General features: G+C 36.8%; 3 protein-coding genes across 4 annotated transcripts; 1 reads left to right on the forward strand and 2 right to left on the reverse strand.

The window, feature by feature from the left end:
• The first annotated feature begins 394 nt into the window (after nucleotides 1-394).
• On the forward strand, nucleotides 395-1,096 carry LOC138897976 (uncharacterized). Its single transcript, XM_070184004.1, has 2 exons — nucleotides 395-642; nucleotides 739-1,096. The coding sequence occupies exons 1-2, from the start codon at nucleotides 395-397 to the stop codon at nucleotides 1,094-1,096; spliced, it is 606 nt and encodes a 201-aa protein (XP_070040105.1).
• Nucleotides 1,097-11,079: 9,983 nt separating this feature from the next.
• Nucleotides 11,080-16,397, reverse strand: LOC104095968 (protein NLP5-like). Of its 2 annotated transcripts, XM_009602239.4 has the most exons (6): nucleotides 16,298-16,397; nucleotides 15,723-16,078; nucleotides 14,183-15,193; nucleotides 13,811-13,858; nucleotides 12,785-13,730; nucleotides 11,080-12,613 (listed from the first exon to the last, which is right to left on the reverse strand). In XM_009602239.4, exons 3-6 carry the CDS (start codon nucleotides 15,086-15,088, stop codon nucleotides 11,739-11,741), a joined length of 2,775 nt encoding a protein of 924 aa, XP_009600534.1. In that variant the 5' UTR covers nucleotides 15,089-15,193; nucleotides 15,723-16,078; nucleotides 16,298-16,397; the 3' UTR covers nucleotides 11,080-11,738. The 2 variants fall into 2 exon arrangements, with proteins under 2 accessions (XP_009600534.1, XP_009600535.1); XM_009602240.4 differs by lacking the exon at nucleotides 16,298-16,397 and having other exon boundaries at nucleotides 14,183-15,196; nucleotides 15,723-16,242.
• Nucleotides 16,398-18,170: 1,773 nt separating this feature from the next.
• Nucleotides 18,171-24,262, reverse strand: LOC104095967 (catalase isozyme 3-like). The gene is made up of 8 exons (XM_009602238.4): nucleotides 24,125-24,262; nucleotides 23,739-23,835; nucleotides 21,206-21,483; nucleotides 20,088-20,864; nucleotides 19,586-19,675; nucleotides 18,720-18,787; nucleotides 18,539-18,632; nucleotides 18,171-18,443 (listed from the first exon to the last, which is right to left on the reverse strand). The coding sequence occupies exons 1-8, from the start codon at nucleotides 24,137-24,139 to the stop codon at nucleotides 18,384-18,386; spliced, it is 1,479 nt and encodes a 492-aa protein (XP_009600533.1). The 5' UTR covers nucleotides 24,140-24,262; the 3' UTR covers nucleotides 18,171-18,383.
• Between the last annotated feature and the right edge of the window lie 38,148 nt (nucleotides 24,263-62,410).

Below are 62,410 nucleotides of genomic sequence, written 5' to 3' on the forward strand. Positions count from 1 at the left end.
CTATATCAGCCGTTTCATAGAACAATTAACTGTGATCTGTGAACCAATTTTCAAAATGTTGAAGAAAGATGCCGCAACGAGATGGACTGAAGAATGCCAGAAGGCCTTCGACAAAATCAAGGAGTATTTATCTAAACCACCTGTTATGGTGTCACCGAAACCAGGGAGACATTTGCTGCTTTATTTGTCCATACTAAATGGGGATTTTGGTTGTGTTCTGGGACAACACGATGAGACGGGAAGAAAGGAGCAGGCCATATATTATCTGAGTAAAAAATTCACACCCTATGAAGCACGGTACTCTTTGCTGGAGTGCACCTGCTGCGCTTTGACATGGATAGCTCAAAAGTTGAGGCACTACTTCTGTGCTTATACCACATATTTCATATCAAGAATGGACCTGCTGAATTACATCTTTCAGAAACCCATGCCTACCGGAAAGTTGGCAAAATGGAAAATATTGTTGAGTGAGTTTGACATCATCTATGTAACTCAGAAGGCAGTCAAAGCGCAAGCATTGGAAGATCATTTGGAAAAAAATCCTGTAGATAGAGAATACGAACCATTGAAAACGTATTTTGCCGACGAAGAAATATCTTTTGTGGGAGAAGACATCGCTGAAGCATACGATGGTTGGAGGATGTTCTTCAACGGAGCCGCAAACTTCAAAGGAGTATGTATTGGAGCTGTCTTAGTATCATAAACTAGTCAACATTTTCTGATATCCGTAAAACTCAGGTTTCCATATACCAACAATATGGCAGAATATGAGGCTTGCATCTTGGGACTCGGGTTGGCCATTGACATGAACGTTCAGGAGTTGCTGGTGATTAGAGATTCTGATCTCTTAGTACATCAGGTTTCAGGAGAGTGGGCCACGAAGAATACTAAGATATTACCATATCTGTACTGTGTGCAAGAGCTGATCAAGAGGTTCACGAAGATAGAATTCAAACATGTTCTGAGGATTCAGAATGAGTTCGCAGATGCATTGGCCACTCTATCTTCCATGATACAACACCTAGACAAGAATTTCATCGACCCTATCCCAATTGGAATTCATAAGCAACCAGCTTATTGTGCTCATGTTGAATAAGAAAGTGATGGAAATCCATGGTTCCATGACATCAAAGAATACTTGGCAAAAGGAGAATATCTGGAGCACGCAACTCATACTCAGAAACACTCACTCCGAAGGTTAGCCAATCACTTTTTTCAAAGCGGAGAGATTCTATACAGAAGGACTCCTGACCTGGGGTTATTACGGTGTGTCGATACTAGGGAAGCATCCAGATTGCTCGAGGAAATACATGCCGGAACTTGTGGGCCGCACATAAATGGTTTTGTCTTAGCCAAGAAAATACTAAGAGCAGGGTATTTCTGGATGACCATGGAGACAGACTGCATCAGGTATGTCCAGAAGTGTCACAAATGCCAGATACATGCTGACATGATATGAGTGCCACCCAATGAACTCAATGCAACAAGTGCACCATGGCCTTTCTCCTCTTGGGGTATGGATGTCATCGGTCCAATCGAACCCGCTACTTCAAATAGGCATAGATTTATTCTAGTGGCTATAGACTATTTCACAAAATGGGTTTAAGTTGCATCTTACAAAGTTGTAACCAAGAAGTTCGTCGCAGACTTTGTTCGGGATCGCATTGTTTGCCGGTTCGGGGTTCCAGAGTCAATCATCACCGATAACACTGCCAATCTTAACAGTGATTTAATGAAGGCTATGTGTGAAACTTTCAATATCAAGCATAATAATTTAATTCCACAGCATATAGGCTGCAAATGAATGGGGTTATAGAAGTCGCCAACAAGAACATCAAGAAGATATTGAGGAAGATGGTAGATAATTACAAACAATGGCACGAGAAGATACCGTTTTCTTTGCTTGGATATTGTACCACAGTTCGCACATCAACTGGGGCAACTCCTTATTTATTGCTTTACGATACTGAAGCAGTTATCCCTGCCGAAGTAGAAATCCCTTCTCTGAGAATCATATAAGAAACCGAGCTCAGCGACGCAGAATGGATACAGAGCCGATATGAGAAACCGGCCCTCATTGATGGAAAGCGAATGAGTGCAGTATGTCACGGTCAACTCTACCAAAACAAAATGGCAAGAGCTTTCAATAAAAGGGTCAGACCAAGGCAATTCACACCGGGGCAACTAGTGCTAAAGCGAATTTCCCGCATCAAGATGAAGCTAAAGGGAAGTTTTCACCCAATTGGAAAGGTCCCTACATGGTTCATCGAGTACTAACAGGAGGGGCACTTATACTTGCAGAAATGGACGGAGAAATTTGGCAAAAACCTATCAACTCAGACGCAGTCAAGAGATACTATGTTTAGGATTGTTTATATTTCTTCATTTGATGTAATTGAACTACGCTTGACCTGATTCCCGTTTAAGAGGGGATACGTAGGCAGCCCTGTGGGTTCGATCACATCTTAATAAAATCTTCATTTTTCCATGATCAGAAACTGGGGCAGAATTTTGAGGAGGACCCTCAAAATTCTAAAGCTAGTCCAGCCAACTTCGTCATATGCAGAACAGTCAAAGGATTGTTTTTAGACTGTGGCAGAATTTTGAGGAGGACCCTAAAAATTCTAAAGTAAGGAGGTCGCAATGTCTCTAAAAAATATTACAGTCATTGGCTCATCTAGATTACTTAATATTGCATACTATCATATTTCAAATAACTACACTCATCAAATGCATGCATATTTTTCGAAAAAACTTTATTTCTATAAAATCCAGATGCTGCCCAGGGTAACTCAAACATGATCTCAAGACAGGAGCAAAAGCAAAGCAAAAAGGTGAAAGAATAGACCAACCTTCCCCCACAAAACTCTTTAGATGCAAGCACAATAAGACAACAATATCTGCAGACACATCAGGTCACTACCTTCAAAACAACAAATTATCTATCGCAAGCATCTCCAGCTAAGAAATACTCTACTTTCTCACTATCACTCATTGTTTTCTTGCATGAGGCTAAGCACTGCCTCCTTAACTGTATAAGGCTAAGCACCGCCTTTCCTTACATGAGACTAAGCAGTGTCTCCTATTTGCATGAGGCTAAGCATTGCCTCCCTAATTTCATAAGGCTAAGCACTGCCTATCCCTACATGAGACTAAGCATTGTCTCCTCTTTGCATGAGGCTAAGCATTGCCTCCCTAATTGCATAAGGCTAAGCACTGCCTTTCTTTGCATCGAGATTGATCATTGTCTCATATTCCTGCATGAGACTAAGCATTGTCTCCTCTTTGCATGAGGCTAAGTATTGCCTCCCTAATTGCATAAGGCTAAGCACTACCTTTCCCTGCATGAGACTAAGCATTATCTCCTCTTTTCATGAGGCTAAGCATTGCCTCCCTAATTGCATAATGCTAAGCACTGTCTTTCCCTACATGAGACTAAGCATTGTCTCCTCTTTGCATGAGGCTAAGCATTGCCTCCCTAATTGCATAAGGCTACGCACTGCCTTTCCCTGCATGAGACTAAGCATTGTCTCCTCTTTGCATGAGGCTAAGCATTGCCTCCTTAATTGCATGAGGCTAAGCACTGCCTTTCACTGCATGAGATTAAGCATTGTCTCCTCTTTGCATGAGGCTAAACATTGTCTCCCTAATTGTATGAGGGTAAACATTGCCTCCCTAATTGCACGAGGCTAAGCATTGTCTTTCTTCGCATCGAGACTATACATTGCCTCCCTAATTGCATAAGGCTAAGCACTGCCTTTTCCTCGTATAAGATTAAATACTATCTCCATTACGCTATCTAAGACCTAGCACTATCCTCTACTCACCCAGGGCTAAGCACTGCCCTTATCTTACCCAAGACTAAGCCTTGTCTTGTCTCATCTTCGCATACAGCCAAACATCATATTTTGCATTTCATGGGCTGAAATATCGCCATTTTATCCAAAGGCGTCATGGTCTGAAAGCATCATCCTCATAGCCGGAAGACACCATTCCATGGCCCGAGGATCTCTCAAAAGTGCACATCATTATTCAAAGGCGTCATGGTTTGGAGGCACCATTCTCATGGCCCAAGGACATCATTTCATGTCCTGTGAATCCCTTATCACATGATTCATGGCCCAGGACGTCATGGTCTAAGGACATCATCCTCACCGTCCATATATACTTGCATGCATCATGTTTTAAGTTTTGCAGGTAATCTAGGAAGTAACTGTTCTCCTAACGGGAGCAATCTTCGCTCCGGTTTCTGTTCAATATTCACATCCTGCAATTATTCCAAACGTAACCAACCACCATCAATTACCCGCTTTTTACTCTATGACAGTTCAGATATTTACTCAGTGATCCATCAGTAACGTTTAAGATTCACATCGATGACTCCGCATAAATTCATCTGATATTGTCCTACCCCAAAAGAACATTTTCCGAAGCATACGACCATTCCGATAACAACTCCATCGGTTCAGTTCATCGTTGGATCTAGAACTACACACGGCCTGATTCCCGTAACATCAGGGTATGTAGGAAACTCAGGAACCAGGGTTCGGCCTCTATTTTTTCAAATCACCTCATTCGGTCAAAATCGGTCATCGTTTTCTTTACCCGACAACTCTTTCATCATTCCCGGGTAAAGAGGGATAGCTGTTGATACCCGATTTTGCCCTCATATATTTTTCAAACAATATATATACTTTTAAAATATTATTTTGCATTATTATTTAATTTACAAGATTTACACAAGCACTTCTTATAATTTTCCATAATTTTAGAGCTTTTAAATTAATTTTCTCGCATTAATTTACATAAAAAATTCAGTAATTACCCTTTTAAATTCTTTGTGATGACTTAATCACTTCAAATTATTATTTCATCCCTAATATATTTTTGAAATATTTTCACTTCATTTTTATATAATTATAATTGTATTTTTAGGCTATTCGCATAAATTTGCAATAATAGCCTATATTTTGCATTCTTATTGCAATTGACATTTCATTTAGGGTCAAAATAATATTTTATATTTTTTGTAGTCTTCTATTATTGTTTAAAGTATTAATTTGCATAAGTAGCATTTTTATATATTTATTTAGTTATTTTATTAAATTATTTCCCTTTTAATTTCTATTTAAAAGAGCTGGCCCAATTTTTTAACTAATTTTCGGACCAAAAGGCCAAATACCCTAACCCAATAACCCCTAGACCAACACCAGCAACCCACCACCCATACCCATTTAATTAACCCGCCCCACTCCCTCTTTAAAATCCTGACCGTTGATCTCTAAGATCAACGACCCACAATCAACCTACCCTTTTAAATTACCCAACCCCAAACCCTAATCCCATTTCCCTCTAACTCGCCGCCCTGAAACCCTCCCCCTTCTCTGAGGAACTTTAATCTGCTTACCTTATTTATATTATCTCGTTACCATTCACCCGTTCGTGGTGTTACTTTGTACTTGCCCGATTTTGGCAAGTACTACCTCTCCGAATCAAGTGTAATCATCCTCAACCTATAAGATCCAGACAAAAATCCGTCTGTATACACTCTCAATAGGATCATGTGGGCTCGATTCACCGGGATTCTTGGCTAATTTTTTACCATTTTCCAACTAGGGTTTGTCTTTTTTACCTATTTCTACTCGGAATAGGCTATGCAGGTGACTTTCCTTGTTCCTACTTAAATTTGACTGATTTTTTTTCCCTATTTATGTTTAATTGATTATTTTCCATAATTGTTCTTCCAATTACTGTCACTATATAAACCCCTCCCAAGTTCCCTTTAAGAGAGACTTTGAAACTGATTTTCTTCACTAAAAATTAGGGTTTTGCTACTCTCTTGCTCTGTATTCTGTATTGGCCGACTGAAAGTCAAGGCCATTAACACCTTATTACTTAACCTGTTCTTGGTGCGAGCATTGCCCTGAGTTCATCGAAGCTCTTGGGAACTTTGACACATTGGGATTCTAGATTTTCTGTGGAAGTTCATTCTTTACTGTTCTTCGTTTAACTGATGAGTTACTAAACTTTGTAATTTCATTCCTATGTATCTACGATTTACATATATTTTCACTCCTGAAGTTCGTCAGTTTAATATGTTTTTTTAGGCTGTTTTGTGTGCAATTCTGTTTGCTTTCTTCAATTTTTTAGGTCTCTTTAACTTTTAGCTTCAAGCATGCCTAAACCTGGTTCTATTAAATAGATATTTTTCAAATCTGACTAGTCCATGTGTTAAGAATTACTACTGTTTGGGACCTTTACACTTGTTAGCATCTCTTGGTGTTTAATTTTGCCTTAGGACATCAATCTTGTTATTCGAATATGCTTTGTCTACATAATTTGTGCTCTCTTTCGTTAGCTAGTCAATTGTATTCAAAACATGAATGTTTACATTCACTACATGGCACAAGTATATTTTCCTATCCTATTCTGAATTTCAGTGGTGATAGCTTGCCTATATAGCATATTTTGATCATGTTCTCTATCAGTGTGCCATTTAGCATGTTTTAACTCCCTGATTCACCAGTAGTTGTAATCTGCTTTTATCATGTCTAAATGTTATTCTGCAGCCAAATTAGTATGACTATTTCATAACATTAGGATCTACACTTAGCATAATTTGGACATTTTCCTTTATTATGAATCTGTGTATGCTACCTTCACCAATCTTGCAAACTTGTTTTGCTAATGTACGACTATTTATGCACTAGGTGTCAAACTTGTTTTTTTTTTTAATCTTTGCTAAGTCTGTTCTAAAGCCCTAAGGCCTGTTTGATAATTTGCTCTATGTGATCAACTTGACTATGTTTGTAACCCCCCTCCCCCCCCATCTTTGTCTCTCAACCTTGGTTTACTATCTTTCACTCGTCATTTGGGCTCTCTTGAGTTCTCATTCTTAGCCGGCTGAAACCCAAGGCTATCTAGGTTCTATTATTGACCCCACTAGTGTGAGCACTGCTCAGGATCCAATTAAGACCCTTGTGAACTCTGACACACTAGGGCTTGGTCCTTAATCATTCCCTAAATCCCAAACTACTCATATTCATCCTATTCCGTCCTGTTATTTGTTGTGTACCTGAATTGGCTGATTTAAATGTGCAACACTTGGTGCTATGGTTGAATAAATTGACTTTGGGCTCCTTTATGGATTCTGGAGTTGTGTGTTGGATATGGCCCATATTAGAGGTCTGGGTACGCTATGTGAGAGTTGTTGAAGGCTTAGACAATACTGGGTATTTCATGTTTAGCCTATTGTGTGCCTATTGTCACTGTTGTGTAACATTTGTATTTTTTTACTCACTATTGGGCCTATAATAACTTTTGTATAAACAATTGGAGTGTTAGTAAAAAGGAAAAATGGGTAGAATTTAATATTTACATGCAAAATGGGTAGATAACATGCCTATAGGACTTGGTAATTTATTTGCTATATGTGTTATTCGATTACATGTACACTGTAGAAATTACAAAATTAGAAGAAGCACACACACACACACACATTGTCTGCTCACAAACCCCAAATGCTGAAACTATATTTATTGTTATGTGTTATTAGAGAACATGTCTATAGGAATTAGTTTCTCATCGATGTTTCTGTCAATCCTCATCGCCTACTAGAAATTATGCCTATATGATTGCAATTATTCTACTTGGCGCTGCTCACCTAGAAATTATGCCTATATGATTAAGATATGACGATAAAATAAGCTTTAAAGTGTTGTGCGTTAGAGATCCTGCCTATAGGAAATAACTGCTCGTTAATTGGTTAATACTAGACTACTCAAACACTGTTTCCTGAGCGTCGCTGTTAGGAAAATTTGGATAATTCTATGACTTTTCCCAGCAGATTTTGTTATACTCAACTGCATAGATCACCTAGGCATAACACATATAGGATTGGTAACTTAAAACCTTCAATAATCAGCTTGTAATACCTGAATAATTTTGTCTATAAGCAATGTCTTGCATCTGAAATTGCCCGCATACTTTAACTCAAAAATCGCCTAGAAAGCATGTCTATAGGTTTAAGATTCTGGATTCTGCAGCTTCCTAATTGACATTTGTGTTTGCGTGCATTCGCTGCTTAAGCGTGGAGGTCAATGCGAACCCTCAATTGCTTTTATGTGAAGTCTTTATATGTTTTGTTTGTCGCCTAATATTGCATTTTTGAGCAGCCTAGATAAGGTCTAGAACCATCCAAAGAGAGGTCTAAAACCTCCTGGACCATAGGTATGGGACGGGTAGTGCACGCATAGGGCACGACTTAGAATTGAATTAGAGCGATCTTAGGTAAACAACTTTAACATAGTAATCGGGTAGCAGGAGATGATAGTATGTGCCCGCTAGATAATATGAGTAACACCCTATCTTAAGGGAGTTACGAAATATTATTTATGTTGCACGGGGTGATCCTTTAGGATATAAAACTTAGGACCCCCCCCCCCCCTCCTTTCTTTTCTATTAGAATTTAAAAAAATAAATGTACCTCCCTATTCAACATCTCTTTGTAATAAAATTCCTAGATTTTGTACTCTCTTTGCTTACTTAATCACATAGACTAATTCATATAATTTAAGTTTGGCTGGAACCCACAGTTGTGGACCTCGAGGAGTGCCTAACACCTTCTCTTTGAGGTAACTTGATCCCTTACCCGATCTTTAGTGGCGTTGACCAGTTAAACCGGAGTCATTTGCAAATAGGTGCCCTAACACACCTTAAAAATCGTTAGGTGGTGACTCTCCTCTTTTAATACCTCCTTAAAAGAGTTGTCACATGTCGAAACCCGATTTCGCAAGAAAAATAAGCGCGATAATCATAATATAAAATACCAGCGGTAACAATGTTAACTCCCAGTTGAAATTGATTTGAACCAGTACTAGAGTCAGCCTGACTAGGACTAGGTACACTTTTCCTCTCGGCCAAAGCTTTCAGACATTGATATCTGACGTTATCTTTAGGGTATTTTTTTATGTGTACAACCAAAGATCTTGTCCCGCCCTGCGATCCAAAATATTTAAAATCTAACTCCATACCACAAGTTTTACACTTAGCCTTAAAAGCTAACTTCAATTCACCAACTTCACGAATTGTAACAACCTCAATGTTTTTTGACTATTTTTTGGAATAAAGTAAGCAATAGTAGCAAGTATAGAAGAAAATTAGAGAGAGATTGTGATAGATTGATATTAATTTTGTAAGAAAATAAAGAATGAGGGGGTATTTATAGTTGAAAATAGGAAAAAAGTGTAATTATAAAAAGTTTGGGGTTAAAACTAAGTTGGGGGTGGGGGTTAAATGGCTATTTGTTAAATAGCCAGTGGCTATTTTTTAAAGCCCAACAACTTTTTTTTTAAATAGCCAAACGGTTATTTTTTTATAAAAGAAATATCCGGTTCCGGTCCCTTGGCGGGCCAAACGGGCCCGATTCTAACGGTTCGTAGGCAAGAACCGGCCCACGAGACTGGCCCAAGCCCACCTCTAGCAGTCCCACCAATCCCAGCCCACTTACCACCCTTATTATATAGCAATCACGAGCATTCTCGCATTGATTGTTTTGCAGATGCGGATTGGGTTGGATCCAAGATTGACAGAAGATCTACTATTGGTTATTGTGTATTTGTCGGTAGAAACTTGTTATCATGGAGAAGTAATAAATAAAATGTTGAATCTCGGTCCAGTGCATAATCCGAGTATAGAGCTATGGCACAATCAACATGTGAGATAATGTGGATACACCATCTTTTAACTGAGATATGGTTGGAGCATTACTCCATCAAAACTCTGGTGTGATAATCAAGTTGCGCTGTCACGAGCCCAAATCCTTACATTGGGTAGCGGCACCTGCTCGCCCGTGCGGCGCCTGCAGTTCCCCTCGCTGCAGGCCAGCCTATTTTCTTTCCCAGGATTCCAAGCACGATCATGTGCCTGTTGGTGGGGCTCGCCCCAACTTGTGTCGCCCGTAAGATGTCTAGGCCCTTGGCCCTAGACATGTCGTGGCGCTTCATCTTAGGATCACAATCCATGCGCGCCCTGGGGGATTGGCTTAGGACATGCCTTGTCCCTCGTCCAAGACTGAGCATCGCTCCCGCGTGCACAGCCCAATCCTCAAGCTTGACACTCACCTAGTGCATCCGCGACTAGCTCGTGCTTCGCCCGAGTAAGGCAACCTTTAGCCCTTGGCCATTGTCATGCGCGTCTTTCGTGCCATGCCCATACATTGCTCTCGCGACACGCTTCCATCCCGAATAGTGCGGTGTCGCCCCACACCTGCACCTTTAGGCCAACGGACCCTTGCTTGCATGGTTGAACCCAAGCCATGTTCACAAGTCGACACATGATGCCCCTATGACAGGTGCGTCAAGTATCCAATCGGCACGGAGGTCTCGTTCCAACATTCGGCAGCCCGCGGGGCTGGCCGTCCCACACATCGAGCCTTCAGCGCCACTTTGATGCCCAACGCTAGCCCGAAGGCGTTGCGCCGTCCATAGAGTTCCCAAACTCGTATGGATACCTTTGACACTCCTTTGAGTCATCTAGGCAGGCCCTTGAGGTTGCCCCCAAGGTAGCTCGTTCTATACGGCTTGGTGGCAGCACGTATGAGGGAGGCAGGTCGGAGCTTTCATCACCTATACCCCCCTTATATATGCTTAAAATAAAAAGCCCAAGTTGCCCGAGGAGACAGACCTACGTCAGACAATCAGAAGAGCCTTTTCTCACCAGTTCTTGGCCGAAATCACAACTCCAAAGTGCGAGTTGTGACATGCGCTCCATATTGCCTCAAATCCAGTGTATCATGAAAGAACCAAGCATATTAAAGTTAACTGTCATTTTATTCGTGAGAAGATTCAAGAGTGAGAAGATTCAAAAGAACTTGATTTCCACTGGCTACGTGAAAACAGAAGAGCAACTAGTTGATTTGTTCACTAAAGCATTGAATGGCACTCGAGTTGGTTACCTTTGTAACAAGCTGAGAATGATAAACATATATGCTCCAGTTTGAGGGGGAGTGTTATTGAATAAATCTAAACACAATGAATCTAGACACTTATTATAGAATGAACGTAGACTCTTTCTTAGTAGTGTACATAAATAACATATTTGTAGGAAACTCTTTTATTTCTTTCCTTAGTTAGCACCAGATATACATGTATTTATATTGCTTACCTCTTGGAATGAGAACACAAATTATTCTTTCCATTTCGTGCACACTTACCAAATCTATATTCGCACTAGCATCAGTGTTGAGCTGATACCAATTGGTGAGAGGTAGTTTCAAGGAGACAGGTTTTATCAGAATCTTGAGTACGCCAAACTAATCTCAGCGCATCTGCCAAAGTTGAAAACTCAGCGTCTGGGAAAAATGTAAATCCTTTAGGACAAACAATTTCCCAAATCCATTGGCCTAAGGAAGGGGTGATAGGCCGAATATACTCATATAGTCCTTAATAATTTTAAAAGCGGAACCAGCAGAGGAACCATTACAAGTTTTGGCCCCGCAGAGAGCATCATTCACTTCAATCACGGTCCCTCAGCACTCACCACATCAGTTAGAGATTTCAGCTTCAGGATATCTTAGATACCACTATGACCATACAGACTAGGATAACTTTTTCTGCAATGTTTAGGAATCAAGATGTCTCCAGTTCATCATATCAGATGCAAATCGTGAACGACAGAGCAAGAAACATCCATTCCTAGCACTCAACTGCAGTTGAGGCTTTACGAAATGTCCACAATTCTCACAAGGAACTGCTGCTACCAAAAGAGCTTCCTAAATGAGGCTGTGAATCACAAAGAAAAAGGAGTCTAATCATTTTGTTTTGGGAAGACCAACAAACATCGATGCATTCCTCCAGATCAGCTTCGCACGTCAATAATACCCAGTCAGAATCATCATCCAAGTATTTAAGGTGAAATCCACTTGGATCATCTACGCCAAATCGCCTGGCAATTTCTCTCATCAGTTCTTTATATCCCCAATTCTTTTGAATGCGGAATCTAATCTTCTCTTCTCCATGTATTACTTTTATTCTTGGGGCACCTTCTTGAGATCTCTCCAGACTCTTTTTCATGGGCGAAAGACTTACTGATTTAGGACTCTCAGTAAGAGACGCATGGCTTTGAGATCTTGGCTGTGGATTTAGTGCTTCACTTGATAAATGCAGCTCAGCATCACTGTTAACCCTTTTTAATGCATGATTATCAGAAGCTTCCTCGGCCACTGGATCTTCGTGACCTGCAACATTTGACGGGTAAGGATGTGGCTGTGTCCCGATTGAACGTTGACTTGAACTGGAACCTTGACTACAGGACGAGGAGACTGACTTAGATGTAGCAGCATTGTTACCACCACTTTCTGGTTGCCTGTTCAAGTCCTCCGGGTGATTAGTCGGTGTTGGGTCTGCAAAGGGACTTGATCTTGATATATTTGAAGATGCAAATTCTGGGAAGTCTGAATAGAAGGATTCAATTTGTAAAGTGCCAGAGACACCTTGGACTGAGTTGATAACACGTTGGATCCTTTCTAAGGAGAGACCGACCTTCTTTATCTTCCGAGAAGGCCATCGTTGAATTCCATGTTGCCTGCATATCCTCTTCAGAGTGGTAGGACAAACTGAAATTTAAGAGGACACGGACATGGGAGTGAAAAAAAAATGGTATGTTAAAAATGCTTGCATAGAAGAAAGCACCATTAGATAAAGTAACCAGATGAGGAGAAAAAATGATAAATGAACTGAGAATAAAAGAGTTATATATGGATTGAAATTTAGATATGCTTGCTTACCACCAATGCTTTTTGCAGCATCCTTCAGGCTACCAGCAAAGTACTGCTGAAGAATTTGCAATGTAATATTTTTCTCTGCCTTCAAACGTCTTCTGTCTCTTGCTTTACGCCAATTATGAGAGATGCCCTCTCCAGCAGTACGATAGTTTCTGCTAAAGGCAAAAGCGGTCGCTGAACCAGAATTCGTTTGGTTCCTAAGCGCTACAGGTTCTTCAGTCAGCAGTTCATCTTGGAATGCTGAAACAACACTCGAAGTCTCCTGGACCTCTTCATGACTAGAGGTCCACGACGTCCTTTCTTGCGAAGATACAATGGACCCTTTGCGTTCTTGTTCTCTCACTTCTTCACTGTATTCACTAGCTGCAACGCTTGTCACTTCACCTAATGAGACAGTTTCGTCCTGTAATTCTTTGTCTGACACAACCCGGAATGTCTGACAAACGTTTTGTATGATAATGGACAATGAAGTGAGCATTCTTTTATGTTCTTCAGGATTTCTGCAATTTGGCGGTAAAAAGAACTCCAATACAAAGTCGGATGAGCCAGTTGACATACTCCGCAGACGTATAGCTACAGCAGCATGCAACCCAAACATTCTTGCATAATGAGAAAGTGGATATTCTGCCTTGCTATAGGAAGTTAGATCAGCTGTAAAACACGGTTGGTTCGTCATAAATGCACTCCCAACAACACCCTGGCCTTTCAGCAAATGGTGCTCAGAGCAGGCTTCATGAAAACCCTGAACTCGAGGATCAGCTACATAGCAAGCAGAATCCTCTGTGGAAACACAATGAATGAGGTTTTCATTAGAGTGGCGGCTACCCCCTTTTCCATGTTGAATGCAAGGTACCCAAGTCTGAGCTAATGGCAATCCATGTGTCTTGCATGCAGATTTTAGAACCTCTAGAATTTCAGATAACGCCGCTTGGTAGGTCAAATCACATGCCTGACAAAATAATCCTACATATTATGACGAAGAAATCATGGTAACCTAAGGCACATACTTTTTGCAAGTTTCGCCCTTACCTTCGCTGTCAGAGTGCTTGATACTTCAGAACTCCGAAGATCAACAGCCTATCAACAAGCAAATTGTTGGTAGACCATCAGAAAACAGAAGATTGACTTCATTTCCACAAGAACGCCAAACAAGCAATTCAATTTTCATAACAAAAGCAAGATCCATAAACATTGAAATTAAGGCAAAAAGTCTTTCAACGAGAGGTGCAGCTTATGAGACAGTATTATAATTAACCTTATCTGGTAACCAAGAGCAATAATGATCAAAGAAATCAGTGAAGTGCAGAAATAGGCCAATATTTGTAAGTGCTTGTTCAGACCATAAAATTCCAGCAATTTAAGGAAACAATAAATTCAGAAAAGGTAAAAGAAATGACAAACCTCAAGAGCTTTGCAGACACTTTCAAGCTCAGAGCTATATTTGATCTTTTGTGTGGTCCTGACAACTTCAATAACACTCAAGCAGTTACGACTGCCTTGTTCAAACACAGGAACAGCAAGGGTGCCTCGTACGTTATACTGCTGTGCATGTCCAACACGCGGATACTCTTCCATTTGGAAGAACTGAACATCAGGAGTCCACTCAGGAACTTTATCCAGAAAAACTCTGCCCGGTAATCCAACCATCTCTTTAGAATCATCGTTTGCAGGAAATTGATAGTTTAAAGACGCTTGTCTGTAGTGGGCAAGCCTAGGGCAATTAAGGTCTAGCGAGAAAGGTTGATCATTTGTAGAGAGTACGCGTTTGCCATCCCTGTATATGGGTACCCATATTTGAATAAGGATATCCTTGTCTTTGGAGCAATTCTTTATGTATCCAAGTGCTTGAATCAATCTGTCCATTACAGATGATGAATCATTGGGTCCAATCCACCACCTCCTACTCAGTTCAGGAGCGTCAAATAAACAGTCAGACTGACCTGAACTGCACATGGCATTAATCGAATTCTCACCAAAAGACTGAACTTTAACTGAATTTAGCTCTTGGAATTGGCTTACAGATAAATTCTTGGAGAAAGATAACCTTTGCCTTTCTTGTTGGCCATCTTTCGATGGGCTTCCACTAAATTCGACATCATTGGTATCTAATAAAGTAGGCCACACGAATGAAGAGTCAAACGGCATATTGGAAATGGATGGTCTATGATGCGCAAATTCACGATCATCAATAGTCTCCAAAAAACACCCTTCTAACAACAGTTCGTCCATGTAATCCAAATCCATGAAGGAATCAAATTGAGTCGTCAAGAAAGTATTGGTAACAACAAGTCTTTCATCCATTGACATCAAAATGACACTAGGTCCAAATTTCTGGTAATCAGTCTTATCTAAAAGACTTCAGCTTTGCAAAACCAAATCTGCCAAATTGCCAATAGATGCTCTAACTGAGATCTGCTATAAAAGCAAGCATAAGGGAATAAGTCCAAAGATCAATAAAGGAGGAATATTTGTGTATGTATTTACTCTACAATCAAATATGAGAAAAATCAATATATTTTACCAACTTGGGTTTTCTAATTTTGTTATACATATCTGATTATAATTCAAAGTTAGAAGAAATAAAGAGCTACTACTAAAACATAGGTCTATACAACAATAAATCAAACACAACATAGTTGAAAGAAATAAGGACAAAACAAGGAAAGTGAACAGCGTCTTTTCAGTAGATTCTTCCAACAGGATCTAACACTGGTAACCCCTCTAACTTTTAAGACTTCAGTTGATGTTTTTACTATGAGAAAGAGGGGTAAAGACAAAGCATTTGCTAAATGTAACTGTTTCAACAGGGGATGCAAAAAACATAAAGGCAATAAAATTGCAGTCTAGTCAAGAAACGTACAAGACTGGCCATCCCAAATATTAGAAAGCAAGTTAAATCACAGACAAAAGAACAATCAATCAAAAGAGATGAGAAACTTACTATGAAAGGATTTCTTGGATATTCCAAAGATCAGATTTTTCCTGCTTCTATATGTAGTAAAAATGTAACCTTTGCAAGAAAATTATAGTATTTCCAAACACTACATGTGGTTGTCTGACAAGCAGCAACAAGAACAACATAAATATGGGTGGGGACTAACTGTCCCTTTTAATGTTGTCCCTCTAGAAATCCTCTCCACAAACCACAAACAGAGAGCAAAAACAACCCACTACCTCTCTCTCTCCTAGTTATTATCTGTGATTCCAAACTCTTATGATTCTCTCTTAGCTTAGTCTGCCAGCAAAGGGAAGATTCTGGTTAACAAGCACAGGACCCACAACCCCTTTGGAATATCGCTGCAAAGTCAACTTCAAATCACTAATCCAAATCCATAAACTGAGGATATAATATAACAAAGAAAAAGAGAAAATGCTGACAAGAAAACCATTCGTAGATTTTAGACAATAAATTAAAGAAAGTAGTAAACCTTTTGAATTTTTTTTCGTTCTCATATGCATTGAAAATGAAAAGTATAAACAATGCATTTCTTTCTCACTTTTTTGGTCATCACTTACCACAAATTCAGGGTTGGTGGAGTAGTAGTGTGTTGAGTAAATGGAAAGTGACGTTCATACTAACAGTACATACTATATTAAGTTTCTCAGAAAATGAGAAAAAACCTTTACTTGCAGGTAATTTAGGACCATGTTTGATCCCAGCCATCCCCAAAAGTGGCTGGTGCACGACCCAACCCGTATTTATGCAGAGTATAGGAAAGGACCATAAATATATTAACCTAATGCAGTCGAATACGTAACCTATAAGTTATAGAAATAACTTTATTGTTGATCCAAGGCTTCATCCATTAGTCTTATACTTTTTTTTTTGAAGAATCTTATCGAGCGTGGATAAGGTATTTAATCTACTCATTTGGTATTTGGCAATTCTCATTACATGAGTTAGCTTTATTCGGAGTTCAGTTAATATATACGGTCCCTTTCTTACCATGGTATTAGAGTTAGACACATTGATATTAGAGTCCCACATCGATTGAGTAGTACATAAATTGTTACTAATAGAAATCAGTATTTAGTGAAAACGCAGATAATACCTGAGTGATACATTGTGAAGACAAAGTAATCGGAGACTCAACTTGGTTGAGCTTTTTTGTCAAATGTGAAAGCGAAATTGGAAATAAAAGAATATGTATAACATGAAACTGCAGAGTTGTGGACATTGCACGTGACTTTGTGTCACTTGTCACTAATGAATGCTTACTAGATTCTCCCCTATATAAAAAGGACAAACAAATGCTCCATGATCATCTCCTTCCTTTTTATAAGTTACCATGTCACTTTCCTTAGAAGGGCCGTCTTGTGTACAAACAAACTTATTGGGTAAGAGCCGCATTCCAAGGTATAATGTAGGCAGTCTATCCTGATACAAGCATCAATAGTTGATTTCACAGCACGAATCTATCACCTATAAGTTATAACTTGACCGTTGATCCGAGGCTCTCGAGTCACTTTCCTTCAGAGGCACAAATCGTTTTGACGTCATTTTATAGAATAAGTAATTTGTACCTTTATCAATGTATTTTATGTCGGGATCAGTAAATGGAAAGTGACGTTCAATAGATTCCAACTCACACAACAAATTGAATATTTAGATTTTAGAAGCATTATGCTACGTACTGTTCGATATGGTGGCCAGGTTAAGCAATTATTCCCGTAATGCGGTTCATGTAGCCACCAAAATTGACAAACACTAACATTGCCCATGAATTGATTTTCTTACCTTTATTTCATAAGAAAACCACAAAAAAGAAGGCACAATGAAACTTACCTCTGAGTCGCTTTCTTTTTCTTTTTCCTTTTCTGTAATAAACAAAGGCAACTCGGTGCACAAAGCATCATGAATTCATACAAGGTCCGCGAAAGGACACCTCAAGGTGTGAAAAACTTCGCAATAGGTACGTTGTTGGATAGCTAATCCGATACATAATAATAGTTGACGCACATCTTCTTACCTTTCCAAAGTATTAATTTCTCCCTTTTGAATTAACATGATCATCGTTTATGCCATTCCAACATCTATTAGGTACTCACCTTCATAAGAAAACTGACTATGAGCAACTCCAACGAAGAAGAAGAAGAAAATATAAAGGGGCAGACTTCCCCTGTTAAATAATGCTTTCTTTTCCTTATGTTTTCTCCGCTTGGAAAATTGTAGAGGAGCTACTAGAATCTTATGCTAGAGTTAAGACACTTGATAATGGCACAAGCATTAGGTAAATTTTGGAGAGAAATCAGTTTTACAGCTCTTCTGATCTGTCAAGAAACCACAAAATAGCCGTGGAACTATAGTTATCAAAGAGTACATTTGGAATAAAACAGCAATTACTTAAGAGTGAACACGGAAGGACAAAATGAAAATGATCGACTGATGTTTGAGAACATACAACTGCAATTTATTCCGGTAACATTGTCACAGTTAATGTGACATGTTGAAGTTTGTTTGGTACAAATTACAACACAATCATTGGTACAAATTACAACACAATCATCAGACCTATACTTCATACCAAAAGAAAAGGATGTTTTCTTGGACTGGCACTCCTTCAGCACAGCAACTTCAAACATTTTCCTACTGTTGTCATCTTCACATTGTGGGCCTTACATTAAGACGAGAAGCTATCTTCTCACCAAGAGACTTGTCAGCCTAAAACATATTTATGCAAAAGCATTACTGAGCATGTTTTACCACTCTCATGATAGAGATAACTAAAGAAACATGATAAAGGAAAGAAAAGAGACCTGTGACCAATATGAAATCCAAATAGTGTGTATCTCATGAGTGACTCGTGGATCAGATAAAGCATTAATCCATCTGCAGATAAATCTCTCTTGCCTGCAATAAAAAGGCAGAAGAATATATCCGAGTGCTTGAAAGGAGTGAAAAAATGGTCAACATAAAATGACCAAGCAACTGATTTACCTGTCAGGCGACCAGGATCTGTATCTCTCTCCTGGCTGCTTGAAGTTGTTCTCTTTCTCAATGATGCACTACAAAAAGAACCATATAGTAAGTGAATCTTACTTAATATTTTGTATATAAAAAAGGATAACTCGTAAAAATGACCTAAGATATCTGCAGTTCAAAAGTGAAGCTCAACCTATCAAATCGAAGCAAACACCTAGCTGAACTTCCTAAGAATATATAAGCATTTTATTTGTAAACGAAGACAAAAATCCATTTCAGCAAACAAGAAGAAAAAAGAAGAAGATGAAAGTGCATTTCAGCAAAGTAAAAGGCTTGTAACTAAAAGAATAGAGATCTTAGTACAAAAGAATATATAAAAACACGATGTCCATGGAATAAACCCCCCACCCCCACCCCCCTTCCAAAAAAAATAAACACCACCACCACCAAAAGAAAAAAAGGGAAAGAAAAAGAACAGAGATGCAAGTCAAATAGAAAACTTGTAGATAACAGACATGAGCCATAAGGTGCTCATAAACATCATTTTCACACGTCAACACGATGCAAGCCAAGCTGCTAGACGGCAAGTCAGTCATTCTTCTACTTTTAATGGTAATGCTGCTTTATCAGCGCCATAGCAGGCAGACAAATTGCTAAAACCGTCATTAAATGATTTTGGTTTCAGATATTTTGAACTCCAAATCTCCAATTGCAGAATGCAGTAGAGGCCTAGACAAAGTGCAGAATACATATATCTCAAAGAGACACCATAAGACAGTGGACCTAGGGCCCAAATCAGTTTGGTAAATCTTATTTATGAGTATCTCCTTCACATTAAAAGCTCAAGATATTCAAGGTGAAATGAATAAACAAAGGCTTACCCTGTCACGCTTCCCTGTCAAGATGCGAGGAGGAATCGGGTACTGCTCTGCATGACGACAAGGATCAAACCTTGAGGGGAAATAATTGACCTGGACATGCAAGCAACATCAAGTAAAAGCATCACCATAGAGAACTAGTAGAAAATCGCTGTATTGCTAAAGAGGTGGGAAACTAATTATATCAGGTGATTCAAAATAAATGCCATCCTTGCCACACTTGACCAACCAAATATGCATCAGGAGTTAAATTATCCAAGATATCCACCCTTAAAGAAGTGTGATACTGTAAACATGCATTTGAAGATGGGGTTTTCAAGAAAATAAAGTTGCAATATAGCTTTATTATCAGGATAATCCCCCCTCCCCCAAAAAAAAGACTTTCCAACTATCTCTAGACGCCACATAACAAAGTAGTCAAATAATACATCGATAACCTTTTTCCTCTTTAAATTGGAATAAGCATCGTTATTTTGGCAATCTGTAGCACAAGGGTGCACTGTACCTCTTCATCACGATGCATGAAGTTCATGACACCTTCATGGTGATTATTGTGATGAGCACACTTGGGAGCATTAACTGGGAGCTGCAGATAGTTTGGCCCAAGACGGTGTCTCTGAGTATCAGAATATGAGAATATCCGAGTCTGGAGAAGCTTATCATCTGAATAGTGAATACCAGGGACAATAATGGCAGGGCAAAATGCAAGCTGCTCATTCTCAGCAAAGAAGTTGTCGATGTTCTTATTCAACACCAAGCGACCAACTGGTTGCAGTGGCAAGATGTCCTCAGGCCAGGTCTTGGTTACATCAAGGGGGTCAAAGTCAAATCTATCTTCATGATCAGGATCAATAGTTTGGATGAAAAGCTTCCATTCAGGATAGTTGCCAGCAGCAATTGAATCGTATAGATCCTTGGTGGCATGGCTATGATTGGCTCCCCCAACCTTAATAGCTTCTTCCTCTAAAAGGCACTTGACCCCGCATATTGGCTTCCAATGGAACTTCACATAATGTGCTTTCCCAGCTTTACTGATTAAAGTATAAGTGTTGACACCGGAACCATCCATGTGCCTGTAATCTTGTGGGACACCCAAATCATCAAAGAGGAAGGTAAACATATGCAAACTCTCCGGATGGTGAGAGAAGAAATCAAGGCTCCTCCAGCTCTCCTGAATGTTGGACTTAGGATTTGATTTCAGACAATGGACCATGTCTGGGAACTTCATTCCATCGCGGATAAAGAAGACAGGAAAATTGTTTCCTACCAGATCAAAGTTGCCCTGTTTTCATAAAAACGAGCAAAAGAATTGAAAACATAGAGACACATAGTTTAAGACCAACACCAACATTTAGATCCAAACACAGCCCAAACAAGCAGCAAAGCTCATGTACAGTTATCTAAATGGGCATTGTTACAAAATTAAGATATAAGCCTGCTTTTGAGTAATGCTTCTAGCTTAATGGGTGTTGATTAAAGCCAGTGGCTAGCTTAATGGGTGTTGATTAAAGCCAGTGGCTAGCTTAATGGGTGTTGATTAAAGGATACTAGTGAAGATAATGTTATAACAACCAGATTACACACGCATTGTGAGAAAAGTCAAGTATTTGATTGAGCAATTACCTCTCTGGTATAAAATTTTACAGCAAACCCTCTGGGGTCTCGGAGGGTTTCAGGGCTTCCACGCTCATTGGTAACGGTAGAGAATCGCACAATAACAGGTGTCTGAACCCCAGGAGATCGAAGAAAATCAGCACACGTTAGATGAGAAACATCATGAGTGACTTCAAAGAAACCCTTGGCACTGGCACCTCTGGCATGGACAACACGCTCCGGGATACGTTCACGATCAAAATTGGCAAGTTTCTCCACCAAATGATAGTCCTCAAGAAGAACTGGCCCTGCAAAGTGAAAAGTTTCAAAATTAGTGAACATGTTTGAAGCCATTAAAAGAACCTCAATGAAGCAGAACTCAGGGCTTTAGGATGTTTGCATATATTACTTTTGATTACAGTGGTGTACCAGGATCTTGGTCAATTATCCAGAATTCACTAGAAATTTGAGACCGTTTCAGATGTTACTTGGTATGTATTTCCAACAGCAGAATAACGAATCCTATTTGCATTGATCTCATAAAAAGAACTTTTGCTAGAAAGAAGTATCTCTCCTGCTTATAAAATATACTGATTCTTCTTTTTTCTCTATCTTTTTTTTTTGGTTTGTTTTATTTTGCAATTCAATTGATCTCTATGGATTATGCATTCATTCAGATTATTCAAAGCATGGAAATAGAGAAAAATAATGATATGATACTCTCCATCATGTAACATCGCCATCTATCGACCATCCAAGGTATCAAATCTTATTACTTTGTTTCTTGGTGACCATTATGAAGAAAAAAGATCACACTAACAATATTTTCAGATACAGTTCCTACTCATATTAGATAACTGATCAAAACCAACAAAAACAAGCTATCTAGAAGTCAATAAACAAACTGGTCAATTGTTCTCTTTTCCGGCTGACTATTGAGGACAGACTAATGTCAAGACAACATACTGGAGAATTTCCTATTAATTTCTGATGCAAGTACTGTTAATACTTAACACCGAAAGGAAAATAAAAGAATAGATATTGACCAGGTTATGCATTCACTAGATTATACAATTCAAACATTCAGTAAAAATAAAAAAATAAAAAAATAAACAAAGCAGCCAGTGCATCTCCAGATCACCAATAAACAATGTCTTTTACTTGCCTCAATCTACACTATTTTGATAAAGTTATATATATTTTTTAAAAATGTTTGGGCATAATTACGCCCGAATAAAAGAAGTATACCATAAAGTAGACAACCTTCAAAAAGATATGATTTTCTGTGAGCAATATCCAATCCTCTATACATAAAGGAATCTATGTTAAACCTAAAGGAAATAAGGGATACGAGGCTATTCCTCAATTGTACAAACTTCATCTTTACACTCTCAAAAGCTTTCATATTTCTCTCTCCCTAAATAACCCACACATAAGTGCTAGTGAAGCAACATTTCATGGCCTGTGTCTTCCCTTCCATCTACTACACTTCCAACTGAACATTAGCTCTTTCTCGGTGCCTGGCATCGCCAAAGTTATACCAAACCAACATGGAAATTCCCACCATAAACTCGGGCCTACCCGACAATGAAGGAGGAAATGGTCAACGTCTTCATCCAATCACTTTCACATGAAGCACCAGCTTGAATATGTAAACCTTCCTCTTCCTCGGATTTCCGGCCATCAATATCAACCTCTTGTAGCTAACCAAGTGACAAAGCACGCCTTTCTCGAACCTTAGGGCTACAAATCGATTTATGTGGGAACGCAGCCTCCTCCCTAGCCAGGAGCTTCTCGTAGTATGACTTACCAGAAAACATTCCATTGTTCCCCACCCTCACCTTCATACATCGTGGTTATCCTATGGTGTTCCTTGTTTGTGAAGAAAATCGACTTAGTCTTGGAATTCTGCCATTTTCCAGTCTTGAAAGTTCCTCATAAACCTCAACCCAAAAAAACTTCTTTTGGCATGAAAATTCTGTAAATGATTGAAAAATAAGTGTCAAAGTATTGTCCCCACACCACCTGTACCTCCAAAAACTTACCCTCCTCCCATCCTCTACCATGAACTCTTTCCACCCCTTCAAAAAGCTCCTCCACAATCCACATGAAAACGGCATAGATACATTTTTAATTCTCCAAGACCCCATATCTTTCCAATATGGCGCTATCACCCCTCTCCAAAAAGCATGTTCCTCCAAATCCCCATAACTATTTTCCTAATTTAATGAACCAAACACTTAATGCTTCACCTAATGGCCAAGATGCTAACTGTAAATAAGACACTTGACTGACAATTTACTAGGAGAAACTCAAATCAATTCATTTGCCAGCAGCATCTTAGTGCTGTGTTTGCATTAACAAGTCTAATTACTTATCAAAAAATAAAATAATATAACACTCACGCAAATATACATGAAACCAAGAGATCAAGATAGTATTTGATTTGCACACGCCTAAACAAGAAGAATAGTGAGACGAGATAAATGTTACTAGACTTTATATACCATAAGGGACAGAAAGAAAAAGGAAAGGTTGGCTTTTACTTAATAAAACAAAATACCTCTAGTCCCAACAGTCAATGATGAGTTATTGTTCCACACAGGAGCACCAGAATTTGTTGTCATGAAAGGTGAATTAAACGCGCTTGAAGGGCGATTCTGCATCATAAATCACTATCAAAGCTAAACACAAGCAACCGAAAATCCACTAAAACGAACTAATAAATTTAACTTCTTCAATTTTCCACTATAAAACCTAAACTTCACAACATAGCTAGTCTCTAAAAGGAAATCTTCTGCTATTAGCATAAAGCTAAACTAAGGATTAATGAATCCAAGCGGATTATTCGAAGCTTATAAAAAATAATTCAGAGATTAAAGGATCAATCAAAAGCAAAATAATGAAAGATCATAGCTTTGAATTTGTATGTATAAACCCTAATACTACCTTGTAAGGATCCATGGCGAGAGAATATGAGCGCTGAGAAGAAGAAAGCAAGTAAGTGTTGAGTCAATGGTGTGGCGATCAGTTTGATGTTTTCTTAAAAAGAGCAGCTGATTTATAAAGAGTGGGGACAACTTTTTGGCTCGCAATTCTATTATTTTACAGTTGGAAATAATATCCTTTTCAGTAAAAAATAATATCCTTTTATTATTCAATTCTATTATTTCACAGTTGGAAATAATATCCTTTCCAGTAATAAATAATATCCTTTTATCCACCACTTTCCAACAACATTTTTTATTTTTGCTCAATGAAAAAAGAGACAAGTGCACATATAACTATTTAGAAATTAGCTCATAATTATTTTATTCTGAAATTTTAAATTAAAAATCTTAATTTCAAGATAATTCAGCACATTTTTGTCCAGAAAATTCAAACTGAAAAACTGAAATTCAGAACGTACTGGCTAATTTTTAAATAACAGCCCTTTAGAATGATTATCTGGTGTTATTTCTACATAAAAAAGGAAAAATAGGAATATCACTGGATAAAGAATATAAAACAGCAAATTATCTTGGCATTTACTATAAACTTACAAGTCATAAGCTGTGACGTTTTCTCTCTTTATGTCCTTTTCTTTGTCGAGGAAATGATATAACATAACCCTTTACAATTTGAATATAAGTGTAATCACATTTACTATTTTTTTCAGACGTGGTATAATTAATTCAAGTTGAAAATTATGGATATAATTAATTATACTCGGTGTCTCTAAAGCTCTATTATATCCATTCTTGATCTCTCGCCGATTTTAATAAGCTAGAAACATCATACCATGTGCATAGTTTTCTTGGAGTTTAGACCACCGTCGCAATGACGATAATAACGATCATAAAATCAGTGCCATTTATATAGTGACTTTTGATCTGTCATAGCTTAAATATATGATCTTAAATTATCAAATTATATAAAGCTCTAGCAAGTGACTAGCAACAGTCCAGTGACACATTATCTGCCCATGTGCATTTTGGTTGAATTTGACATTGCTATAAATTTAGTGAAACTTGTTAGAAATAAATTGATTTATCTATCTATCTATATCTATCTATATTATTCTAAAAGCATGAATATAATGTCGTATTACAAAAATAATCTTATAATATTAAGCATAATAACTTACAATAAAAGGACATAACCGGAATTCTAGACATTAGCCTTATAATCCTATTAGTTTTAGGACATATAATGCGCGTTAGGAATCCTACATGACTAACTTTAGGAATTCTATTAGTATAATTACTTCCGGGCATAAACATATAATAAATACTACATGTTAGCATGTAAATCTAATATATTTAGGAACACCTTCTTAAAAATTTCTATTACTAATTTAATTTGAAAACGTATTATAATATCCTATTACTAATTTAATTTGAGAATGTATTATATTGTTCAAATCCATTTAGAAAAAGGAGAGCGTATATATATTATTATAAAAGTACGAATACAATATTGATAGACCAAAATAGTCCTAAAATATTAATTAGAAGAACTCATAGGGAAAAGACATAAATATAATAACCTATTTTTGGACTGCAATACCTTGTATGTTAATTTTTTTAATATTTAATATTTTAATATTATAAAAATTTATCTATTAAATTCTTATTAAAAATATGTACGAAGGTTTAATAAAATCAATTTCATAAGAATCCTCCGTATTGGCAATACGTTGTCACTCCATAATGTTCAATACCAAGAAAAAATAAAAGTAATGTTAAATGAAATACATAAAGCATTGAAATTGATAAAATAAAATATCTCCACGATAATATATTTTTATATTTATATTTAAATTGTTTTCCTACTCAAATAAAACAAATATTTATCAAATTTTTCTTGTAATATTGAAAAATATACACAATTATTAAACAACAACTAAGAAAATAAAAATATGTGAGAAAGAGAAAGAAATATGGTTGGTAGGAGTCAATACCAGTAATGATTCTGCAAATATAAAGATCTAAAACTGAAATGTCAAATCGATCTTTTTACTCTTTGAAAATAAAATTTATGGTGAATAAAATTATAATTAAGATTAAATATTCAAAATAATATATGAACTAATATTAAGATCTGAATCAACATAAAATAAATTATTTTTCATGTTAAGACCATATAATTAACACTTTCAATTAATTATTTAGCAAGAGAATCTAATTCAATTATTTTTTTATCATCATATGAGTAAAATTATTTTTCAAGTTAAAAAAATCTTAGGGTACATAAATTTATTCCATAAAAAGAGCGTTAGAGATTAAAAAAATTAGAACACAAAGTAAAAAATATTAGTATAGTATTAAGAATCAAAATGCCATATAAGTGTTTGAGTAAGTACAATCAAAGTTAAATCCTAAACAAGAACAAACTTTCAAGACTATATTATAAAGAGTCGACTCTGGTATAGCGGGATTATCCTTTGTAGATGTCTTTGATGGAATCGAAATAATATTTTTATGTCATGCATTACTTGCAAATGTCATATCAGGGGCATAATACTAGGGTCGTGCATGGATCGAATCGGGTCGGATTTAGCATATTTCGAATTGAAATTTCGGATTCTATAAAATGCAATCTAAATTAATATCGGATTTTAAAGTTTGGATCAGATAAATATTTCAGATTTTCGGATCGGATTATACGTATTATTAAGACTGTTGCTAATCTAATCGGCTAATGCATCTGCCTTATCTGCTTCTTCTGTGTTCTGTGCTAATACAAATATCTGTTTGCTTTTTATCCCTTTTATCAGTATTGCATCTCTAAGAAAATATTTCTCTAGAGGTTCGAGTTGTTATGTCTCTAAGTTGCAAAACTCATACTTATATTTTCTTTATAGAAGAGGCAATACAACAAGAAAAATTAATGTTTCTGCAATTACGAGGGTACTATGGTGACAATATAGCTAAATCTAGCAATTGTAAAGGTAATAACTTGGAGGAAGAAGTAAAGAAAGTACTGGCTATCCGAAATTAAAGTTTAGTATTTATACATGCCCTAATAATTTCAGATCGGATCGGATCGGGTTAAAATTATATCAATCTGAATCCGATCCGAATATCCAATCCAAATATCCGAAATCCGAAATTGAGCAGATCGGTTCGGATTTCGGATATCAGATTCAAATGCGCACAACCCTACATGATGATGTTAGCAATAATAATAAGTGGTGTACCAGCAACAATTTTATTATGAGGCCACTGACTTTAGACCTGATATACCTCTTCAAACAACTGAAATAACCATCACAAAAATATCAAAGCAGAGCAATAATACTAAATTTATGACGAAAACAAAATTGATAATATGGGATGAAACGTTTATGGCTAAGTATCAAATGATCGAAACAATTGCCCGGAGTTATGGAGATATATTGAATATCAATGAACCGTTTGATGGAAAATTAATAGTTTGGGAGGTAATTTCTGCCAAGTACTACCGGCAGTTCTAAAATCGACGAAAGTAGAGATTGTAAAAGCTAGCTTGCCAAAATTATAATAGTGGCCTCAAATGAAAAAGATTCATATGCTAAGAAATATAGAGTAAGAACGTATCCAATATTCAATTACTTCTTTTTTCGTGTCGGAAACAAAAAAGAGCATCCAATAAAGATGATTTAGTTATTCCAGAACACTTGGTTATCAACCCCAATGGTAATAGTAATACATTTAATAAGGGAAATATTTCTATCATTAGATTAAAACATAATTTACAAATTACATGATAGAAATTAAAAAGTTATCTTAGCTAGCATAAATAAATATGTTGGTCAACTAAATAAAATGTTGATAACAAATTTTATGATATAAACAAAATATTTTTCCGTTTTTGACTCAGCCGAAGATGATACCAATAGTTACTATGAAAAAAAATACTTAAATACTTTAATACCAAATGACCTTCTACCATACATATTTGTTGTCAAGTTTATTATTACTTACATATGTTAGTTCACCGTATATATAATAGACTAAGTTAAATTGATATTACATTGTATATAAGTTGATTTTGAAGAAAAATATGTCCATCATGCTACATAAAAATTTAGATTCGCCTAATAGCTAATGTAATATCACACGTATGATATATAGAAGTTTTGACAATAACGTCATACGTGCAAAATTATGATACTGGCCAATGTACTTCTAAGTATATTTTTATCCCCGAATTCAACTTTCGTCTTCCGAAACTAAAAAATATCCTTTTAAATTTGCGTGAAAATAATTTCCAGTATGTTTATGTTTTGCAATTATAATAAATAAAACACAAGGACAAACATCCTAAAAATTGGACTATATTTACCGCAATAAATTTTCTTGCACGAACAACTATATGTAATACTTTTAAGAGGGATATCAATATCGGCAACAAAAGTTCTGGTTATGGCCAGAGCAACCAAAGAATTAGAAGAAAGCATACACAAAAATAATATCGTCTACAAAGAATTGTTCGGTAATACATAATACTTTGTCATTAAATATCATCACATTAAATAACATCACATTAAATACTTTTAAACTTTAATACCTAATTATCTAACTAACATGACTAAATTGATCATTTGTGTAAGTTCTAATGATGTCCATTCATTTTGAATTCACGTATTATACTAATGTAATCAGTAATATTTTTCGGTATTTAGATGATTGTTGTATTATTACACATAAAATTTATCTCATTAATTAAATTTTATTGTTCCGTCATATAAATACATATTTAAATCATAACGTACCATTATTAACGTGCAACGCACATTCATAAATACTAGTTTAATTAAAAATACAATAGATTACAATACTCAAACAAGCATTATATTAGTCGTCCAATCAAAATTGTAAAAAGTATTTTTTGGACAAGCCCGGATCGACTGAGGCGCACTAAAAATGCATACAAGGCCAAGTATCCTGGGGCATAAGTTCCAACTTCGGGCCCTCACGAATCACAAAAATTGGCACCAATACCGTACTTGCAATCATATGAGGACCCATCAGCGAGCTTTCTGTTTTGTTTTGTTTCTGGTGTGTTTGTTTCTTTTTGTAATAAAAGAATGGGAAAGAATTTCCACGTACAATGAGATGGGCCAATAGAAAAGTTTATTGAGAGGACGTGAGGATAATAATCGACTTTTGGAGTATACGGGGAGCTACTTCACAACCACCACTTGTGACATGTAACCCAAAAGGGCCTTGAAACGTGTGCAATCCCCATACGGGCTTCGGAATACTTATTTTGGACACTTTTATTAGGTGTGGACGAGTGATGACAAACAGATAAAAAAAAAAATAGAGAAAACCACACTCTATAGCCCCTCAAATTTTTAATAACTCATGTTTTTATCCACTTGCATAAAATGACCTTTTGATCCAAACTTATTACATCTAATAGCCCGAAATATTTATTTTGTATATTTTTTATATAGTGACAGTCTATTTTATATATTTTTTGTATAGTGACAGTCTATTTTATATATTTTTTGTATAGTGACGGTCTATTTTGTATAGTGACAGTCTATTTTGCATAGTCACAATCTATTATATATAAATTATATATTGATAGTATATTTAGTATATATTTTGTATAGTGACGGTCTATTATATATATTTTGTATAGTGACAGTCTATTTAGTATATTTTTTGTGTATATTTTGTATAGTGACAGTCTATTGTATATAAATTGTACAGTGATAGTCTATTTTGTATATTTTTTATATAGTGACAGTCTATTTTGTATATATCTTCCACCATATTCCTACCTTGTACACTACCACTTACCAAGACATAATTGAAAAATCAAATGACCAATTGCATATATGAATTTAAAAGTTATAACCAAAATTGTATTCTTCTTTTCATAAATTTCCTTTTCTTTCTAATTTGATGAAACCATGTAAGCCAAAAAGGATTATAGCTTGTCAAGAAAATAATGAAAATAATTGTTTGGTCCCTCACAAAATTTGCCAATTGGCAACATTGGTGATTGATGTAATTCTCCTTAATTCATACTTCCAATATTTTCAGTGGGAGTATTATTTATTGACACTAAAAATCATAATTCTTGCAAATGAAAAATAATATAAATGGTTATACGTGTCCTCTAGTTAATTGTTGTGCTTCACGGTTAAACAAACAAATAAAGAGAGCAAAATTCTGAAAAGCAGAACTCCCCAGCTACTTGTTTCACTGAAAAGTAGAACAAACCTCAAGATTTCACTAGAAAATTTATAAAACCCCAAGATATTTTTCTGCAAGATTTTACCTTTAACCAATAAAGCAAACATCTTTATAATCCTCAAATAAAACTGTGTCTTCCACCCCCTTCTGCTCTGATCATCTTGTTGATCATTCTTATTTTGTGGGATATTTGAAATTTTTGGGAAAGATAGGAAATTTGTTGAAGAAAAACATATTTTTCCTTATAAATTTTCCTTACTCCAATTGATGAGAAAACAGGGAAAAGAGAAAGGACATAGTTAAATCCTCTGTTTCTCAATATCGGTGGGCAGCTGTCCATTCCGACAAACTCTAGTTTGTCAATTTCGGTGGCTAGCCGCTGAATTATTTTTGGGTTATAAAATGTATATTTTAATTTTTGGCTACTAGATGTTTTAAGTTTGGCACGAGTGGCTATAAATGTATTTTGCCCAAAAAAATAATTATTTACCTATATTATCTACTAAAAAATGAGTTAAATAATAATTATTTTTAAAAACAGATTAAATATGAATAATAACTATATTATCCACTTAGAAAATGGATTACCAATTGGGGGTTTCTCAAGCTGAGGAAACTAGGAATTCTCCAAAATCTGAACATATTCAAAAAACCATGGATAATATGATTACTCATATTATTCGCCGGTTAAACTATTTTCTATCCGTATTAACTATGGATCGGGTCGAATAATTTATTCTTTTTTGCATTATCCATTTTGATCCGCTCATATCCGATTCGATCCGTCCGTTTTCCCACAGCGTGGACACATCGAATGAGCAAAGATGCCGATGATAAGGGATTAACAGGACGGCTCCTTTGTCTACTACCTGGGCAAATTTCTGGCTCACCACCAGCCTTCATTTACAAAATCCTTGAGTTCTTTCTAAAGAAAGTGACGGATTTCAGAGCAGGTAAAACCTATTTAGGCTAGTTCAGCATAAGATCTGTTCCAAGTGTTGTGCACGTTGCACAAATAGTGTATATTACATTTTTATATTCCATCAAGCAAATTTGGTCGGGGCAATACAAAAATACCCAGTCAATTTGTACTGAATTCTTAACTATACATCTAAATTTTACGGGATCTTGTTACCCCTTAAACTTTCTTTGAGCATGAAATAAATGACTTTTTTCACTTTTAGCCCGCGCCAGAAATTATCTACATTCGTTAGTCGAAAAAGTGTATAAAATTGTATAATTTTGGTATATAATATATAGAATATATATATATATATATATATTTGACTATTATTTTGAGAGCGACTATACAGTGTCATTTTTCTCTTTCTCCGAGATAATCAAAACTTGTGTTGAGGGATGGATACAAGCGCTTGATGCTTGTATTTTACCATACTTAATAGTGGAGGTCGGGGAGTTGGGAAACATGATGAATAGTTATAGGGAGTATTAGATGAATCTTGTTGGATTCAGAATGGAATTTGTAACCTATTGATTAATGGGAATGGTATGGACGAGCAAAGATTTCAGCTTATGGGTTAAATTGAAGGTATGGGTGGTTTAGCTAGAACCAATACATAAAGGCCTAAATATATTGTTCTGAGTTAAGAATGATATGATTGTAATTGCGTGGACTTACTATTGTTAGAACTAAGATGAATTCGTACTTTGGAATTGCTTAAAAGTCTAGGATTGAGATAAGTATAGACCTAAGATTCCTTGAGACTATATCCTCAAACTCATGTCTTCAACTGTTTATAAAATGTGATCTGAATGAGAACATGTGTTCGTAGAGGCGAGCTCGCTCGCGTTACACCATGCTTTATAAATAAATATTATAAACCATGTTTTAAATGATATCATTTATTTTATGAACGCCTTACACAAGTTATTGCATTAATGTGATTTCAAGAACTGACTCTATGATATATGTTTATGAATATTATGGGAGCTGTGGCACATAGATGATTTCAAATACATATATCATGACATGATTAAGATCTTTAAGCTATGTCTTCAAATATGATATATTTATGAATGTTGTGATAGAATATTCGAAAAGATGAAAACGGTGATAATTTTATTTGAAGAAGCTTTACTTACATGCTATTATGTTATTATTAAAAAAAAATTCAAATGATGAAAGCACTTACTTGATTTTTCCTTCAAAGTTCAAATTTCCAACATTAATTCAAAGACCAAGAGCAAATGTTGTTTTGTGGAAGGGACACTTACAAATTCTACTCACGATTTATTTAACTTAGGTAAGATGCCCAAATTCATAGTAGGCGTGATCACACTATTCATTTCTTCTATCCGAAACTATGTAAAGACGTGATTTTCCAGACTAAATTGATTAAAGCGGCCAAAAGAATTTCGAATAAGTTTGTCATCCAAAATCCCACTAAAATCGGGATGACACCTAAACCAATTCGCTAGGTAAGCCAAACAGCATAAACTATAACTGTAATAAGAATTTATTAATATTATAAATAAAAACTACAAAAAAATACAATACAACTATCCCAAGGACTGGTAGTATAAGTCACGAGCCACTATGATTTAGATTTACAAAGCTGGTGAAATGAACAAATACAACATCTATTTGAAAGTTACATAAATAGAAATGAAATCCCAAGACACCATCAACGAAAGGGTAGCATGAATCCGGTACGCTTGCACATCTCCAATGCAAAGCTCCATTTTCATAGCACTTAGCTCTGAAATTTGCACGCAAGGTGCAAAAGTGTAGTATGAGTACAACCGATCCTGTGTACTCAATAAATATCTTGACTAACCTCATAGAATTAGTGACGAGGGTTTTAAGTCAAAAATTACTCACTATTCAAATAACCTGTGCAATATATAAAAGATTGGCAAGATGAAGTATAGCAGAAAACAATAACTATAATATTATCAGAACAAATGATAATAATTTAATACAAGTAAAGGCTCAGCTTCAACAATAACTCATTAAATAGAATCACACGCATATGACACCTCGTATCCACATTATCAATTACCTTCGCACGACAAAGACCTCGTGCCACAAATTTTAATTTTTTTAATTTTATTTTATTTCATTTTCTTCAACCGAATTTAAATGGAGAGAGCTAGATCAAATGGACCAAATTTATTTCTATTCGGTAATAATAAAATATGATGAACCAAAAAAAGTTTAAATGGAACCGAATCAAATAGATTGAACCGATTGAATGAATATCTCAATTCAATCTCCGCCGCTAGCCATCTATTAAAAGTAATGATACACATAACCTTCAAATTCTGGATCTGTCTATGTATCAACGTCAGACCAAACTTCGATCGTTATACACTTATTATGGATAAAAATCACATTACATGCGTATCGTTTCACCAAATGTGTCTAATGCACATCACTCTGCCTATGCGGCCGGTGCGTGTTTTTTCCCACAAATGTAAACAAGATTTTTTTTTGTGTCAGATGTCATTTTTTTATACTAATATTTTGACACCAATCAATACAAATATGATAAAAATTAAAATATGTGTGCAATATATACAATAGATTTTGGGGAAAAAAATACAACCTCAAAAGAAACCTCCTCGATCTCCCAAGAATGGTAAATTGTTTCTTCCTAATTATTAGCGTATCTTGTTTCTTGTATATTTTATTCTTGCACTTCAATTTTCAAAGCATATATTTACATGGAATAAAGTTCTGCATATGTCTCAAACCCAAATTACCTAATACTCTATTTAGTGTTATCCGAAATTATTCCTATTTATCAAAGATATCTTGATTTCTTATACCATACACTTTACATTGATCGATGTCACATTAACATAGCATAAAAGCCTAGTCCAAATAGCAGATTGTTTGTAGGCAGACTTCTCTGAGCTTTTGTGATAACACTCATACAATCATACCTCATGTCATAGTCTGAGTTCCTAGAAAATTTGACGTGAAATTCAAGTAGTACTTTTTCCCTGTTCTCTCTCCTCCTCCAACTAATTTCTTTCTTCTTTTTCGGGGAGGTAAGAAAAAGTTGAAGAAGGATAGAAACTGACCCGAGCCCCTCGGGACCCATCCGAACACACCAACAAGTCTCAAAACATATTATGAACTTAGTCGAGGCATCAAATCACATCAAGTAACGCTAAAAACACGAATTACACCTCAATTCAAACTTAATGAAACAAAAAAATTCCAACTTCTATATTCGATGCCGAAACCTATCAAATCAAGTCCGATTGACCTCAAATTTTGCACACAAGTCATAAATGACATAACAGACCTATTCCAATTTTCAGAATCGGATTCCGACCCCGATATCAAAAAGTCAATTTCCCGATCAAACTTCCAAACCTTAAATTTCTTATTTTCGTCATTTCAAACCAAATTCAAATACGAACTTCAAAATAAGTACCCAGACACACTCCTAAACCCGAAATCACCATACGAAACTATTGGAATCATCAAATTCCATTCCAAAATCATTTTCTTAAAAGTCAAACTCCGGTCAACTCTTTTCATTTAAGCTTAAAAAATGAGAATTGTTCTCTCAATTTAATTCCGAATCTTTCGAAAATCAAACTCGACCGCACATGCAAGTCATAATACATATTACGAAGTTACTCGGGATCTTAAGTCGCTGAATGAGGCGTAAATTCTTAAAACGACAAGTCGGGTCGTTACATTCTCCCCCTCTTAAAGCATACGTTCGCCCTCGAACGTGCCAAGAATCTTTCTGCAGACATTAAATTACTGAGTGTATTATTACACACATACCTGCAGGTGATTCTACTTCACCGCAAATGTAACATGGATCCGACAACGCCATCTCAGTTGAGATTATATCTTTTATCCTCATTTATAAACTTTGAAGCCAATTTCTTACACTCCAATAAATTTCAAAAAAGGCCTGATTTTTATATTAACACATTGTGTTAGTCTCAACCGGTTGTAGAAATTTCGTACCTACACACATTATACGTATGCCCATAACCACACCTCTAGTCATAATAGTTGTTCATAATCAATTACAACATCGTCAATTAACCTCACGTTAACAAAAATCTTGTTTCAAACCTTCACCTTACTAACAACGAAACACGATGCATAAAGACCTCATAATTATTTACCCGAGTTAACGAGTCACATTTAGCGCCACTTGGGCACTCACCTCGTAGGCTAAAACTCAATATTCATAGCACGAATATGGCTAAATATGCATAGAAAATACATACAAGAATTCATCAAATAAGCCTCACAGGCATGACTCCTTATAAGTACTATAGTACAAATTTAATTTCACAAAGGGAGAATTTAAACTCATAAATCTTTCACCACAAGGACCTTGTCCTTATATAACTTCCACCGCGGCTTGTAGCCCAGCTTAAATATTTCACATCATATAAAATGCGAGGATCTCGTCATCAACTCCGAATCGCAAGTATTTTGCACATTGTGCCAATTGAAATTTTCAATTTCCTTTCTTTCTTCTTTTCAATAAATGTCGTAGACAATTTTCTCAACACATAACGACCCCTCATTCTAATAAGGCATAAAATTCATAAAATTAAAATTAATTATTCTGAAATCACATCAAAATCCACTGTAGTGAGTAATATAAAGTCACTTTTGGACTTATAGCCCTCAGTAGTGTACAAAATAAAAATGATAGACACGGGCTAACATCTTCAAATTTTCCAACAGGGATAAACATATAAGTGGGTCACAAAATTATGAAGCTCACCCATAAGCGGAGCATAATAGGAGGACTCGCCTCAATATTCATAACTAAATCAAATTAAGGAAAAATATTATTTTATAACAAATCGAGATCGTACCTGTAACGACACCATCTGGTATAATGGCCTCAGCCATACCATAGCAAATATATCAACGGGCTGGGCCTCCCCATCTAGGGTACCCTTTACCCGCCTGTCCTGCACCTCTAACTTGTTGTGCACGTAGAATATTAACTGGAATAAAGCGTGTAGCCTGAGCGTTTTGATAAAATTCGCCTCTCCCAAGTATAAAACAATCTCTCATGATGTGCCTAGTATCACCACACTCATAACAACCTATCTGAGGTCGCGGCTGCTCGTGCTGAGTCTGTGCCGGATAACTGAAATAACCACTTTAAGAACCTCGTACCGGTGGTGAACTAAAAGCATTAACTGGAGCACTACTAGTACTCTGAATTGCAGACTGGGCTGACCGACTGCCCGAGCCTCCTTCATGATGAGTCATAGCTGCAGAGTAAAATCCACTGAATTCTCCAAAGTTCCGAGATCCTTTTGACCTCCTTAGACTCCGTTTTCCTCATTTCGAGCACGTTCTAACATTCTGGAAATCTCTACTACTTGCTGAATGGAATGTCGGTCTGCAAACTCTCGAGCCATACATATTTTAAAATCATAATCGAGCCCTTCAATGAATCTTAGGACTCACTCTCTAACTGAAGGAACCAAGATAGGTGCATGACGGGCTAACTCACTGAACCTGATAGCATAATCTGACACCATCATGGTGCCGTGACGCAACCGTTCAAACTCTGTGCGCCACGCATCTCTGAGAGTCTAGAGAACAAACTCTTTCAAAAACATCCCTGAAAACTAAGCCCAAGTGGGTGGTACTGCATCAACTAGTCTACCTCATTCATAAACTTGCCACCACTAATACGCTGCTCCCGACAGCTAAAATATAGTAAAAAAAACTCCGCCCACTTTCACAATACCCATGGTGTGGAGAATACGGTGATATATTTCTAGAAATCAGTGGGCATCCTCAGCAGCTGTGCCACTAAAATATGTGCACTATATCTCTTAAACCTCTCAAGTCTCATTTGTTCTTATTTTGATGCCTATGGCCTGACCCTAAGCTGAACCAGAATAAGAGGTTGTAGCGGTACTATACCCGAAACCTGACCAATGTGAACCTGCTGCTCTGGAGTATGGGTGGTAGGAGTCTGAACCCCTCCCCCAATCTGTGAAATATTTGTCGAAACGAAGATCAATCCCGCCTGAGTTAATATTCCAAACATGTTTAGGGACTGTGTTAAAGTCTCCTAAAGTTCGGGGGTAACAACATGTGCTTCCGGTACCTGTCCCCCAACTGGAACTACTGGCGGCTCCTCAATTGTTACTCTGACAGGTGCTCTAGCTACGACACATGTCCTTCCTCAGCCTCTTCTTCGGCTTCTACCTCGGCCCTGACCTCTTGCGGACCGAGCAGTATAGGCGGGTGTTTGCTCGGCTAAACCGGTAGCACGTGTCCTCACCATTTGTGAGATAATAGAGATACAAAGGCTCATATTCCAAAATTAACAAATTCCGCACGACAGGAATGAAAGAAGTGAAAATTTCCTAATAGTTTTTTAACCTCTCGAAGATAAGTACAGACGTCTCCGTACCGATCCGCAAGACTCTACTAAACTCGCTTATGACTCATAGCACCTATGAACCTAGAGCTCTGATACCAACTTTTCACGACCCAAATCTCCATCCGTAGGATGTCGTGATGGCACCTAGTTTTAGGGACTAGGTAAGCCTAACATTTACTGAAATAATAATAATAATATTAATTAACGATGGACAAATGCGAAGTAAAAATCTCTATACAATACTTACAATACCCAAAATCGGTAGTACAAGTCATAAACTCTACTAAGTTACTAGAAAGCCTATAAGTACAACTGTTTTGAAGTAGAGATAAAACAGTGCAAGTACAATATCAGAAGGTGACTCCGAAGCCTGCGAACGCAACAACAGATTTCCCTTGAGTCTCCACAACAAGATTCGTACAGCTAGCTAGCAGTGAGCTGGCTCCACATTTTTGTGTAGAAGTGTAGTATGAGTACACCACAGTCGGTACCCAGTAAGTATCAAGACTAACCTCGGTGGAGTAGTGACGAGGTACAGTCAAGACACTTACTAGTCAAATAGCCTGTGCAATATAACATACAAAAATAATCGAAAACAAATAGCAGTGATAGCAACAATAATCAACTAGTGATATAAACAGTAAGGCAGCAAAAATACCATAATCATTTCTCATTCGAATAAGAAATACAAGTACAACCAATTAAACAAGTCCTTCAAATATAAATCTTTCACATATAATTCTTTCGAATAAACACCCTCCAAATATATTTCTTCAAATAAGTATCCTTCGAATATAAAACTCTTTCAAATAAATATCTCATATCATAATCATAAAATACGGTTCTCAACTCTCTTTCATATTCTCACGGCACCTCGTGCCCATATCTCTATCACAACGCACAGACAACTCTCGTGCCAAATATGTCAATACATAAGATCCGCACGATTAATTTATTTTCAATAAAGTAAGGTTTCAATTTTTAAACTAAGTAAGAATTCAAAAAAGAAATGAGTTTATTTTAGAATTAGTTTGAGTGAAGAAAATGACATTTCAATTTAAATAAAACATCAGATAAGCTACTGATTTGGATGTAAAACTTATCATATTAAAATATAATAGTAATTTCTTTTATTAAAATCAAATCAATCATCAAGAATAAGTACAAACCATAAATACAAATCCTCAAAAGTCTCGTACGAAAAAGCCAAAGCCAACACACCACTACAAGCAATACAAAACACTTAATATTAAATCAAATAATACATCACGGAAACACACATAAAATTACATATTACGAAAAAATAAAATAACCAAAGGTAAGTGCAACCATAGAGAAATATCAACAAAAAGGGCACTCTAGAAGTACCGCCTCGTAGTCCCAAATGATAAAATAAATTTCAACAAACAACAAATGTCCCCAGGCCATCATAAGTCATCACAAATATATCCCCGACATAACCCACCTTGTCTCGCCACGTGCGTAATAATAAAGTAAATGCCCGTCTTGTCTCGCCGCACGCGCATAATAATATTCTCACCTTGTCTCGCCACATGCGCAAACCCACATATATAGCCCGCCTTGTCACGCCGCATGTGCATATATCAATAGTAACAATAGCACGACAGAAATCTCGTGCAAGCACCTGAACAAACCTCTCAACAATATTACGCGCCAATATCACAACATCTCATGAATTGCACCTCAAGTGCTCAATTATCACAACATATCACAAATTGCACATCAAGTGGTCAAATATTACAACTTGTCGCCGAAATCAACAATACATTAATTTTCACAATAAGGACTTCATGGCTCGACCATAATATGCACAAAATATTAAGAAATTATTCGGGAGTAAACAACTCAACAAAATAATATTTCACAATTTAACACTTTGCCTCAGTATGATTTATGGCCTTTATAACTCAATACCAATTTCAACAACATGACTGAAAAGTAATTCGTTAAGGAACAAAGCCTTCTTTAATCCAAAATTTTGGCAAATAGATTAATGCCTTATTTTAAAATTATTTAATAAATTATTTACAAAAAATAATCCAGAATGAAATTATCTCCAGAAAATATCAAATCGACAAAAATACGAGATTCACATAAAATCAAGGTGGCAATCACACCAAATCATCATATAAAAACAAATTCAACAAACAAGGATTTAGGCATGACAAATAAAGGATTTAATAAGTGCCAATAATTTCCAATTTAGTACATAAGGGCGTCTAAAAATTTTAGCCGATATAATTTGCACATATAAACCAAGTACGTACTCGTCACCTCGCGTACATAGTTTTCAACTACATAGTTTTTCACATAAGGCTCAATGCCTAAGGGGTAATTCCCCCACTCAAGGTTAGGCAAGATACTTACCTCAAACCGTAAAATTCTTTACTCCGATGTGCCTTTGCCTCGCGGATTGGCCTCTGAAAGTCTCGTATCTAGTCACAATTAATTCGATATACTCAATACAAATCGTAGGAATTAATTCCATATGAATTTACTAATTTTCCGGATTAAAATCCGAAATTCATCTCAAAAATCATCAGTGGGCCCTCGTCTCGAATCTCGGAAAAACTTATGAAATCCGAACACCCGTTGAGACGAGTCCAACCATATAAAAATTATCAAATTCCGATGACAAATGGACCTTCAAATCTTAAATTTTTGTTTTTGGAAAGTTTTACAAAAATTCTAATTTTTTCCATCTAAATCCGAAATAAATAATGAATATAATCATAGAATCATGAAGTATAATCACTTTCGGATATAAAAAACTTACCCCAATCCATATGGTGAAAATTGCCTCAAAAATCGCTTTAATCCGAGCTTCATAGCTTCAAATATGTTAAAAATGGCCGAAACCTCGAAATATTACTACTGCCCAGGTATTTACTCTTCGCGATCGCGGAAAATGCTTCGCGACAGAGAAGCAAAAATTTTCTCAGCCCAAAATTTGCCTTTCGCGATCGCGAAGAACAAGTGCCTAGCTCTTCCAGACAACCTTTAGTATAATGGTCATAATATTTCGTACAAAACTCCAAATTGTAAATGGTTTAACTTTTTGAAAACTAGACACCAAGGGCTACAACTTTTATGTTTTGATCATCTTCAAGTTCCTTATAGATTGCGAGATATAAGCTTCCAAAATTAGGTCTGTACAACACAAATTTCTTCTTCGCGATTTCCAACTCTTCCCAAAAAGCCTATAGTATATCAACCATAACTTTTTGTACATAACCACAAATGCCAAATGGTTTGATTTTTCGAAAACTAGACACAAAGAGATACAACTTTTATCTTTGGATCATCTCCAAATTCCTTATATATTGCGAGATATAGGCTTCCAAAATCGGGTCAGTGCAGCAGAAAATTTTCTCTACGCGATCGCGAATCGCCTTCCGCCATCGCGAATCACTGGCCAATTTTTCCCATTTTACTCATCGCGATCGCGGCCAATTCCACGCGATCGCATAGCACACTGTTGTAGCAAAAAAATAGCAGCTACAAATGGCCTAGAAAAGGTCCGAAACCTCTCCGAAACTCACCCGAGCCCCTCGGGACCCCGTTCGAACACATCCACAAGTCTCAAAACATATTATGGACTTAGTTGAGGCCTCAAATCACATCAAGCAACTCTAAAAACACGAATCACACCTCAATTCAAACTTAATGAAATCAAAAAATTTCAACTTCTACATTCGATACCGAAACCTATCAAATCAAGTTCGATTGACCTCAAAATTCGCACACAAGTCATAAATGACATAACAGACCTATTCTAATTTTTAGAATCGGATTTCGACCCCGATATCAAAAAGTCAACTCCCCGGTCAAACATCCAAACCTTAAATTTCTTATTTTCGCTATTTCAAGCCAAATTCAACTAGAGACTTCAAAATAAGTACCAAGACACACTCCTAAGTCCCAAATCACCATACGAAACTATTGGAATCATCAAAATTCCATTCCGGAGTCGTTTGCTCAAAAGTCAAACTCCGGTCAACTCTTTTCATTTAAACTTCAAAAATGAGAATTGTTCTCTCAATTTAATTCCAAATCTTTCGAAAATCAAACTCGACCGACACGCAAGTCATAATACGTATTACGAAGTTGCTCGGGATCTTAAGTCGTTGAATGGGGCGTAAATTCTTAAAACGACAAGTCGGGTCGTTACAAAGAGTTATGTCGTAACCAAATAGTCGTTCATATTTTGTCAACCTTTGTTCTTTTCTATAAATACGAGTTATTATTTCGCTTCGTGACTATTTTTAGATTCCATTGACACCAATGTAAATTGTGCAAAAAAATATTATCACTACAAGATTTGAGAAAATGTTAGTCTTTTTTCATATAGTATTTCTTAATTAATATTTAACGATTATCTATAATTATCTAAAAATTTTAAAGTTTAAGGTTATTTAAATATAATTCAAATAAATTAGATATTTAATATGGTTAGTGTCAAATATCAAAATGGAGTTATACTGAAAAAACATTCACTGGCTAAAGAATTATTTAAATTTTTTGATAGCCGGCTAAAATAAGTTTTGAATTAAAGATAATATTTTCACTTACATTATTGTAAAAATAATTATTATTGAAAAATAAAGTTTTAGAAACTGAAATTTAAAATAAAAATATTTTTTGAAAGATATCAACACACCAAATAAGAGTTCAAGTAGTAGTAAAAGAGTCAAGTCGTATCCAAAAAGTCCTTCATAGTCTCAATCTTTGATTGTTTTGCCATAAATATGAGTTATTATTTTGATTTCTGATTATTTTTATGATCCAATGACACCGACGAGAATGGTACCAAAAAAGAAAATAAAATTATAACTAGGAGATTTGAGAAATGGTTAATCATTTTTATGTAGTGTTTCTTAATTAATATCCAATGATTATCTATATTTATCGAGAAGGTTTAAATTTTAAGATTATTTACATATTATCCAAATAACTCAAATACTTGACATGGTTAATGCACGCATCCGCACGTATGCTAATACTAGTTATATATAAAGCAACCTCATGTTCCCTTTCCTAACTAAAATAAATTCATTTCTTCTACCCCATTGTATACTAAAGACTAATGCACTTCACAAGTCTTCAGCCAAAACTAATAATTTAAGGGAAAAAAAGAAGGAACCTAATGTACTTATAATTAACCACCAATTAAATTTGGCAAAGTAAAAGTTATACTTGCACAAGAAAGACAAAATCATAAAAAAGAAAGTACACATAAATGGAAAAATATCAATAAACTCCTTGAAAGAAAGATAGTAAAGCTACTGAACCTTGAGGAGGGGAAAGAAAAGAATAAGAAATACTAACCTTTGATTTGTCCGGCACATATTACACATGCATCTGATTTACTTCATTCACCGGCAACTTCACCTCTTCTTCCCCATTTTTCCACAAAAAATTTGAACTAAAGAAAAAGAGATAATTTCAAAGACTTTCCTCCGGATTTCACTCCATCACATTTACTTCAGTTCTGATTTACAATATTACGCTTACCTCCGTTGTTATGATTTTTGTGTAACACTTTCATTAACATGTTTATTGTTAATGTAAAAGGTTATTATCTTGACTAATTTGCCCTTTTAGTATTATCTTTCTTCTATTAATTAATGTTGTAAATATATTTCTTTAAGAATTAAATAAAAACAAAATGGGTTTTGAACTCAATAAACATTAGCTCCGCGTTTCAAATATTTTCAGAAAAGTGCTTGGGCAGTTGTCATTTTAATTACACAAAGCTTTTTTACTTCTTTGTATCTTGAATTTTCCAATAAATGAAAAGGGAATTTAAAAAAGGAACAGATGAACTTTTTAGGGGAACACATGTCAAATTCCCCACTTTCATCGAAAATGGGTATTTCAATACCAATTTCGTGGACGCCATAGAAAACCTGTAGCCGTAACTTGAAGCGGCGTCAGTCTCTTATCTACGGCCAATAGTTTAAAAACCCTCAAGTTTTCAATAATTATGGAAATGTGTAACGATCCGATCGGTCGTTTTGAGTATTATAACCCTCGTTCACTCATTTACTGTTAAATTTATGCTTTATAATTATTTTATAACTTACCGGGTTAGTTGGTTCGGGTCCGAAAGAAATTCGGAATGAAATGAGACACTTAGTCTCATAATTGAAAAAAATTTAAGTTAGAAAAGTTGATCAGATATGGACTTATGTGTAAACGACCTCAGAATTTAATTTTGGATTCTAATAGCTCCGTATGGTGATTTTGGACTTAGGAGCGTGTTCGAAAAATTATTTAGAGGTCCGTAGTGGAATTAGGCTTGAAATGCCGAAAGTTGAATTTTGGAAAGTTTGACCGGGGGGTTGACTTTTTGATATCGAGGTCGGAATCCGATTCTGAAAATTTGAATACCTCTGTTATGTCATTTATGACTTGTGTGCAAAATTTGAGGTCAATCGGACGTAATCTGATAGGTTCCGGAGTCATTTGTAGAAATTAGAAATTTCAAAGTTTATTGGGCTTGAATTGGGGTGTAATTCATGGTTTTAGCGTTGTTTGAGGTGATTTGAGGGTTCGACTAAGTTCGTATGATGTTTTAGGACTTGTTGGTATATTTGGTTGAGGTCCCGAGGGGCTCGGGTGAGTTTTGGAGGGTTAACGGATAAGAAATTTGGACTTGAATAGCTCCTAGAATTTTCTGATATCTGATGTTGTTTTCCTTCTACGCGATCACGTGAATGTGTCTGCGATCGCGTAGGCTTAGTTGGTCAGTGGAGGTTTTTATTCTACGCGATCGCATGGGGATATCTGTGATCGCGTAGGGTTAATTTGAGGCAGTGATATTTTGCGCTTCGCGATCGCGTGAAGCGGGACGCGATTGCGTAGCTATGTGAGTTTGTTATTCGCGAACGCGTGAAGAAGGTCGCGTTCGCGTAGAGGAAATGAGGCAGAAATGGATCACGCGTTTGTGCTTCGCGATCGTGTGGTTAGGCCCGCGATTGCGTAGAGTTAAATTTGGGCGATGAAAATTGTTCTTCGCGATCGCGTGGGAATGTTCGCGATCGCGTAGAGCAAATGTGTGGGCAAAGAGTTTAAGTTATGCAGTTTTTGACGAATTGGAGCTCGGGAAGAGGCGATTTTTGGGAGTTTTTCAAGAAAAACAATGAGGTAAGTATTCTTAACTCAATATTGGTTAAATTACCCGAATCCATGGTTGTTTTTATCATTTAATTGGTGAATTAAGTTGAAATTTTTTGAAAACCCTCTTGGTTTAATTTGGAGGTTTGAGGGTCGAGTTGATATCGGATTTGAGTAAAATTTATATGGTTGGACTCGTGATTGAATGGACATTCATATTTTATAATTTTTGTCGAATTCCGAGACGTGGGGCCCACAAATGATTTTTGGAGTTAAAATTTAGATTTTTATGGAAAAATTATATTTTCATATGGAATTAATTCCAATAAATTTTATTGACTAAAACGAATTATTTGTGACTAGATTCGAGATATTCGGAGGTCGATTTGCGAGGCAAAGGCATAGTAGAGTAAATAATTTCACGCTATGAGGTAAGTAACAGTTTTAAATCTAGTCCTAAGAGTATGAAACTTCAAAATTTGGTATCATGTGATTACTTTGGAGTTGACGCACATGCTAGGTGACGGACGTGTGGGCGTGCACCGAGCGGTTGTTGTTACATCCCGTACCTTAGCATTAGGATGTGCCGTGGTAAATCCCCATGAGTTCGAATGGATTATGTCTATTAGGAGGTTATAGAGGGTTTAAGACATTATTATTATAAGACCCTGTAAGTTTACAACCTTGATACCGTTAGATATTATGTTAGTGTGATATTTTCTTTTAAGTGAACTATTTTAGTAAAAGTTTTATAAGTATAATTTTGGATAGTTACCATTATTACTATTTTTGGATATAATAAATTATACACCTAATATGAGAAAATTTATGAGATTTTCTTTATTGTAAAGATAGAAATTAATTTTTTTTACAAGAAAAGGAGGTTATCTTTTTACCATTTTAAGAATTAAGCGTACGAAAATTTGTACTCTTTATATGAGATTAAGAAAATTAGAAGTTGAGAAAATATATGTATTGTTACATGGATGTTTTAATAAAATAATAGTGTATGTATTTATTTTATATGGTACTATATAACCACGATAGTAGGGTATATATAAAGTGTGTTAAAAGTGGATAGTATTTTAAGTAATTTAAGATAATATTTTAATTATGCGGATAATGGATAAATACCGGGTAACGGGATATTACCTAGTTAACTAATAAGTTGGATAAAGATTAAAATTTCTCCCCCCACCCCCACGTGACAGCAAGACTCTAACCAAACAAATGACTCTTAGTCATTGTTGTTTAGGTGGCTATCTAAAGTAAGGTACATAAGACAAGTCATGTCTTAGGTGACTATCTAAAGTAAGGTGCATAAGACACTTACGTATGGCATTACAAGTTTGGTCTCATTGGGACATAGAGCAATTAAGTGAGAAATAATATACCATTCTTCCTAATTCAAAACCTTTGAAGAACAGACGCTAAACTCAATCCAAAAAGCTTCCAACAAAATTTCTTGCGACCAAATCAAATCTAGCAAGAATTATTAGCACCTTAGCAACGTAAAATTTTGCGGTTCTAACGGAGTACGGTGCAACCTTTTTCAAGAATATCATACGAATTTTTCACTACTCCAGGTATATTAAGGCTAATCCTTCATTTTGGCATGATCCAAGTAACGATACGTAAACGTAATTGCTATTCCATAAGTGATTCTACTCTTAGTAGTTAAAGATGCCTATGTTATTCATTCCGGAAAAGTGATATTCAAACATGTCTAAGCATATTTCTAATTCCATATCGAGGCATATGATAAAGATGTTAATGTTTATAATATAGTGATACATGCATCTTCATGCATTTACCACTGTGCTACGACCGGTTGGGCAGTCATACATATTCATTTACCACTGTGCTACGGCCGGTCGGGCAGTTACCACCGGTTGGACAGTTATGTATCATTATTTAATGCCGGTTGGGCAGACATGCATATTCATTTACCACCGAGCTACGACCGATCGGGCAGTCATGCATTTACCGCCGAGCTACGGCTGGTCGGGCAGTTATACATTTACCATCGAGGTACAGCCGGTCGGGCAGTCATGCATTTACCACCGCACTACGGCCGGTCGGGCAGTTACTACTGATCAGTTGGGTAGTCATGAATCATACGATATGGATAATAGTCTCAAAGAGAAGCATTGTATATATATGAGTATAATAAGTATGCATATACGGTGGCACTTCAGAGATTCAGGTTGATTCTTATATGTCTTTAAAGTAATGTGGACTTATTGTTATGTTTCAGTTCTGCCTTATATACTCAGTACATTATTCGTACTAACGTCCTTTTGTTGTGGACGCTGTATTCATGCCTGCAGGTATAGATAATCAGTTTGACGAGCCCTCATAGTAGACGAGATTGGCATTCAGCAAAGGATCGGTAAGACTCCACCTCATTTGGAGTGCAGCCGAGTCTATGAGTCATCGTGTCAGAGTTTTGCTAAAGACTTATGGGTAGGCCGGTACCCTGTCCCATTTGATGTCAAATAATCTTAGAGGCTTTGTAGATAGAGGTTCATTTTGTACAGTATGTCAGAGGCCTTTGACGGCCCATATGTATTCATGTTTTAAGAAAAATGGTTCATGATACAGTGTTGCCCACTTATAGATATACATTATGAGTTGTGGCCATGTTGACCCATGATAGTTACAGAAGAAAAACAAATGAGTTACACAGTGGTTCGCTCGGACCAACACGACACCGGGTGCCAGCCACACCTCCCCAGGTTTGGGGCGTGACAAAGTGGTATCAGAGCGGGTCGTGTCCTAGGGAGTCTACAAAGCCGTGCTTAGTAAAGTCTCACTTATGGATGTGTTGTGCGCCACATTTATAATTGAGAGGCTATAGGGCATTTAAGTAATGTTACCCTTCTTTTGTTTCCAAATCGTGCCATAGAGTCGAGTCGTAAGAAATCTGTATGAATCTTTCGCCAGAGTTTGTATGCGCCAGAGGTGCTATCACAATAGAGCTTTAAGGCGTAGATGTAATTTCTACCTATGCGGAAAGGAGGTTATGAAAGCGACAGAAGATACAGTACGAGATTGAAAAGTAAGTAAGGTAAAGTAAAGGTGAAGAAGATATGAGATACTCAAGTACAAAAAGTTGTGAATAGTCCAGAGCTCAGATAGAGGTCGAGTTTTAGTTAAGTATAGAGAGGAGACCCTAGCGAAAGTTTTGAAAATCTCAAAGAGTTAACATTCGAGGACGAATGTTTCTACAGGGGGAAGGATGTTAAATCACGTACCTTAGCATTAGGATGTGCTGTAGTAAATCCACATGAGTTCAAGGGATTATGTCTATTAGGAGGTTATAGAGGGTTTAAGACATTATTATTATGAGACCCTATAAGTTTGCAACCTTGATACCGTTAGATATTATGTTAGTGTGGTATTTTCTTTTAAGTGAAGCATTTTAGTAAAAGTTTTATAAGTATAATTTTGGATAGTTACCATTATTATTATTTTCGGATATGATAAATTATACACCTAATATGAGAACGTTTATGAGATTTTCTTTATTATAAAGATAGAAATTAATTTTTTTTCACAAGAAAAGGAGGTTATCTTTTTACTATTTTAAGAATTAAGCGTACGAAATTTTGTACTCTTTAAATGAGATTAGGAAAATTAGAAGTTGAGAAAATATATGTATTGTTACATGGATATTTTAATAAAATAATAGTGTATGTATTTATTTTATATGGTACTACATGACCACGATAGTAGGGTATATATAAAGTGTGTTAAAAATGAGTAGTATTTTAAGTAATTTGAGATAAGTTTTTAATTATGCGGGTAATAAATTAATTACCGGGTAACAAGACATTACCCGGTTAACTAATAAGTTAGATAAAGATTAAAATTTTCCCCCCACCCCCATATGGCAGCAAGACACTAACCAAACAAATGACTCTTAGTCATTGTTTATTAGGTGGCTATCTAAAGTAAGGTACATAAGACAAGTCATATGTCTTAGGTGGCCATCTAAAGTAAGGTACATAAGACACTTACGTATGACATTACAAGTTTGGTCTCGTTGGGACATAGAGCAATCAAGTGAGAAATGATATACCATTCTTCCTAATTCAAAACCTTTGAAGAACAGACGCTAAACTCAATCCAAAAAGCTTCCAACAAAATTTCTTGCGACCAAATCAAATCTAGTAAGAATTATTAGCACTTTAGCAACATAAAATTTTGTGGTTCTAACGGAGTACGGTGCAACTTTTTTCAAAAATATTATACGGATTTTTCCCTACTCCAGGTATGTTAAGGCTAATCCTTCATTTTGGCATGATCCAAGTATCGATACGTAAACGTAATTGCTATTCCATAAGTGATTTTACTCTTAGCAGTTAAGGATGTCTATGTTATTCATTCTAGTAAAGTGATATTCAAGCATGTCTAAGCATATTTCTAGTTCCCTATTGAGGCATATGATAAAGATGTTAATGTTTATAATATAGTGATAAATGCATCTTCATGCATTTACCACCGTGCTACGGCCGGTTGGGCAGTCATACATATTTATTTACCACTGTGCTACGGCCGGTCGGGCAGTTACCACCAGTTAGGTAGTTATGTATTATTATTTACCGCCGGTTGGGCAGACATGCATATTCATTTACCACCGAGCTACGTTCGATCGGGCAGTCATGCATTTACCACCGAGCTACGGCCGGTCAAAAAGTTATACATTTACCACCGAGTTACGGCTGGTCGGGCAGTCATGCATTTACCACCGTGCTACGGCCGGTCGGGCAGTTACCACTGATCAGTTGGGCAGTCATGCATCATACGATATGGATAATAGTATCAAAGAGAAGCATTGTATATATATGAGTATAATAAGTATGCATATACGGTGGCACTTCAGAGATTCAGGTTGATTCTTATATATCTTTAAAGTAATGTGGACTTATTGTTATATTTCAGTTCTGCCTTACATACTTAGTACATTATTCGTACTAACGTCCTTTTGTTGGGGACACTGCATTCATGCCTATAGGTATAGATAATCAGTTTGACTAGCCCTCATTGTAGACGAGATTGGCATTCAGCAAAGGATTAGTAAGACTCCACCTCATTCGGAGTGCAGCCGAGTCTATGAGTCATCGTGTCAGAGTTTTGCTAAAGACTTATGGGTAGGCCGGTACCCTGTCCCATTTAATTTCAAATAATCTTAGAGGCTTTGTAGACAGAGGTTCATTTTGTACAGTATGTCAGAGGCCTTTGACGACCCATATGTATTCATGTTTTAAGAAAAATGGTTCAGTGATACAATGTTGCCCACTTATAGATATACATTATGAGTTGTGGCCATGTTGGCCCATTATAGTTACAGAAGAAAAACAAATAAGTTACACAGTGATTCGCTCCGGCCAGCACGACACCGGGTGCCAACCACGCTTTTCCAGGTTTGGGACGTGACAATTGTGACTTGGTCCGTCCCGTGGAAACTATAAAGCTGAATAACTTGTTGATAGTTATGTGCTCTCTATGTGTTGTGGAAACTTGACTATATGTCTTGCTAGAAATCATATTTAGGCTATATGTTGATATTGTTGGGACCCACATAGGTCATGTACATGTTAAATTATCTGCTTAAATTGTTGTTTTGTACTCAATCATAGCTTACTTGATTATTTTATCTCAGTCTCTATTATTCATTATTGATGTATCATATCATTGTTGTTTGGGATGACTTTTATGATTGTTGAGAGCCCGAGAGACTGGAGAGCTTTATAACTGAGTGAGGCCGAGGGCCTGATTGTGAGATATTATACCACAACACGTGAGTTGGCCGTGCGGGCCTGATAGTTGAGTGTGAGTGCTGAGGGCTGAGAGCCGAGTGATTGAGTTGTTGTGACGAGTTGAGTGATTGTTGCCTGAGAGGCTGTACTTGCTTTCATTTGTCGTTGTAGTTAGTTGCTATCTGTCATTGTTGTGAAATTCTCTGAAAGATTTTATATCCAGATTACATGAACTTGAACTGTATAAATTAATTTGACTTAAACTGCTGGATGTGAAAGCATGTCTATTCTTTGCTGGAATTACTGAAAATGATTTACAATTGTATAGCTCGTCACTATTTTCAGTTCCTTATTTATTATTGTTACTTGCTGAGTTGGTTGTACTCATACTACACCCTGCACTTCGTGTGCAGATCGAGGTATTTCCGGACATAGTGGGTATTGATTCTTTCGCGCAGTTGATTTTCCGGAGATTCTGAGGTAGCTGCCGTGTTTCGCAGACCTTGCCTCTCCTTCCTTATCTCCTTGTTTACTGTATTTGGTCTCAGACTATTATAGACCGTATTTTTCACACTTGTATTCATAATAGATGCTCATGTACTCAGTGACACTAGGTTTTGGGGAGTGTTATATATGTATTTGTGAGTTTTTCTTCCGCTAAATTTATATATTATGTTTTCAAACTTAAAGAAAATCGAAGGTTATTGATGTTATCGGCTTGCCTAGTATTGAGATAGGCGCTATCATGATAGGTCAGATTTTGGATCGTGACAAAATGCAATTGAAAAAACTTGAAAGGTGCTTTGGGCTGTAGTAATCAAGCAGATTATACATCACTAAAGACGTTTTGGCTAGCCGCAAATACCTTTTCGGCAACATTTAAAGTAATTGGTAGGGTTTCATAGATTTAGCTAAGGAAATTAATTTGCTATTCTTGAATTTGTTAAAAGGGAATTAATTTTAAAAAGGGCAAATTTGTCAAATGATATTTTATTTCTATTAGTAATAAATAGGTTTAAAGAATGGTTATACAAAAATCATTACAAGGGAGGTACGCGTAATATTATAAACCAAAAGGGATGTAAGTGTGATGGAGCGAAACCTGGAGGAAGGTCTCTCAAATTATCCCAAAGAAAAACACAAGAAATATCAAAAGACAAACCCAATGAGAATTGGAATTTTTTGTATTATACACTTACATGTACATGGTAATTGATATAATAGAATCATCATAAAAAAAATTCTCACAACTCTAAAAAAGTTTGACTTCTATGATAACAACAACAGATTTTTCAAAATCTTTATCTATAAATATTTTGAAGTGTTCTTGTTCTTCAATCAGTCCCGGTGACATTTGAATACCTCAAAGTGTTTGAGGGAGAGTAGGTATCTATTTAAGAATGTTTCTCAGAATTCTAAGAGTCGACAAACATAACGGTTCCTAATACATTTGTATTCAATGATTTAAGTTAATAATTTAGCCGTTTTATTTTACTTAATTGAATTAATTAATCAACCATTGTGGGAATTAAACTCAAGAGTAAAACGATAATTTAGAGGGTAGATTTAGAGGGTAATTTGGTCATTCAACTTCTGAAGGATATTGTAGTAAAATAACATTACACTAAAAGTCTTCATACTTAGTATGATTTTAAAAAACTTTTAAATTGGTCATTGTATACGGTAAAATACGTTATGATACGTGACCGCTTAAGAGAATGACACCTGGAACTTAGGGCGGGGGATAGATAGAACCGAATGCAGTAATCCCGTTTGTCACCGAAAAGAATGACACTCATAAAGATGCAACAAATACCCTCTGATCGGTAGCATTTAATGGAGAATATTCCACAATATTTAGTGCACTGCCTGTTACAGAGAGTTTGTCACTGATGCTCACTGTTACACCTTCATCAATGGCCCTCATAATTGACATTAAAGAAGGGCACGATCCTAGGACATTGTTCCCTATACGTAGCTATAAATAATGAGCTCTATTATCATTGTAAATGACATAACTTTTCTGGAAAATTTACGCTATAATCGATCAAAAGCTTTACATAATTTTTCTTTCTTTTTTCTTGTTTTCATCACTGTTGTGCCCGGAAGTTCTGCCCTCGGAATTACTATTTTTCGTGATTTTACCTTCATTTCAACGCTAAGTATTGCGCATTTCTTTAATTATTTTATTATTTCAGAATCAAATTAATTCACTTGTTTAGAAATCACGTATAAATCCAATTGTATAGTTTTACGGGTAAACAGTTTGGCGCCCACCGTGGGGCCTAGAAAGCCGTGTAATTAAGTTGATCCTTTCCTCTTTTACTAACGTGTTTTGATTATTTGTCTTAACAAAAAATCACAAGAAATTAAAGATAATGATATTAACAATACACATAATCCCGAGGTTCAAGGAGACTAGCCTCATCTCGAGGATTCAATCAGTGACACCCACAATGAGGGGAACGATGCGACGACGTTCCACGACAGGCGGTACCCACAAAATGTTCGGGAGGCAACTCCCGATGACGTTGAAGAGGAGCATGTTGTTGATGCGGTAAGGGTCCTACAAGAGCAATAAGCGATCATTTTAGGCCACCTCACATGACATGATAAGGTTATGACGGAGTTGAAGCATGCGTCATCGGGGCTTCCAATAACGCGAATAGACGAGGTCCAGTTCCTCCCGGCGCTCCCGCAAATGAAACAACACAGAGGGTTGACAACAACACCCCGAGGGGCAAGGTTGGTTTCGATGGGGTTGGGGGAGCGGATCCGGCCCTAGTAACGAAAACGATCCCTTCAAGAATGAACTCTTACGGTTTATGAGAGAAGTGAACGCCCGCATGGACCAAATCCCAGGTGCACCACCGGTGCTGAAAGGTCCGGACTCAAAGAAGTATACTCAATTGCCGTGCAAACCAAGCGTGACACCAGAATTAATCCCGAAGCAGCTTGAAATGCCCGACGTGCCAAAGTATGATGGAACTTCAGACCCTCAGGAGCATATTACCACCTATACAACGGCGGTGAATGGGAATGATTTAGTTCCTCACGAGATTGAATATATTTTGATGAAAAAGATTGGAGAGACTCTTACGAGAGGAGCCTTGACGTGGTATTCGCTATTACCCGAGCATTCCATAGATTCTTTTGAGATGCTCGCACATTCTTTTATTAAGGCTCATGCCGGGACCATAAAGGTGCAGGTCCGAAAGGCTGACATATTCAGAATTACACAAGGAAAATCTGAGTTGTTGTGAGAGTTCGTTACCCGATTCCAAAAGGAGAGGATGTCACTCTCGATTGTTCCGGATGAATGGACGGCTGAAGCATTCACCAAGGGTCTGAATCTGAGAAGTTCACACGCTTCCCAAAAACTAAAGGAAAGCTTGCTTGAGTTCCAAGCAACGACTTGGGTGGATGTCCACAATCGGTACGAGTCAAAGATAAGGATCGAAGATGATCAGGTTGGCTCCTGTCATCGACAAAAGGACGGGAGAAGAATAAAGAAAAATCAAAAGACGATTTTGGAACAGACAGATGGTCTTCGAGGGGCCAATTTTTGCCCTACGAATGGACCGAAGGCCACGACAGAGGCTTCCAGTTAGCAGACAGGTTCACTACCGACAGAAGTATTGATCGCGATCGGAACAATAGATCATTGCAGGACAAAGAAGCGTCAGGTACGCGGGATCCTTCCTACCCAAACTTTCAGAATACAATTTCAACGTCAGTGTAGTAGAGTTGGTATCAGCTATGAGAAATATCAAAGAAGACGGTTTCCGAAGCCAATGAGATCCGATCTCAGCCAGAGGGATCCCAACTTGTGGTGTGAATACCACGAGATAAATGGCCACCGGGCTAGGACTGTCGGAATCTCTGGGAAGAAATGGCGACACTATTGAAAAGTATGCATCTTGAAGAATTCTTAAGTTATCGGGCCAAGAATAACTATGGTCGCAGTCGGGATAACGCGGAACCCTCGAAAGCAGAAGAAGATCCCCCACGCCAGATGATCAACATGATCTTCGGGGGGAACGAGATCAACGGGGTCACCTTCTCGGTAGAAAAAATACGAAAGTATCAATAACCCATAGCAAGAGACTCTGGGAAGTTGCTGAAGATGACATCACTTTTGCAGAGGAGGACACAAGCGGATTATTGCTACCGCACAATGACACATTGGTAATTTCTTTAAATATGCTAGACTTTAAAATCAAACGTGTTCGAGTGGATCCAGGAAGTTCGGCCAATATCATACAATGAGGAGTATTAGAGCAAGCTAAATTTACCGAAAGTATCATTCCGGCCACAAAACTCCTTGCCGGATTCAACCTCGCGAGTGTGACAACCCGAGGAGAGATTTTGTTGCCCACGAACGCTGAAGGAGTGATGAAAATGACTCTTTTTGAAGTGGTGGAAGGTGATATGGGATATAAAATTATTATGGGAAGATCATGGTTGCACGAGATGAGAGCTGTACCGTCAACGTATCATCAGTTTCTGAAATTTCTAATGCTCGAAGGAATTAAATAGATAAAGGGCGACCAACCGACGGCAAGGGAGATGAATGTAATTTCGGTCTCCAGTAGCAAAGGGAAGGAGCATGCGGCATAGAAACTACAGGAACCAGCGCCCGCTCCCGAATCGAATGCAGTTAGCCCGGGGGTAGAGGCGTCAGAATCTTATTAGGTGTCGAGGTATTTCTAGGTACCAGAAGAGACGGATGCAACAAAATCCATGGCAAAAGAGCTCGAGCAAGTTGCATTGTTTGAAAAGTTCTTAGAAAGAAAATTCCACTTGGGGACAGGACTGCACCCCGAGCTCAGGTCTGGCTTTATTGAATTTCTTAAATTTAATGCCGATTGTTTTGCGTGGTCGCATGCGAACATGACAGGTATCCCAACGGAGGTGGCTATACACTAGCTAAGTTTGGATCCCTATATCCCTCCGGTAAGACAAAAGAAGCACCTTATTGCAGATGCCAGGTTTAAATTCGTCAAAGAAGAGGCAACTCACTAACTTGAAATCGGTTCGGTCCGAGAGGTAAAGTATCCGGACTGGCTAGCTAATATAGTAGTAGTTCCTAAGAAGAACAATAAATTTCGCATGTGTGTAGATAATAAAGACTTGAATAAGGCATGCCCAAAAGACTCGTTCCCACTGCCAAACATCGATCAAATGATTGATGCGAAGGCCGATCACGAGTTAATGAGTTTCCTCGATGCTTATTCCGGGTACAACCAAATAAGGATGAACCCGGAGGATCAGGAAAAGACTTCGTTTATAACAAATTTTGGCACATATTGCTATAATATGATACCCTTCGGGTTGAAGAATGTCGGAGCCACTTATCGCGACTCGTAAACAAGATGTTTGAAAAACAAATAGGAAAAACTATGGAAGTTTATATAGATGATATGTTTGTTAAGTCTTTGAATGTAGGTGACCACCTTAAGCATTTGCAAGAAACTTTTGACATTCTAAGGAAGCATAACATGAAGTTTAACCCCTAGAAGTGCGCGTTCGGGGTCAGCTCCGGCAAGTTCCTAGGATTTCTAGTATCGTAAAGGGGGATTGAGGTAGACCCCGATAAGATCAAGGCCATCAAAGACATCCTGAACCAGCTGTCAAGCGTGAAAAAAGTCCAAAGGCTCACGGGGAGATTGGCCGCTTTGAGGAGGTTCATTTCCCGGTCATCAGAGAAATGCCACTGTTTCTTGCCACTGCTCAAAAAGAAAAACAACTTCGAATGGACCCCGTAGTGCCAACATGATTTGAGAGATTTAAAAATGTACTTGTCAAGCCCTCCGTTACTTTCGAAACCAAAGGAAGGTGAAACGTTGTTGGTCTACCTCGCAGTCTCGGAAGTAGCGGTAATTGCAGTTTTAGTCCGTGAGGATAAAGGTACACAATCTCCCATTTATTACGTTAGTAAAATTTTAACTGGAGCAGAAACTCGCTTCCCGCATTTGGAGAAGGTGGCCTTAGCTCTCGTAGTCGCCGCTCGAAAGTTGAGGCCATACTTCCAATGTCACCCGATAGCTTTGGTGACCACATTTCCCCTATGGAACATCCTTTACAAACCCGAACTCTCGGGTAGGTTGGCCAAATGGGCCGTCGAAATGAGTGAAATTCGACATAGAATATAAACCAAGGACTGCGATTAAGTCACAAGTCTTGGATGCTTTTGTGGCCGATTTCAGCCTGGGATTGCTGTCTCTAGCATCCAAAGAGGCAGTAATTGTGTTAGAATCGACATCGGGAGTTTGGACCTTATTTACGGACGGAGCCTCCAACATAAAAGGCTTCAGGCTTGGCATAGTATTAACTACGCCTTCAGGAGAAACCCTTAGACAAGCCATCAGAACGGTCCATTTAACTAACAATAAAGCAGAGTGTGAGGCTTTGATTGTAGGACTCAAACTGACCTGGGGACTAGATTCTGAGGTCATATAAATCAAGTACGACTCACAGCTGGTGGTAAATCAGGTCTACGGGATCCTCGAAACCAAAGAGGAGCGCATGCAATAATATGTGGTGAAGGTCCAAACTCTGCTGGCTCGATTTCGGGACTGGTTGATTACTCATATCCCGAGGGAAGAAAATGCACAAGCAGATGCACTGGCTAAACTCGGCTCATTAACAGAAATGAAGGGATCAGAGTCCGGGACAGTAGTACAACTGATGCACTCGGTCCTGGATGCAGATTGCTACTACGAAGTAAATACTACTAATTTGGTCTGGGACTGGAGGAATGAGATCATCGATTATCTCGAGCACGGAAAATTGCCAGAAGATTCCAAGGCATCCCGGGCGCTGTGTGTCAAAGTAGCACGGTATAGCTTCAAAGGAGGCAAATTGTACATAGAATATTTTCAAGGCCTGTTGGCCCGATATTTGGGAGCATCCGAAGCTAATTACATTATGCGAGAAGTCCACGAAGGGATATGCGAAAACCATTCGAGCGCAGATTCTTTAGTGCTAAAACTGGTAAGGGCAGGATGTTATTGGCCCCGCATGGAACAAGACGCCAAAACTTTTGTACAAAAAGCGATAAGTGCTAACGTTACGCACCGCTGGTACATCAACCGACAGAAGCACTACATTCAGTTCTGTCTCCGTGGTCGTTCATGAAATTGGGAATGGATATCGTCGGACCACTATCGCCGGCTCCTGGTAAGGTAAGATTTCTTTTGATTTTAACTAACTATTTTTCTTACTGGGTGGAAGCAGGTCCTTATCAGAAGATCAGCGAATGCAAAGTGGTGGATTTCTTGTGGAAAAACATAATCTGCATGTTCAGAATACCAAAATAAATAGCATGCGATAATGGGCCACAATTTATCGGCGCAAGATCACAAAGTTCCTTGAAGATTTGAAAATAAAGAGAATCACATCTTCACCCTATCATCCGAGCACAAATGGTCGAGCAGAGTCAACGAACAAAGTGATTATACAAAACCTCGAGAAAAGATTAGAAGCGAACAAAGGTAAATGGCCTGAGGAACTACCCGGGGTTTTATGGGCATACCGAACGACGACCAAATTGAGCACGAGGGAAACTCCCTTTTCCCTTGTGTACAAAGCAGAAGTCTTAATTCTGGTGAAAGTGTGGAGCCTACCTTAAGGTATTTCCAGGCAAGCGAATAAGCGAACAACGAAGCAATGTTGGTCAACTTGGAGTTACTCGATGAGCGCAGGGACTTGACACATATAAGGATGGCGGCACAGAAGCAGAGAATGGAAAGATATTACAATCGAAGATTTAACCTTCGTTATTTCAAAGTGGGAGATTTGGTTATAAGGAAAGTAACTCAGAACACCCGAAAACTCAACATAGGGAAACTAGATCCAACTTGGGAAGGCCCCTATCGGGTTTCACCTATCACCGGGAAAGGTTCATACGAGTTAGAGAATCAGAGTGGAGATAAGTTGCCAAGCAACTAGAACGTGGCACACCTCAAGAGATATTATTGGTGACAAACATCGCCTATACTGAAAATATGTATTGCACTCTTTTTTTCTTCGTCCAGTTTAACTGCCACATCGACCGGAGCGCAAAAACCGGGAACATAATTGTATCATCGGGACCAGGGACTGCGCGGCCAACCCCTAAAAACAAGTTGTATAAATTAGCCACAAGAAATGGCAATTGCTCTTTAACATAACGAATTCTTATGTACTTTTTGAAAACGGAAGGATTAAAATAAAGTCCTTTTATTTTTCATCTTGTTTCTTGTCTGATCGATGAATTAATTTTATCATTTGAAAGCTAAACAAGTACTTCAAATGCTAGTGTCGTAATGAACAGGAGACGTCCTCTTCAAGAGCACCGTAAGAATAAGAGGTCCCATGGGTCGGGCATGGATATTTTGGGTCATGGAGTAGGCTAATAAGTTGATGTGGGGTGAGGTTTTAATTTAAACCAATAGGAAATTGAAACATAACAAGTTTTTAAAAAATTTCCTAATCAAAATAGGACCGTTAGTTTCCAGGGTATGAGTAGGCCAGGAAGTTGACGTTGGGGGGAGTTTTTACAAAATGGGTGGACGAATGGTATTTTTAAATCAAATCAAATAGGTTAGAGGCAGTTTTGGTTCTTTTTCATTAAAAAAAAAAGTACTTTTAAGGTTAAGCAAAAGCAATATTTTTTTATAAGTACTTTTGAGAAAAATACACTTAGTAGTAATTTTTAAAAGTTTGGCCAAATACTAATTGTCACATCCCTCTTTACCACCCGCAAAATAATATTATGTAGACTGTGGATTAAAAGATTTTTTCAATTGAAGTGACAAAGTTGAGTAGGGATTATTTTATTTACAGAGTCGCCACTTGTAATTGATTTTATTGGTGTTCCAAGTCACCTTTTATTTGAATCCATTGTCAAAGGAAGATTCAACTCTATTTTTATTGGTCCGCGACCGGGAAGAAGGTGTAAGACACTCCCCGAATCTCTTGGTTCTAGCACGGTCGCTTTTTTTATATTAAAATTTGGCTTAAATTATTTTTTGGATAAAACTATTATTTACCTTAGATTACTATTATCTTAGATTACTATTATCTATCGACGCTCGATAATTAACTGAATTTTATTAATTGTATTAACCAAGGAGTGTGCAAGCATATGAGGTCTTTTTTATAATCAAATATGTTTACTCAAGGAACATGTATGAACACGTGATCAAACACAAACTACTATTAAAGAGTCAAGGAGCGGGAATGTACACGTAACGATTTTTCATTAATTAACATGGACCAAAGATTGTGTATGAACACACGATCAATATTTGGGACGCGCCTAAAATTGCCTAGCGTTTATTTATTTTATTAGAAGCGGTTGAGTTATTTAATTGAGAAGAAAGCTGATTTTTTGGATCTTATTATGAAGGAAGACATGTCAGATTAATATTGGACAACCCTGATATTTAAAAGTTGGACCAGCTTCTATCAATTTAAATAATGGACTGCTTTGTCATTAAAATAAAATAAAAACGGGCCAGCTGATATTATTATAAAAATGGGCCAGCTGAAATCATTACAAAAAATGATGACAATGGGTCTGTTTTATTGGTTTACGAGAAGGACCTAGCAAAGATGAAGATGTTGAGCTGCGGGCACACAAGATTAAATGGAATTCGGAATGAAGATATTCGCGATAAGGTGGGTGCGACAAGATGCGGGAAGCACAGACTTAGATGGTTTGGACATGTGAGTAGGAGAAACACAGATGCTTCGGTAAGAAAGTGTGAGAGGTTGACATTGGAGGATCTTAGTAGAGATAGAGGTAGGTCGAAGAAGAGTTGGGGTGAGATGATTAGGCATGTCATGGTGCAGCTACAGCTGACAGAGTACATGACCCCGTGATAGGAAGGTGTGGAGGTCGAAGATTAGTATAGTAGGTTAGGTAGTCTAGATTATTTATACCGATAGTGTTAGTACGTACTCTCGCAATTGGTTGGTAGTAGGCTTTTTTTACACACTATCTTATTGTGTATGCTGCTTTTACATGATTTTTCGGTGTTGTCCAGTCTTGTTTCTTGTTATTATTGTGGTACCTATGCTTGCCTGAGCCGATGGTTTATTGGAAACAGTCTTTCTACATCCACAAAGGTAGAGGTAAGGTTTGTGTACACACTACCCTTCCCATACCCTACTACGTGAGATTATAGCGGGGATGTTGTTAAAATTCAGCTTTTGGTCCCAAAAAAAATACATCATCCTACATCCCTCTGAAGTTAGCGAAAATTACTGGCCTACTTCAATTGTAATGTCCAAATTACCCGACTTTGTAAAAGCTCAGTTTCCCTGTTGCCTTATCAAACAAGGCTAATGAAAACTATAAAAATAGTCAATTTCAATAGTCAATTTCAAAAAGAAACGACGTAATAATAAAAATAATAATAATAAAGTATTGACTAGAATAGCTGAAACACAATGAAGCAAAACTCCACTTTCCAACGGCTCAAACGATTCCAACTCAATTAATGAATAAACTTCACTTTTCTAACTTAAAAAGAATCATTGCTTCCCATTCATTTTCAATTGATGTGCTAAATTAAATTTCATAAAGTTGAACTTAAGAATCCTATGCTGCATGAAGGGACACCATAGGCAGTACATAATTACACGTAAAACATTTTTTCATGCTTATTTAAATGGTACACAACCCTTCTACTAGTTAAACTTATTTGCATACACAATAAAAGTAAGTTATATTGTTTAAACAGATTTAAACATGAATGTATAATAATTGGCATTCAGAACATCCTAAGGAATTATATATACTCATTATAATAGAGTTAAGGCTTGACACATAATTATAACACACGAACTCTTATGTTGGTCGAGCTAAAAATCAAATCAGACATGCTTAAACATCAAAATAAGCTCAAGTTACTCTCACTGTTATTTATAAGGGAAATCTGAAATTACAGAAGTTAAAAGGATACCTGAATTGCAGAAAATAAATACAGCAAAGAAGAAAACTTTGGAAGAGCAAACTAATGAACACAACCAAACTTCTAGCAGCGACGCAGCAATAAAGCTGCAACAAGACAGCCCAGAAAAGAACTCCAAACTAAACCCCAGAACCTTAGCTAACTTTAGAAAAGAAAAATCCAAGACTAGCTTCAAGAGCTAAAGTGTTTTTGATAAGGTTTTACTCAGAACAAAAATCACTCAAAAGCTCTCCATTTTTCCTACTCAAGGATATTTAGAGCCCGTTTGGACATAAGAAAATTTTCCCTTTCTTTCAAATTTTTTTTACTTTTTATCGAAATTAGCGTTTGTTCATAAAATTTTCAATTTTCACTTGAAGATGCATTTTGCAAAATTTTCGAAAATTTGAAAAAACTCCAAAAAACTGTTATTAAAATTTTTTACTCAAATACTCACAAAATTTCAAAAACAACCCAAAATTATATTCATGTCCAAACACAACTCTAAATTTCAAATAGCATTTTCACTTGAAAAATTTTTGCCCCCTATTTTAGAATTTTACAATTCTTATGTCCAAACACCCACTTAGATGTTGTATATTTTTCTCTCAAGTTGTGTGTTCAAGTGTAAAGATTGTCCTTTTCTAAGTGTGATAGAGTGTATCCCTCTTTTTTTTTTTCAATGAAAGGAAGACCCTCTCTTTATAGGAGAGGGAGACCTTAAATTATTATTACCAATATGTCTAAAGAACAGATTTTTCACCAAAAATATGTCCAAACTATTCAAATGATAGATTTTTTTTGTCAAAAGTTGTCCAAAAGATAAACTTTTTACCAACTA

Source organism: Nicotiana tomentosiformis, chromosome 8, assembly GCF_000390325.3.
Source record: "Nicotiana tomentosiformis chromosome 8, ASM39032v3, whole genome shotgun sequence".
NCBI lineage: Eukaryota > Viridiplantae > Streptophyta > Magnoliopsida > Solanales > Solanaceae > Nicotiana > Nicotiana tomentosiformis.

What these genes read in the sequence shown, in the direction of transcription:
- LOC104095967 (XM_009602238.4), bottom strand. An exon ending in AGATCCTGGTCGCCTGACAG is followed by an intron (nt 18,633 to 18,719) that starts GTAAATCAGTTG and finishes TTTTTATTGCAG; the next exon opens with GCAAGAGAGATTTATCTGCA. An exon ending in GGATTTCATATTGGTCACAG is followed by an intron (nt 18,444 to 18,538) that starts GTCTCTTTTCTT and finishes AATATGTTTTAG; the next exon opens with GCTGACAAGTCTCTTGGTGA.
- LOC138897976 (XM_070184004.1), top strand. Translation starts at nt 395, where the DNA reads ATGGACCTGCTGAATTACATCTTTCAGAAACCCATGCCTACCGGAAAG. An exon ending in GCATACGATGGTTGGAGGAT is followed by an intron (nt 643 to 738) that starts GTTCTTCAACGG and finishes CGTAAAACTCAG; the next exon opens with GTTTCCATATACCAACAATA.
- LOC104095968 (XM_009602239.4), bottom strand. Translation starts at nt 15,088, where the DNA reads ATGTCAATGGATGAAAGACTTGTTGTTACCAATACTTTCTTGACGACT. An exon ending in GTGTCTGCAAAGCTCTTGAG is followed by an intron (nt 13,859 to 14,182) that starts GTTTGTCATTTC and finishes GCTTGTTGATAG; the next exon opens with GCTGTTGATCTTCGGAGTTC. An exon ending in TGCTGCAAAAAGCATTGGTG is followed by an intron (nt 12,614 to 12,784) that starts GTAAGCAAGCAT and finishes CTTAAATTTCAG; the next exon opens with TTTGTCCTACCACTCTGAAG.